This window comes from Medicago sativa, chromosome 4 (genome assembly GCF_051527215.1).
Source record: "Medicago sativa cultivar Bolivia chromosome 4, Bolivia_mono, whole genome shotgun sequence".
NCBI lineage: Eukaryota > Viridiplantae > Streptophyta > Magnoliopsida > Fabales > Fabaceae > Medicago > Medicago sativa.
In genome coordinates this window covers 46618931-46691019 of record NC_140752.1, presented here as the reverse complement: position 1 = coordinate 46691019, position 72089 = coordinate 46618931, and the positions used below count along the sequence as shown (strand labels likewise).

The window sequence follows — 72089 nt, the reverse complement described above, 5'->3', positions numbered from 1 at the left end:
TTGTTTTTGACCCTTTTTCTTTCACTAAAAAGGGCATAAAGTGGCCTAGCCTTATCGAATCGAAGCATGTAATAGTTCCTAGGACATCTAACGAGCATATCTACGACTTCCATGGTTGATTTTAGAAATTTGAAAAAAGGCTAAAATGGTGGTAAAGTGAATTTCCTTGTTAATTTACGGATTTTACTTGTTTTTGACCCTTTTTCTTTCACTAAAAATGGCATAAAGTGGCCTAGCCTTATCGAATCGAAGCATGTAATAGTTCCTAGGAAATCTAACGAGCATATCTATGACTTCCATGGTTGATTTTAGAAATTTCAAAAACGGCCAAAATGGTGGTAAAGTGAATTTCCTTGTTAATTTACGGATTTTACTTGTTTTTGACCCTTTTTCTTTCACTAAAAAGGGCATAAAGTGGCCTAGCCTTATCGAATCGAAGCATGTAATAGTTCCTAGGAAATCTAACGAGCATATCTACGACTAACCATGGTTGATTTTAGAAATTTGAAAAACGGCCAAAATGGTGGTAAAGTGAATTTCCTTGTTAATTTACGGATTTTACTTGTTTTTGACCCTTTTTCTTTCACTAAAAAGGGCATAAAGTGGCCTAGCCTTATTGAATCGAAGCATGTAATAGTTCCTAGGAAATCTAACGAGCATATCTACGACTTCCATGGTTGATTTTAGAAATTTGAAAAACGGCCAAAATGAGGGTAAAGTGAATTTCCTTGTTAATATACGGATTTTACTCGTTTTTGACCCTTTTTCTTTCACTAAAAAGGGCATAAAGCGGCCTAGCCTTATTGAACCGAAGCATGTAATAGTTTTTAGGAAATCTAACGAGCATATCTACGACTTCCATGGTTGATTTTAGAAATTTGAAAAACGGCCAAAATGGTGTTAAAGTGAATTTCCTTGTTAATTTACGGATTTTACTCGATTTTGATCCTCTTTCTTTCACTAAGAAGGGCATAAAGTGGTCTAGCCTTATCAAATCGAAGCATGTAATAATTCCTAGGAAATCTAACGAGCATATCTATGACTTTCATGGTTAATTTTAGAAATTTCAAAAACGGGCAAAATGGTGGTAAAGTGAATTTCCTTGTTAATTTACGGATTTTACTCGTTTTTGACCCTTTTTCTTTCACCAAAAAGGGCATAAAGTGGCCTAGCCTTATTGAATCGAAGCATGTAATAGTTCCTAGGAAATCTAACGAGCATATCTACGACTTCCATGGTTGATTTTAGAAATTTGAAAAACGGCCAAAATGGTGGTAAAGTGAATTTCCTTGTTAATTTACGGATTTGACTTGTTTTTGACCCTTTTTCTTTCACTAAAAAGGGCATAAAGTGGCCTAGCCTTATCGAATCGAAGCATGTAATAGTTCATAGGAAATCTAACAAGCATATCTATGACTTCCATGGTTGATTTTAGAAATTTCAAAAACGGGCAAAATGGTGGTAAAGTGAATTTCCTTGTTAATTTACGGATTTTACTTGTTTTTGACCCTTTTTCTTTCACTAAAAAGGGCATAAAGTGGCCTAGCCTTATCGAATCGAAGCATGTAATAGTTCCTAGGAAATCTAACGAGCATATCTACGACTAACCATGGTTGATTTTAGAAATTTGAAAAACGGCCAAAATGGTGGTAAAGTGAATTTCCTTGTTAATTTACGGATTTTACTTGTTTTTGACCCTTTTTCTTTCACTAAAAAGGGCATAAAGTGGCCTAGCCTTATCGAATCGAAGCATGTAATAGTTCCTAGGAAATCTAACGAGCATATCTACGACTTCCATGGTTGATTTTAGAAATTTGAAAAACGGCCAAAATGGGGGTAAAGTGAATTTCCTTGTTAATTTACGGATTTTACTCGTTTTTGACCCTTTTTCTTTCACTAAAAAGGGCATAAAGCGGCCTAGCCTTATTGAACCGAAGCATGTAATAGTTTTTAGGAAATCTAACGAGCATATCTACGACTTCCATGGTTGATTTTAGAAATTTGAAAAACGGCCAAAATGGTGTTAAAGTGAATTTCCTTGTTAATTTACGGATTTTACTCGATTTTGATCCTTTTTCTTTCACTAAGAAGGGCATAAAGTGGCCTAGCCTTATCAAATCGAAGCATGTAATAATTCCTAGGAAATCTAACGAGCATATCTATGACTTTCATGGTTAATTTTAGAAATTTCAAAAACGGGCAAAATGGTGGTAAAGTGAATTTCCTTGTTAATTTACGGATTTTACTCATTTTTGACCCTTTTTCTTTCACTAAAAAGGGCATAAAGTGGCCTAGCCTTATTGAATCGAAGCATGTAATAGTTCCTAGGAAATCTAACGAGCATATCTACGACTTCCATGGTTGATTTTAGAAATTTGAAAAACGGCCAAAATGGTGGTAAAGTGAATTTCCTTGTTAATTTACGGATTTGACTTGTTTTTGACCCTTTTTCTTTCACTAAAAAGGGCATAAAGTGGCCTAGCCTTATCGAATCGAAGCATGTAATAGTTCATAGGAAATCTAACAAGCATATCTATGACTTCCATGGTTGATTTTAGAAATTTCAAAAACGGCCAAAATGGTGGTAAAGTGAATTTCCTTGTTAATTTACGGATTTTACTTGTTTTTGACCCTTTTTCTTTCACTAAAAAGGGCATAAAGTGGCCTAGCCTTATCGAATCGAAGCATGTAATAGTTCCTAGGAAATCTAACGAGCATATCTACGACTAACCATGGTTGATTTTAGAAATTTGAAAAACGGCCAAAATGGTGGTAAAGTGAATTTCCTTGTTAATTTACGGATTTTACTTGTTTTTGACCCTTTTTCTTTCACTAAAAAGGGCATAAAGTGGCCTAGCCTTATCGAATCGAAGCATGTAATAGTTCCTAGGAAATCTAACGAGCATATCTATGACTTCCATGGTTGATTTTAGAAATTTCAAAAACGGCCAAAATGGTGGTAAAGTGAATTTCCTTGTTAATTTACGGATTTTACTTGTTTTTGACCCTTTTTCTTTCACTAAAAATGGCATAAAGTGGCCTAGCCTTATCGAATCGAAGCATGTAATAGTTCCTAGGAAATCTAACGAGCATATCTACGACTAACCATGGTTGATTTTAGAAATTTGAAAAACGGCCAAAATGGTGGTAAAGTGAATTTCCTTGTTAATTTACGGATTTGACTTGTTTTTGACCCTTTTTCTTTCACTAAAAAGGGCATAAAGTGGCCTAGCCTTATCGAATCGAAGCATGTAATAGTTCCTAGGAAATCTAACAAGCATATCTATGACTTCCATGATTGATTTTAGAAATTTCAAAAACGGCCAAAATGGTGGTAAAGTGAATTTCCTTGTTAATTTACGGATTTTACTTGTTTTTGACCCTTTTTCTTTCACTAAAAAGGGCATAAAGTGGCCTAGCCTTATCGAATCGAAGCATGTAATAGTTCCTAGGAAATCTAACGAGCATATCTACGACTTCGATGGTTGATTTTATAAATTTGAAAAACGGCCAAAATGGTGGTAAAGTGATTGAACCGAAACATGTAATAGTTTTTAGGAAATCTAACGAGCATATCTACGACTTCCATGGTTGATTTTAGAAATTTGAAAAACGGCCAAAATGGTGGTAAAGTGAATTTCCTTGTTAATTTACGGATTTTACTTGTTTTTGACCCTTTTTCTTTCACTAAAAAGGGCATAAAGTGGCCTAGCCTTATCGAATCGAAACATGTAATAGTTCCTAGGAAATCTAACGAGCATATCTACGACTTCCATGGTTGATTTTAGAAATTTGAAAAACGGCCAAAATGGTGGTAATGTGAATTTCCTTGTTAATTTACTGATTTTACTTGTTTTTGACCCTTTTTCTTTCACTAAAAAGGGCATAAAGTGGCCTAGCCTTATCGAATCGAAGCATGTAATAGTTCCTAGGACATCTAACGAGCATATCTACGACTTCCATGGTTGATTTTAGAAATTTGAAAAAAGGCTAAAATGGTGGTAAAGTGAATTTCCTTGTTAATTTACGGATTTTACTTGTTTTTGACCCTTTTTCTTTCACTAAAAATGGCATAAAGTGGCCTAGCCTTATCGAATCGAAGCATGTAATAGTTCCTAGGAAATCTAACGAGCATATCTATGACTTCCATGGTTGATTTTAGAAATTTCAAAAACGGCCAAAATGGTGGTAAAGTGAATTTCCTTGTTAATTTACGGATTTTACTTGTTTTTGACCCTTTTTCTTTCACTAAAAAGGGCATAAAGTGGCCTAGCCTTATCGAATCGAAGCATGTAATAGTTCCTAGGAAATCTAACGAGCATATCTACGACTAACCATGGTTGATTTTAGAAATTTGAAAAACGGCCAAAATGGTGGTAAAGTGAATTTCCTTGTTAATTTACGGATTTTACTTGTTTTTGACCCTTTTTCTTTCACTAAAAAGGGCATAAAGTGGCCTAGCCTTATTGAATCGAAGCATGTAATAGTTCCTAGGAAATCTAACGAGCATATCTACGACTTCCATGGTTGATTTTAGAAATTTGAAAAACGGCCAAAATGGGGGTAAAGTGAATTTCCTTGTTAATATACGGATTTTACTCGTTTTTGACCCTTTTTCTTTCACTAAAAAGGGCATAAAGCGGCCTAGCCTTATTGAACCGAAGCATGTAATAGTTTTTAGGAAATCTAACGAGCATATCTACGACTTCCATGGTTGATTTTAGAAATTTGAAAAACGGCCAAAATGGTGTTAAAGTGAATTTCCTTGTTAATTTACGGATTTTACTCGATTTTGATCCTCTTTCTTTCACTAAGAAGGGCATAAAGTGGTCTAGCCTTATCAAATCGAAGCATGTAATAATTCCTAGGAAATCTAACGAGCATATCTATGACTTTCATGGTTAATTTTAGAAATTTCAAAAACGGGCAAAATGGTGGTAAAGTGAATTTCCTTGTTAATTTACGGATTTTACTCGTTTTTGACCCTTTTTCTTTCACCAAAAAGGGCATAAAGTGGCCTAGCCTTATTGAATCGAAGCATGTAATAGTTCCTAGGAAATCTAACGAGCATATCTACGACTTCCATGGTTGATTTTAGAAATTTGAAAAACGGCCAAAATGGTGGTAAAGTGAATTTCCTTGTTAATTTACGGATTTGACTTGTTTTTGACCCTTTTTCTTTCACTAAAAAGGGCATAAAGTGGCCTAGCCTTATCGAATCGAAGCATGTAATAGTTCATAGGAAATCTAACAAGCATATCTATGACTTCCATGGTTGATTTTAGAAATTTCAAAAACGGGCAAAATGGTGGTAAAGTGAATTTCCTTGTTAATTTACGGATTTTACTTGTTTTTGACCCTTTTTCTTTCACTAAAAAGGGCATAAAGTGGCCTAGCCTTATCGAATCGAAGCATGTAATAGTTCCTAGGAAATCTAACGAGCATATCTACGACTAACCATGGTTGATTTTAGAAATTTGAAAAACGGCCAAAATGGTGGTAAAGTGAATTTCCTTGTTAATTTACGGATTTTACTTGTTTTTGACCCTTTTTCTTTCACTAAAAAGGGCATAAAGTGGCCTAGCCTTATCGAATCGAAGCATGTAATAGTTCCTAGGAAATCTAACGAGCATATCTACGACTTCCATGGTTGATTTTAGAAATTTGAAAAACGGCCAAAATGGGGGTAAAGTGAATTTCCTTGTTAATTTACGGATTTTACTCGTTTTTGACCCTTTTTCTTTCACTAAAAAGGGCATAAAGCGGCCTAGCCTTATTGAACCGAAGCATGTAATAGTTTTTAGGAAATCTAACGAGCATATCTACGACTTCCATGGTTGATTTTAGAAATTTGAAAAACGGCCAAAATGGTGTTAAAGTGAATTTCCTTGTTAATTTACGGATTTTACTCGATTTTGATCCTTTTTCTTTCACTAAGAAGGGCATAAAGTGGCCTAGCCTTATCAAATCGAAGCATGTAATAATTCCTAGGAAATCTAACGAGCATATCTATGACTTTCATGGTTAATTTTAGAAATTTCAAAAACGGGCAAAATGGTGGTAAAGTGAATTTCCTTGTTAATTTACGGATTTTACTCATTTTTGACCCTTTTTCTTTCACTAAAAAGGGCATAAAGTGGCCTAGCCTTATTGAATCGAAGCATGTAATAGTTCCTAGGAAATCTAACGAGCATATCTACGACTTCCATGGTTGATTTTAGAAATTTGAAAAACGGCCAAAATGGTGGTAAAGTGAATTTCCTTGTTAATTTACGGATTTGACTTGTTTTTGACCCTTTTTCTTTCACTAAAAAGGGCATAAAGTGGCCTAGCCTTATCGAATCGAAGCATGTAATAGTTCATAGGAAATCTAACAAGCATATCTATGACTTCCATGGTTGATTTTAGAAATTTCAAAAACGGCCAAAATGGTGGTAAAGTGAATTTCCTTGTTAATTTACGGATTTTACTTGTTTTTGACCCTTTTTCTTTCACTAAAAAGGGCATAAAGTGGCCTAGCCTTATCGAATCGAAGCATGTAATAGTTCCTAGGAAATCTAACGAGCATATCTACGACTAACCATGGTTGATTTTAGAAATTTGAAAAACGGCCAAAATGGTGGTAAAGTGAATTTCCTTGTTAATTTACGGATTTTACTTGTTTTTGACCCTTTTTCTTTCACTAAAAAGGGCATAAAGTGGCCTAGCCTTATCGAATCGAAGCATGTAATAGTTCCTAGGAAATCTAACGAGCATATCTACGACTTCCATGGTTGATTTTAGAAATTTGAAAAACGGCCAAAATGGGGGTAAAGTGAATTTCCTTGTTAATTTACGGATTTTACTCGTTTTTGACCCTTTTTCTTTCACTAAAAAGGGCATAAAGTGGCCTAGCCTTGTTGAACCGAAGCATGTAATAGTTTTTAGGAAATCTAACGAGCATATCTACGACTTCCATGGTTGATTTTAGAAATTTGAAAAACGGCCAAAATGGTGTTAAAGTGAATTTCCTTGTTAATTTACGGATTTTACTCGATTTTGATCCTTTTTCTTTCACTAAGAAGGGCATAAAGTGGCCTAGCCTTATCAAATCGAAGCATGTAATAATTCCTAGGAAATCTAACGAGCATATCTATGACTTTCATGGTTAATTTTAGAAATTTCAAAAACGGGCAAAATGGTGGTAAAGTGAATTTCCTTGTTAATTTACGGATTTTACTCGTTTTTGACCCTTTTTCTTTCACTAAAAAGGGCATAAAGTGGTCTAGCCTTATTGAATCGAAGCATGTAATAGTTCCTAGGAAATCTAACGAGCATATCTACGACTTCCATGGTTGATTTTAGAAATTTGAAAAACGGCCAAAATGGTGGTAAAGTGAATTTCCTTGTTAATTTACGGATTTGACTTGTTTTTGACCCTTTTTCTTTCACTAAAAAGGGCATAAAGTGGCCTAGCCTTATCGAATCGAAGCATGTAATAGTTCATAGGAAATCTAACAAGCATATCTATGACTTCCATGGTTGATTTTAGAAATTTCAAAAACGGCCAAAATGGTGGTAAAGTGAATTTCCTTGTTAATTTACGGATTTTACTTGTTTTTGACCCTTTTTCTTTCACTAAAAAGGGCATAAAGTGGCCTAGCCTTATCGAATCGAAGCATGTAATAGTTCCTAGGAAATCTAACGATCATATCTACGACTTCGATGGTTGATTTTATAAATTTGAAAAACGGCCAAAATGGTGGTAAAGTGAATTTCCTTGTTAATTTACGGATTTTACTCGTTTTTGACCCTTTTTCTTTCACTAAAAAGGGCATAAAGTGGCCTAGCCTTATTGAACCGAAACATGTAATAGTTTTTAGGAAATCTAACAAGCATATCTACGACTTCCATGGTTGATTTTAGAAATTTGAAAAACGGCCAAAATGGTGGTAAAGTGAATTTCCTTGTTAATTTACGGATTTTACTTGTTTTTGACCCTTTTTCTTTCACTAAAAAGGGCATAAAGTGACCTAGCCTTATCGAATCGAAGCATGTAATAGTTCCTAGGAAATCTAACGAGCATATCTACGACTTCCATGGTTGATTTTAGAAATTTGAAAAACGGCCAAAATGGGGGTAAAGTGAATTTCCTTGTTAATTTACGGATTTTACTCGTTTTTGACCCTTTTTCTTTCACTAAAAAGGGCATAAAGTGGCCTAGCCTTATTGAACCGAAGCATGTAATAGTTTTTAGGAAATCTAACGAGCATATCTACGACTTCCATGGTTGATTTTAGAAATTTGAAAAACGGCCAAAATGGTGTTAAAGTGAATTTCCTTGTTAATTTACGGATTTTACTCGATTTTGATCCTTTTTCTTTCACTAAGAAGGGCATAAAGTGGCCTAGCCTTATCAAATCGAAGCATGTAATAATTCCTAGGAAATCTAACGAGCATATCTATGACTTTCATGGTTAATTTTAGAAATTTCAAAAACGGGCAAAATGGTGGTAAAGTGAATTTCCTTGTTAATTTACGGATTTTACTCGTTTTTGACCCTTTTTCTTTCACTAAAAAGGGCATAAAGTGGTCTAGCCTTATTGAATCGAAGCATGTAATAGTTCCTAGGAAATCTAACGAGCATATCTACGACTTCCATGGTTGATTTTAGAAATTTGAAAAACGGCCAAAATGGTGGTAAAGTGAATTTCCTTGTTAATTTACGGATTTGACTTGTTTTTGACCCTTTTTCTTTCACTAAAAAGGGCATAAAGTGGCCTAGCCTTATCGAATCGAAGCATGTAATAGTTCATAGGAAATCTAACAAGCATATCTATGACTTCCATGGTTGATTTTAGAAATTTCAAAAACGGCCAAAATGGTGGTAAAGTGAATTTCCTTGTTAATTTACGGATTTTACTTGTTTTTGACCCTTTTTCTTTCACTAAAAAGGGCATAAAGTGGCCTAGCCTTATCGAATCGAAGCATGTAATAGTTCCTAGGAAATCTAACGAGCATATCTACGACTTCGATGGTTGATTTTATAAATTTGAAAAACGGCCAAAATGGTGGTAAAGTGAATTTCCTTGTTAATTTACGGATTTTACTCGTTTTTGACCCTTTTTCTTTCACTAAAAAGGGCATAAAGTGGCCTAGCCTTATTGAACCGAAACATGTAATAGTTTTTAGGAAATCTAACGAGCATATCTACGACTTCCATGGTTGATTTTAGAAATTTGAAAAACGGCCAAAATGGTGGTAAAGTGAATTTCCTTGTTAATTTACGGATTTTACTTGTTTTTGACCCTTTTTCTTTCACTAAAAAGGGCATAAAGTGGCCTAGCCTTATCGAATCGAAGCATGTAATAGTTCCTAGGAAATCTAACGAGCATATCTACGACTTCCATGGTTGATTTTAGAAATTTGAAAAACGGCCAAAATGGTGGTAATGTGAATTTCCTTGTTAATTTACTGATTTTACTTGTTTTTGACCCTTTTTCTTTCACTAAAAAGGGCATAAAGTGGCCTAGCCTTATCGAATCGAAGCATGTAATAGTTCCTAGGACATCTAACGAGCATATCTACGACTTCCATGGTTGATTTTAGAAATTTGAAAAAAGGCTAAAATGGTGGTAAAGTGAATTTCCTTGTTAATTTACGGATTTTACTTGTTTTTGACCCTTTTTCTTTCACTAAAAATGGCATAAAGTGGCCTAGCCTTATCGAATCGAAGCATGCAATAGTTCCTAGGAAATCTAACGAGCATATCTAGGACTTCCATGGTTGATTTTAGAAATTTCAAAAACGGCCAAAATGGTGGTAAAGTGAATTTCCTTGTTAATTTACGGATTTTACTTGTTTTTGACCCTTTTTCTTTCACTAAAAAGGGCATAAAGTGGCCTAGCCTTATCGAATCGAAGCATGTAATAGTTCCTAGGAAATCTAACGAGCATATCTACGACTAACCATGGTTGATTTTAGAAATTTGAAAAACGGCCAAAATGGTGGTAAAGTGAATTTCCTTGTTAATTTACGGATTTGACTTGTTTTTGACCCTTTTTCTTTCACTAAAAAGGGCATAAAGTGGCCTAGCCTTATCGAATCGAAGCATGTAATAGTTCCTAGGAAATCTACAAGCATATCTATGACTTCCATGATTGATTTATGAAATTTCAAAAACGGCCAAAATGGTGGTAAAGTGAATTTCCTTGTTAATTTACGGATTTTACTTGTTTTTGACCCTTTTTCTTTCACTAAAAAGGGCATAAAGTGGCCTAGCCTTATCGAATCGAAGCATGTAATAGTTCCTAGGAAATCTAACGAGCATATCTACGACTTCCATGGTTGATTTTAGAAATTTGAAAAACGGCCAAAATGGTGGTAATGTGAATTTCCTTGTTAATTTACTGATTTTACTTGTTTTTGACCCTTTTTCTTTCACTAAAAAGGGCATAAAGTGGCCTAGCCTTATCGAATCGAAGCATGTAATAGTTCCTAGGACATCTAACGAGCATATCTACGACTTCCATGGTTGATTTTAGAAATTTGAAAAAAGGCTAAAATGGTGGTAAAGTGAATTTCCTTGTTAATTTACGGATTTTACTTGTTTTTGACCCTTTTTCTTTCACTAAAAATGGCATAAAGTGGCCTAGCCTTATCGAATCGAAGCATGTAATAGTTCCTAGGAAATCTAACGAGCATATCTAGGACTTCCATGGTTGATTTTAGAAATTTCAAAAACGGCCAAAATGGTGGTAAAGTGAATTTCCTTGTTAATTTACGGATTTTACTTGTTTTTGACCCTTTTTCTTTCACTAAAAAGGGCATAAAGTGGCCTAGCCTTATCGAATCGAAGCATGTAATAGTTCCTAGGAAATCTAACGAGCATATCTACGACTAACCATGGTTGATTTTAGAAATTTGAAAAACGGCCAAAATGGTGGTAAAGTGAATTTCCTTGTTAATTTACGGATTTGACTTGTTTTTGACCCTTTTTCTTTCACTAAAAAGGGCATAAAGTGGCCTAGCCTTATCGAATCGAAGCATGTAATAGTTCCTAGGAAATCTACAAGCATATCTATGACTTCCATGATTGATTTATGAAATTTCAAAAACGGCCAAAATGGTGGTAAAGTGAATTTCCTTGTTAATTTACGGATTTTACTTGTTTTTGACCCTTTTTCTTTCACTAAAAAGGGCATAAAGTGGCCTAGCCTTATCGAATCGAAGCATGTAATAGTTCCTAGGAAATCTAACGAGCATATCTACGACTTCGATGGTTGATTTTATAAATTTGAAAAACGGCCAAAATGGTGGTAAAGTGAATTTCCTTGTTAATTTACGGATTTTACTCGTTTTTGACCCTTTTTCTTTCACTAAAAAGGGCATAAAGTGGCCTAGCCTTATTGAACCGAAACATGTAATAGTTTTTAGGAAATCTAACGAGCATATCTACGACTTCCATGGTTGATTTTAGAAATTTGAAAAACGGCCAAAATGGTGGTAAAGTGAATTTCCTTGTTAATTTACGGATTTTACTTGTTTTTGACCCTTTTTCTTTCACTAAAAAGGGCATAAAGTGGCCTAGCCTTATCGAATCGAAGCATGTAATAGTTCCTAGGAAATCTAACGAGCATATCTACGACTTCCATGGTTGATTTTAGAAATTTGAAAAACGGCCAAAATGGTGGTAATGTGAATTTCCTTGTTAATTTACTGATTTTACTTGTTTTTGACCCTTTTTCTTTCACTAAAAAGGGCATAAAGTGGCCTAGCCTTATCGAATCGAAGCATGTAATAGTTCCTAGGACATCTAACGAGCATATCTACGACTTCCATGGTTGATTTTAGAAATTTGAAAAAAGGCTAAAATGGTGGTAAAGTGAATTTCCTTGTTAATTTACGGATTTTACTTGTTTTTGACCCTTTTTCTTTCACTAAAAATGGCATAAAGTGGCCTAGCCTTATCGAATCGAAGCATGTAATAGTTCCTAGGAAATCTAACGAGCATATCTAGGACTTCCATGGTTGATTTTAGAAATTTCAAAAACGGCCAAAATGGTGGTAAAGTGAATTTCCTTGTTAATTTACGGATTTTACTTGTTTTTGACCCTTTTTCTTTCACTAAAAAGGGCATAAAGTGGCCTAGCCTTATCGAATCGAAGCATGTAATAGTTCCTAGGAAATCTAACGAGCATATCTACGACTAACCATGGTTGATTTTAGAAATTTGAAAAACGGCCAAAATGGTGGTAAAGTGAATTTCCTTGTTAATTTACGGATTTTACTTGTTTTTGACCCTTTTTCTTTCACTAAAAAGGGCATAAAGTGGCCTAGCCTTATCGAATCGAAGCATGTAATAGTTCCTAGGAAATCTAACGAGCATATCTACGACTTCCATGGTTGATTTTAGAAATTTGAAAAACGGCCAAAATGGGGGTAAAGTGAATTTCCTTGTTAATTTACGGATTTTACTCGTTTTTGACCCTTTTTCTTTCACTAAAAAGGGCATAAAGTGGCCTAGCCTTATTGAACCGAAGCATGTAATAGTTTTTAGGAAATCTAACGAGCATATCTACGACTTCCATGGTTGATTTTAGAAATTTGAAAAACGGCCAAAATGGTTGTAAAGTGAATTTCCTTGTTAATTTACGGATTTTACTTGTTTTTGACCCTTTTTCTTTCACTAAAAAGGGCATAAAGTAGCCTAGCCTTATCGAATCGAATCATGTAATAGTTCCTAGGAAATCTAACGAGCATATCTACGACTTCCATGGTTGATTTTAGAAATTTGAAAAACGGCCAAAATGGTTGTAAAGTGAATTTCCTTGTTAATTTACGGATTTTACTTGTTTTTGACCCTTTTTCTTTCACTAAAAAGGGCATAAAGTGGCCTAGCCTTATTGAACCGAAGCATGTAATAGTTTTTAGGAAATCTAACGAGCATATCTACGACTTCCATGGTTGATTTTAGAAATTTGAAAAACGGCCAAAATGGTTGTAAAGTGAATTTCCTTGTTAATTTACGGATTTTACTTGTTTTTGACCCTTTTTCTTTCACTAAAAAGAGCATAAAGTGGCCTAGCCTTATCGAATCGAAGCATGTAATAGTTCCTAGGAAATCTAACGAGCATATCTACGATTTCCATGGTTGATTTTAGAAATTTGAAAAACGGCTAAAATGGTGGTAAAGTGAATTTCCTTGTTAATTTACGGATTTTACTCGATTTTGATCCTTTTTCTTTGACTAAGAAGGGCATCAAGTGGCCTAGCCTTCTCGAATCGAACCATGTAATAGTTCCTAGTAGATCTAACAAGCATATCTACGACTTCCATGATTTATATTAGAATTTTCAAAAATGGCCAAAATGGGGGTTAAGTTAATTTCCTTGTTAATTTACGGATTTTACTCGTTTTTGACCCTTTTTCTTTCACTAAAAAAGACATAAAGTGGCCTAGCCTTATCGAATCGAAGCATGTAATAGCTCCTAGGAAATCTAACGAGCATATCTAAGACCTCCATGGTTGATTTTAGAATTTTCACAAACGGTCAAAATGGGGAGTTTTTGGTCAAAAGCAAGTGGGAGTAGGCTTGCTAACTTACTCCTTCATGTTATTAGTGAGAGTAAGTTAGCAGCCCGCATATATATATATATATATTGAAAGCATCATTATTTGACAATTATTTTTTTAACAGAATAATCTAAATATTTTTTTGAGAGGATCAAAATCTAAATATAATAAAATTATAAATCTTTTTTTTTTGGAGAGGATCTAAAGCTAAATATAATTAAACTATAAATCTTCTTCTTTTTTTTTTTTGGAGAGGATCTAAAGCTGAACATATAAAAAGTATAAATCTTTTTGATTTGAGAGGATCTAAATTTAAATATTAAAAAAGAGCAATGCCAATGCAGATTTATCTCCGAAGATATGTTGTATTTTTTATAGCTAATAATCTCCGTATATATTCCTTCAAAAAAAATAAATCTGCGTATATATGTTGGAGAATTGCAAACCAACCAACCACTATGTCTAACAAAACCGTTTGAGTAAGAGAGTGGAGTGTTGCAGTTTATTCTCTTTCTCGTTGGTTGCTCTATTTCCATTTGAAGCCACAACCCACGAACAATCTTGTTCTCAACTGTCACGTTCGTTTTATATATTTCTTCTTCATTCACCTTTCACTCACTCTTCTCCTTTTGCATTGTTACTCTCATATTAACATGTTTGGCATCTTCTTTGGGTGGACAAAATCTTCAAAGTGGTAAAAGTGCTATGCAAACTTAGTTGAGATTGTTTAACTTATTATGTTATATATTTTTGTTTTAAATTCAATATATTATATGAATTGCAGCAAGAAAGCAATAAAAACAGCAAGATGCAGGCTCATACATTTGAAGAACAAGAGGAAAACTATAGCATTGCATTTGCGTAATGATTTGGCTGAGTTAATCCTCAATGGCTATGAAGAAGTTGCTATCAATAGGGTATGTATATATATTTTATATTCTTCACCTTCTTTTATTTATCATTATCCTTTACATTCATACAATTGGTGTTTAAATAGCTTGGTTGCATGTTTTTTTTATTTTTTAAAATATACGCAATATATACATTTTGATTTTTTTTTTTAAATAAATAAAGTTGTCACAAATTTAGTAACATGTTTCTTATGTCTCTAAATTAACTAAATATTATAAAATTTATTTAAAATTTAACTTAATTTAAAAAGTTTATTTAAATACTAGTATTTTGGTCACATTATTTAGCATCCATGTTTAAATCTTCAGAAATTTGCTCATCCAAAAAAAAAAAAAAATTCTTGAGAAATTTCAAGTTGGAACTCTTTGAAAATTTCAGGTTGAGCTGCTAATTCAAGATGAAAGTCTAGTTGCTGCATATGAAATGTTAGATCACTTCTTTGAATTTATCCTTCACCAACTCTCATATATCAGAAAGCACAAGTATGTATTATTTCTTATCTACCTTCATAAATTAAAATGTAATCGTCACACCAACCTTTTATCATAACAAAAAATTAATAATTTTATGCCAGGGACTGCCCAACTGATATAAACGAAGCAGTATCTAGTATTATATTTGCTTCTGCAAGATTTGGGGATTTTCCTGAGCTCTATCCCATTAGAAAGCTCTTTGCTCAACGTTATGGTCAAGATTTTGCAACTGCAGCTTTGGACCTATTACCTGGGAACCTAGTTAACACAAAGGTAATTTATTTTTTCTTTTTAAACAAGAACTTCAACTATGTTAAAAACTTATAACGTCTAACATTGAACCAATACATCAAAGTGTATAATCTATGTAAGCACAGAAAAGTTGAGTACAATGGATTCTAATTTTTTGAACTAATAAATATATATAAAAGAGTGTTACAGTTTTATAAAATTATCTTTATTAACTATTAAACTTTAGATTATTGTAAATGTAAAATAAACTTGCAAGTGATATTCAAAGTTTAAATTTTAGGTTTAAATGCAGTTTTCTTCCCTTATATTTCAAAACGTTACGATTTTAGACCCCTAATAAAAAAAAATAATTTTGCCCTCTATCTTCATGGAAATATGCTATTTTGACCCTCTAACTTAAGGGAAATATGCTCTTTTAGCCCTCTATCTTTAGGGAAATAAGATCTTTTGTCCCTTTATCTTTAAAAAAAGTTGCGATTTAGGCCCCCTGTTTTGAAACACGTGGCGTTTTCTCAGCAGCTTTGCAACATTTTGTAAAATTAAGGGGTAAAATTGTTATTTTTTTTTTGTTAGGGGGCCATAATCGCAACTTTTTAAAAGTTAAGGGGTCACAAATGCATTTAAGCCTAAATTTTAACTAAGTTGATGCAATTCCACTTGTTTGTAACGCATGTATGTTTATTCATTAAGTTTTGAAATCATGACAGTTAAAGGAGATGCTCTCAGTGAAGTCTGTGCCGGATGACTTGAAGTACAGAGTAGTTGATGAAATAGCAATGGAATCTTCCCTTCGAACTAAGGTCTGTTTTAATATCAATGTGATAATATACATACATACTGTTTTTAATCTTGTTAGTTAATACTTACTACCAAATTATTGTGTTAAATATTTTTGTGCAGGTGAAAGAATATAAAGGGAATCAATTAATTGTACGTGATTCCCAAATAATTCATACAAAAGGATCTAAAATACACTCTCCATCAAAATTTGATCAAGAGATAGAAACAGATGTTACACCTTTATCCTTCACCACACCAAGTGATGCATTTTCTCCACCAGAATCCAGTTTATGTAATTCCTCAACATCCGTGTCGCCTATCCAACAAGAGAGAGTGGAGGAACTAGAAGATATTGATGAATGTGAGTATTTTTCATCAAAAGATGGTTGCAGTGAGGACCAAAGGCTAGTATTATTCAATTCAAGTGAAAGTGATATGGATCGGGATGAATCAAGTAGTGACTCGAGCATAAGGACCTACACATCACGAAAACGTGCATCGAAGAAAAGATTAAGAAGAAGATCACCCTTGCTTGAAAGACAAGGCATTGTTGAGATTGGATACACTTTACATTATCAAACACCAAGTCCACAATCAAGTTATCCAAAGAAAAGACTAAAGCAACATTCCTACTCAGATTCATGTGAAAGAAATAGTTTGGACTTTAACATGAGTGATTGCAGCTGCAATTTGGATAGCCCATGTTACTGTTCTGTATACAATGAAATAGAAATGTTTGAGTACCTAGGAAGCTCTTCTTCCACCAATGCTTTCAATCCAAACACTTGTGATTGCTTAACAACAACTCCTTATTCAAGAGCCTTGACAACACCACCTTCAAAGTTGATGGGAAATTACAACGACAATTTGTTAAGGATATTGTCATGTCCTTCTCCACGGCCAAAGCATGTTCATCCTAAATTACCAGACTTTGATGACTTTGTTGCTAATCTCATGGCTCTTCAGAGAGAGTTCACTCTTAGAGCAGATTAAGTGTACTTACACATTCTTGTTAAATTAGCTTTCTAGTTTCTACCATTGATATTACCGAATTAATTTTTGACATTTACTCCTTCATATTAGATTTGTAGTTTCCATCATTGATGATACCTTCAAGTTATTCTTTGAAAATGACCACTTCATATTTGATTTGTAATGATTGATCATTTTTGTTGCCTTATCCAATTTTTATTAGCTTTGAGTTTCTTAGCTGTTTTGGACCGGTTAGAAAACCAATCGCACGATGACACGTTGCACAACTTACACCGCCTTAAGGCCCCACGCCTGAAGGAGCACACCGGATTTCGAGGAGGCCAACAAGAAGCCGATGAAAATTCTTTAGCATTCCACTCTTCCACTTCTTTCATCATGGACGCGTGTCGCTATTTCAAACGTTAAAAAATAGGAAGTTTCCATCGTACTCCTTCATTCTCCATTATAAAACGTTAAACTTTTTCCAACCATGGACTGTGCTTCAAAATATTGCGATCTCCTGAGTGACAAAACATATTCTCAATGGAAAACTGAGGATCCTATTACCGCATTAAGGATTATCACAATGACCCAAACCCCCACTTCTCTTCCTTCTTTGGGCTACCCTAAGGCATTTAACCCTAACTATTTTCATAGCGCTCAGGATAATCTCCTCAAACAACTTAAAGATAAGATTTTGGATGTTGATCTATTTCAAGTGTTGCAGGAAGACACACAACATTCCTCATCTTTAATTATCCTGGTCAAAACCCTACTCAACTCTCTAGAATCTGCTGCCAATGCTTCACTTCTTGCTTTTCTAGTTGAATTTGCTCCTCTTCTGTAACAAATTTCTCAACAACTCTTTGATAGGCAACACCTTGCTAAGGAACTCAAAGAGAGAAGGGGGCTCCGCCAGCATCACTTTGACGAGTATATTACCACCAAACTTGAAGCTCTGTCTTTCAACCTACAACCTCATGAAAAAGGTGGTATGATCCGGTCGAAGGCTTCTGAAGCTATTGAGCACCATGAGAGGATTGTCACACTTGCGAAGCTTATAGAATCTTTAGTCCTGGAAGAAGAGTTTGTGGATTTAAAACTGGAGATTTGCGAATCCCTTTATGAGAAGCTGAAAGCTAACCTTCGTATCTGAGTCGACTGTTAGGTCATTTAGCTTTTCTAGGTTTCCGTTTGCAACCTTTGATTTCAATTGGTGTTGTTGTGCATTGTATTGAGACATAACAAAGTCCAATTTCTTTGTAATAGTTCGGCAATGTTCTTAGTATTTTTTTCTGTTTAATCTCAAAGCTGAGTGTTTTCCCTATGTCGAAAGTTTATGTTTTATGCTCTTATTTCACATAATTAGGCTCATATTCTTAATACATGCCTTTCTTTCGACATATTTATCAAAGAAGTCAATTCCTTTGACATTTTTTTTTGGTTACAATTCCTTTGACAATTTATAAAATGGTAAATATTCTAAATCTTTAAAGACAAGAACTATTTTCAACCAGAATAAGCATTTGTAAATAAACCAAAGTTCGTATGTAAAAACCTCAATCAACATAATTATTTGCCCCCGAGTTTTTCTATTGACAAACTATCAACATGGTTGATTCTAAACAAGAATTATGTCCAATTTGGTTTTCACCCACTGCTTATGGTTTTCTTACTTAAAACCTTGAATCTTTAAAGAAATTAATGCCAACTTTCACTATTTGATTTTCGACTAAGGAATCACATCAATTCCTTATCAAATATACGATCAAATTTATGGCCAATTGACCAAAATTTTCTTAACCCTGAGCTTAAGTGTTTCGATAGTGTCTTCATTAATGGTCTCTTAACCATCTCTTACTACACACCAGCCACTAAGGCCTTCTTGATCTCACACTCCGGTTAAACAACTATGATCTAGTTCGAAGCATATTGCTTAGATGTGATGATAATTTTTGTCATTCCTTAAGGCTAGGGAATCCACATTTTCCAAACTGGGCTCTGTGTCAAGAGTTTGGTTTTCAAGGTTTGTCGCAATGCCTTTCTTAGACCTCTGGTACCTTCTCCATCGAGTTCTTGTCATGGGATTCATTCCCTTGTAGTTGTTGCTATAAGTAAACTTCTTCGACTCAAATGCAGTACCATTTTTGTTGTTATTCACAACACTGGTGTTTCTTTTCACCACATTATTCTTCCCATGTTCAACATTCTTATAGGTCGACTGAACCCATTTTTAGTTGGGTGCAAAAGGGCTAAAGCTTTTCCTTGACCACTTTGATTGACATAATTGGTGGTCAAAGAGTTATTGATGAAAGGAATATAACTCTTTGTAAAGGAAAACTTAGGTCTACGATCACCAGACCACTTCCCTCTTTTCTTAGGTTTTGGGATAGAACCTTTGAGGCCTTTAGTTGCTTCTTTGTCAAACACATCACTACATCTGGGGCAGAGCATTACCTCAGAATTCTTCAGCTTGCATCGATTGAGGAAATCAATCAATTCTTCTTCAGTTATAGGATATGTCGTTTTTAACTTCTGATCGAACTAAGGTTCCGGAGAAATCTCTTCGATGTGTTCTGCATCTTTAGTGATGTCCACCATTTGACATTCTACAACATCAGCTTCCGCTTCTACTTCTGCTTCGACAGCATCAATAATTGCTTTAACCATATTGAAACCTACAATGTCAGTGCACATCATGCTCGCCTCCTTCAAAGGATCAGAGTCTACTTGCATTTGAGGCTTTAGCTTGTTTCCAAACTTCAATCTGCCTTCACTTAGACCCTTCTGAACCAAATCTCTGAAAAGGAAACATCGAGAGGTGTTATGTCCCAAGAAGTTATGATATTTACAAAAACCTCTTTTCTGACGTTGTTCTAGTGGTGGGATTTTTACATCCTTAGGTGCTACCACTTGACCATCAGCAACTAAAAGATCATAAATATCTTCGCATTTGGTTACGTCGAACGTATATGTCTTGTGAACATATCTTTCATTGCTCGTTTCTACATGATTATTCCCATCGGAGGGCCTTAACGATTTACACGTATAAGGGGGCCCTAGTTTTGACTCAGCAATATCGACCTCCTCTATTTCGACATCGCCAAAAGCTATGTCGAATTCTTGGTTGCTTTAGTCTAATGCAATATAAGCAACCTTTTCTTTCCTGAAATGTTTCTGAGTTCTGGCTTTTTCAGCCTTTAGTCTTTCGACATGTCAAACTCTATTGGCTAATTGGGCCATATCTCTCAAGTGTTGAGTGTCTAATTTCTTCCGAATGGAATAATCTAGGCCACCAGCGGCCATTTCGACTAAATCGTGTTCAGACACTTGAGTGAAACATCTTGCCTTTAACAATCTAAACCTATTGAGATATTCATCAATGGATTCAGTGGAACTCCTCTTGACACTCGCCAATTCTTTTAGTGGGCCATGTAGAATTGCTCATGGAATAACCGTTCCAATTCAGTCCAACGTTGGATCGAATGCGCTGCAAGAGTAGTAAGCCATGTGAAGGCATTATTTGTTAGAGAATTGGGGAAGAATTTCAACCTCAAATTCTCAACATTTGCTAGGTCTCCTGCCTCCGTCAAATATCTTGCGATATGTTCGATAGTGGACTCACTGGTATGCCCTGCAAATTTAGTTAACTTAGGAATTTTATAACCCCTAGGATGTTTTGATTGTAACACCAATTTTGACAGAGGAGAAACAAAGTTTGGCCTATGCATGCCAATATTTAAACCATTTTGAACCATTATATTCTCGACCAAATTGACTATATTGTTATGAACTCATATGTTTTGTTGTTAGACATTCCTAACAAGTTCATCGGCATTATCATTTCTATCTACGAAGATCACTTCAGGTTGACCTTGTATTACTGGTTCAACTGGTTGGGGCTGAGGCACAGGTTGTTGCCTCTGAACCATTGGTTCAACTAACCGCAACGGTTATTAATTTTGTATTTGTATAACCGGTTGGTAAACCGGTTGTGTGGTGCAAATAAATCTGCTATTCTCCCCATTTGTGTAGTTAAATCTTGGTAACTTCGGTTTGTCTCCCTTATCAAAGGATTAAAAATTGTACCAATTTGTAGTGTTAACAAATTAACCATTTCGTGGTTACTCTCGTCCATTTGTTGTCTCAACACATTCATCAAATCTGTTGTCAATGGTGGTAGAGTATTCCGACCAAAAATACTAGAACTTGAGGGACTATGTACGTTGTACATAGTGAACGGATTTGCTTGATCTTAAAAAATGGAAGCACTATTGTGTACATTTGCCACCATTGAAGTTGGCATACCATACAGTTGTTCCCTCAAAATGTTATGTACATTTACATTTCGATCATCAAGTTGTTTGCCTGTGATTTTGGCAAACGGGGGCTAGTTCTGATTATTACAAGCGAGACCGAACTAGAAATCTCAAGACCGTTGTGCAAAGGTTTTTGTATCGAAAAAGAGTTTGTAAAAAAGGCCACGAAGTGCACTCAGGTTGCTTAGAGAGAAGGTCGAGTTTGATATCAAAAGGCACTGTCTCTCGACAAGTTTGAGAATGTGATAAAAAGCTTAAAATAAAGCAAGATAAATGATAAAAGTAAGTTTACGCACATAAACTCAAGGAAAAAAGTTAAAATGCAATGCATTAAAATAAAAGGGGTGGTCTACAAATCAGTTTACATACATTCTGTATAACTCGTTTCCCTAGACGCCGGTAGTTTGAGTGTTGTAGAATTCTGTATATGATTTGCGACCCACTTTTCGGTTTGGAAACTAATATTTATACTAAAAACCTAGGTGGTGAACCACTAAGCCCATGGTCAGCACTTCCTCCATCTTGAACAATCACTTGTCCCACGTTCTCCACTAAAAGGAAACCGCTTCCTTGCTTGAAATCGTGCTTCCCACCCTTTTGCTTGTCTTCGAAGCGAAATTGCCTTTTCAACCTTGCTTTGTCGAGATCCTGTTTATGCGCCTTAGGCTTAAAGCTTCGTTGAGATCCTTCAATTGAAATGAGCAAGCTCTTCGATTCCTGCAAAGTAAAAGGTCAAACAAATGTCGACCATATTAAATGAGCCTGTGAAATTTGAAGGCTAACAAATGCCCCCAAAAATGCCATTTTTGACGATAAAAATCTCATCAATGAGGAGAACGTTGGCATTTTTGAAAGTACTTTTCCTTTTACTGATCGTGCTTTCCTTCTTTGCGATCGACGCCCTCCTATCACCTTGGTGGACCGTCTTTGGCAGTTGAAAAGTTAGTGGGGTACCTTGGTAAAACACGTACCAGGTGTCAACTATCGACCATGTCCACCAAACCACCTACGTGGAAACTTTTAACTGAGTCGATTGAGATCAATGGCATATTTAATTTCCACTTTCTTTCTTTCTCTCGTAATCATGGAATTTCTTCCATTGAGATTCCTATTTCCAGATCTCTAGAAGCCACTGTGCTTGTCTTTACATCCTTCAAATAGTCCACTGAGGTCTCATTTCATCTTCGCCTGTGACCTTTGTTTGAGGGATCAAATGGACAATTTACCAGACCATCTTCTGCTTCTTATTGCCATTAGGGTCGGTAAGACCGGTATTAGAAACCTTTTCAGATTCAGGTCCATCTCTCTTCACTATTGGAGGTTTCTCGTGCATCCCGAGGTCCTTAGAACTTTACCCAGGAATTATTTGTTCTATCTCTTTGACCCTAAACCCTGCCCTGAAAAAATTGCTTTCATGCAGCGCCTTTCAGCCAGCGGGCACTCAACATTCTGTGTTGATTTTGCTACTCAACTCTTCCAAACGCCAGATCCAAATGTGGAAGAAGTCAAATGGATTTTGGGTGAAGCAGCCCACCATGGCTCGATTGGGGCTAAGTACTTTCTGATAATACTAGATGTACTAGCCGAAGGTGGATTCTCCATTGGTAGTGTTTTCCGGTATTCATCGACCTCTTCGTCGATTGGCAACTGGCTCGCTGTAGGAGATCCCTCATGAACCTTGGAGTCCATCCTAATTCAGCTTTCTTCCCTCGAGGGTTAGTATATCGACGTACCTGTGAATCTGGTGGAAGTTGTGAAGACAGCAAAACTAAGTCGAGGCTTGTTTGGCTGCTTCCCGGACCTGATGAAGAATACAGAATGTCTGACATCTGTCTTTTCTGTCGCCTTGATCTTGAGATCACTTGGTTCCTCGTTCATTTTCGTTTTATTGAGAATTCAAGGTTCCATTAGGATTGCGACACTTCGTTTTGGTGTGCCTCGACATTCCATGCTTTGGTCTGTTGAGCAATTTCAAAAAGAACATGTTATGCCATTTTACTTTTGCTTTGGTGTTGTTATGCATAACAATATCCAATTCTGTAGTAGTTCGGCTAACTTTTGTATTGCTCTACCCACTGCTTATGGTTTCTTATCCAAACTTTGAATCTCTAAGTCAACTAATGCCAAATTTCACCATTTAATTTTAGCCAAAGGAATCATACAATTTCCTTATTCAAAGATACAATCGAATTCATGGTCAATTGACCAAAATTCCTTAAGCATGAACTTAAGTGTTTCAATGATATCTTCATCAATGGTCTCTTAACCATCTTTTAATAGGTACTAGCCGTTCAAGGCCTGTTTGGTTTAGGACTTCGGCTACACAACCGTGATTTAGTTCTAAGCATCCTGCTTGGACTTGATGCTCATCTTCATCATTTCCCTATGTTAGGGAATCCATATCCTCCATGTTAGATCATGTGTCGAACGTCTACCTTTTCCACATGAAGCCATGAGTTGGATGGAGTCTCACAGAACTTGCATATGCTTGATTGGCATCATCAATTTTTGCGGATTAACATGGAGCAATATTTGCAATGTTCTTGTCAAAGATCTTCCTTGTGATTTGATTTACATTAGCAAGAAAATAGCTTTGGCCAGCCTCAATGTTTTCGACCATACCATCATCTCTCCAGATCGAGATTCTTTGGTGAAGTTAACTTTCAATGGGACCACAATGAATAAAGTTCGTCTAACCACAGTTCCCATTGTTAGACTTACTTGGAGAGCACCAAGAGAATCTCCATCCTTTCCTTCATAATTCGACAGAATCACATTATGAGGCTTCAAATCTTTGTCGGTCTTGCCAATCCTTTTGAGTAAGGATTGAGACATTAGATTGACAGCAACACCACTGTCGACCAACACTTTGTTAATACTAACCTCATCCACTTTGGCTTGTATGAACAAAGGTTTGAGATGATTCTTTATCGAATCATCAGGCTATTCAAATATGGCTTTCTGATTATTTCCAGAGCCATCATTCACAAAATAACACATGGGTTTGTATTCCCCCTGAAGCCTCTAACTATAGTTTAAGATGATATTTGTTTTATTCATATCTTTTATTTTCCTTAAGATTAGATCATGTTTAACTTTTTCATTTTTGATTAAACTATGTTAAAGAACCCTAGTGAATATCATGTGTCTGTTTCATTTGTGCCTTGTGTCTGCATGAATCGACTCAGTTTATGGTTGAATCGACTCATAAAAGTTTCTGAACTTAAGTGAATCGATTCATTGTAAATATGAATCGATTCAAGTTTGAATCATATCATTCCTTCATGAGTCGTATCATCAAACTCTCTGACTCTCTCTGAATCGATTCATATTTACCTTGAATTGATTCAATCATTCATCTGGGCAACTTCAATCGTTTCAACATGGTTTGACTTGCATCAATCTTCATAAATTCTGCTTCATCTGGATGTAATCTTTTTATGTCTGAATCGATTCAAACGTTAAGTGAATCGATTCAATCTAATGTTTTTGTGCGAAAATTTAGTCTTGTCTTCTCTTCTTATAAATAGTCTCCTCCTCATAACACCAAAAGTATTGAATCATTTGCATCTATTCTCTATATGTCTCAAAAACTCATTGCTCATACATTCTTCAAGATTAAACACTTTTTCTTAGAATCACTTTGTCTTTGAGTGTGTAGATTCTCTAGGGTGTTAGTAGGGATTGTAAGTTGGTTCTCTCAAGAAGACTGATTGGGCTTAATCAAGGCTTCAAAGGAAGTGAATAATCTCATTCCACCTCCAAAGGACTTGAGTGTCTTTCTAACCGATCTTGATATCGAAGGGGGTTCTTTTATCGGACGTAGCATTGAAGACTCGAGTGAAGAGATTGAAGGACTGCGCGGGTAATTCAAGGATCCTAAGATTCAAGGAGCACCAAATTCAAGGGGTACTTGAAGCTTGGGGGAGCTTTGTTTTACATAGGAGTTGAAGAATTAGGGCTTTAATTTGAAGGAACTCTTGTAAACATTGTAATCAACTTTTCATACATAGTGGATGACCTTGGTGAAGGTGTACTTCATCAAGTAGAGTAAACATAGCCCTTAGCGAGGACGAACAAGGGTGAATTACTATAAACCTCGGTGTTCTCTCTCTCTCTCTCTCTCTCTCTCTCTCTCTCTCTCTTTACTTTCATTATAACACTTGATTATTTGAATAATTGATTAGCGAATTACTAGCTTCGTTCAAAGTAGTGTTTTCTCAAAAGATTAATCTAAATCCATTTGATTTAGGTTAAAACAATTTCACTTGGATCAATTAATTGCAATACCAGTTCAATTACTCAAATTCATGTGTTTTGTGTTTTCAATTGGTAATTAGGTTTATTGTCATATAGGTTTGGTTTGAAATTGTATATTGGTTTGTATCTTGTTTAAGGATTATTAATAATTGATTATGTCAAAAGATTTGTATCGTGAATCTCTCAATTCTAAGATAAAATCTTATTCCACATATATTTGATATTTGTTAATTCATTGTTTGTGATTGTTCAAGAAACTTTCAAATAGTCAATTTCATTAAAACTGGTTTTTATCAAATCTCCATAAAAGTTTTTCAAAAGCGCTATTCACCCCCTCTAGCTTGGTAACCATCTAGCCATATAGACCAACAAGTGGTATCATAGAGCTTGATCTCTTCTTACAACTAACTGCTGGAAGAGTTGATCCATATGGCTAGTAAGGAGCCCAAGGGGGCGTATAATAGACCACCTATTTTCGATGGAGAAAATTACGACTATTGGAAAGAATGCATGAGTGTTCACATCCAATCAGTGGATATGGATGTGTGGGATGCCGTTGTCAATGGTCGGTTTCAACCACAAATTGCAGCCGATGGTGACAATGGTGTAGTCCTAGATAAGCCTAAAGCCGATTGGACTGATGATGACAAAAAGAAAGTCCAATACGATTTGAAGGCACAAAATATCCTCATCTCCTCTCTTGGAGTAAACGAGTATCATTCTGTATCTCAGTGTAAGACTTCCAAAGATATGTGGGATGCATTGGAAACCCTTCATGAAGGAACCGATGAAGTTAAACAATAAAAAATTAATACCCTTGTGCAACAATATGAGCTTTTTTGCATGAATGACTGTGAATTTATCTCATCCATGCAAATGAGATTCACTCATATTGGAAACAAGTTGCAAAACCTTGGTAAAACAATTTCAAACCAAGATTGCAATAATAAGATATTGAGATGTATGACAAGGGAGTGGCAACCAAAGGTGACCTATATCAAGGAATCACAAAATCTCAATGCTCGTAGTATGATCACACTATTTGGCAAACTAAAGGAACATGAGCATGAGATCAATCGTTTCAAGTCAAGTGAAGAAGACTCTAAGAAGAAGGAAAGGAAGTCCATTTCCTTGAACACTATCTCGTCCGTCTCTACCTCTTCGACTCAAAATAATGAAGAATCCGATGATGAAGGCTTAAATGAAGAGGAAATGAGCATGTTTGTAAGGCGGTACAATCGTTATAAAAGAAATGGGTTAAAGCACAATGACAAGAATCTAGTGAACTTTAGAAAGGCCTCAATGAAAGGAAGTGAATCAGATAGTGATGAGAAAGTGGTTAGTTACTATAGTTGCAGCAAAGTGGGACACTACAAGAATGAATGTCCGGAACTTGCTAAAGAAAGGGGAAGATCCGGAGCTAATCGAAACTCAAGAGGAAGAAGGGCCTACATTGCTTGGGTCACCTAAAACAAAGTCACCCAAGTATCATAATTGGATGGACTTTGCTAGTTGTGAGATTTGTCCTAGTCTTCATGAAGAAATAAATTTTCTAAACAATAAGCTAGAACGTGTCTCTAAGGGAACCATGACTTTTGTTATGAATTCTAAAGATGAAAGAACTCCTTTTAAAAGAGCTTACACTATATACTCTTATGTGAGGAAAAACAAGTTTCATAGCAAAGATCATGTTCCTACAATTAGGTGCCATTATTGTGGTATAAGTGGCCACACCACACCTCATTGCCATATTAGGAGGGTAGAAGTTCCTAAAGGGATAATGATGTGGGTTCCTAAAGTAACTTGTTGTGAAATCCATCCCAAGGCTCCAACTTGTGTTGGAAGCCAAAGGAATCCAAATTAATTTTTGTAATTGTGTCTTGCAACTTTGAAGGATCTTTGTCCCTCTAGGTTGTCCAAGACACTAAAATTAAGATGTGTTCTCTTTTCCACTTTCACACTCTTAAATGCATCTTATAACTAACAATTCAACATTGGTATTCCTTGTTTTTCCACTTACTCCCAAAAGTTTGGGAAAAGGTTTGTTTTGTTCTAGTATGTCTAGGTTTGATGATGATTGAAGCATGTCAAGGATGATGCTCCACAATAAGCTCCTTAATTCTCAAGGACATCATGAGCAAAAGTGTGATGAAGACGTATTGGAGGACTTTAAATACTTAACCTCTCCATTTGTCTTATCATGTTGGTTGATCACGAGTGACCTCTCTTTCATCACTCTCATTGAAGCACTCTAGCAAGGGAGTAAGTTTACTTTGATAATAGGTAAAATTTTCTAGGAAGTTTGAAATGTGGCTTGATCTTTCCTTGAAAATATCTCTTTTACCTCTCTCTTTTTGTTTTAATATTCCTTTTAAATTGTTTGCATAGCCTTTATGATTTAAGTGTTATGTTCATCGTTTCATCCTTGTGTGCTATATTCTATCTTGTATATTTGTCTTGCATGCTTGCCTGTATGTCAATTGTGATTGTCTACTTGCTCTTGTTTGGATACTCTTTGATGACATTTCTATCACATCTCTATCAATTTGATTACATATTTGCATTCATGAAATTTTTCATATTGAATTGATTCATTCATTATTTTCATAAAATTGAATCGATTCACACTGAATCGATTTATTAAAACCAGTGAATCGATTCAAGTTCATATAAAACGTTGTTACTACAGCATCTGGTTCATTTCACACTCTTTAACTTTCACCTTCTTCTTACTCCTGCCATTCTACTCCCCACTCTCCTAAACTCACAAAAATCTCTAACCTTAACCTCTTCCCCTCTCACAAACAATCACCAATCCTCCTCAAATTCAACATAGCTACCATTAACTCTTCTCCATGGGTCCAAGAAAAGATATAACAACAAGAGGGGTTACTAATTCAAAAAGAGGAAAAGGTAGTGCTCCTCCTCCTTCAACTCAACAAGTTGGGGTTTTGGTTCAAGATTTGCTACTTGATGAAGATTATGACAGGTATATTGAAAAATTTCAGTCTAAGAAAGATGTTTCTCCTCAATTTTATTGCTCATTATGGGATATAGAATGTATGGGTTTTGATTTTCATGAGTTACTTAGATTTCAAAATTTGGGTTCATTTGTTGAATTAAAGAAAGGATATGATGAATCCCAAATTAAGACATTTTATTGCAATGCACAAAGACAAGATGGTGTTAGTTTTGAATTTGCTTTCAAAAATGTTCGGGTATCACTCAATCTGGAGAAATGGGATTCTCTTGTTCAACTAGATTGTAATGGTGTTGACATTGAAGTTAAGGACATTTTCGCTAACTACAACAAAATAGACTTTGTGAAAAGTGTGTCGAAAACCGGGTTTGGAGAATTGAGCTTTTCAAAATTTAGCCCTCACCAATTTAAATGTGCTAATAGGTTGTTACATTGGGTTGTTGTCAAGATCATCATGAGCAAACAACATAACTATGGAAGAATTGATGACTACGATCCCAACATTATGTGGTTGTTGAAAAACAAGATCAAAGTGAACTGGCCTCTTTTCCTCTCTAACCGCAGGATCTCATAAGAGAATGATGATATGAAGAAACTCCCTTACCCTTCATTCATTAGTTGTCTTCTTAGATCCAACCGTATTACTAGTGTTGATACCTTACTCACTATACCTAGTGAGGTTAAATGCAAAAGCAGTTCAAAAATGCACTATGTTAAGGATTCTAAAGGAAGTTGGTTCTATGATGATAATGGTGTTTGGTACTATGATTTTACCGCTGTGGCTGAAGGAACGGATCCGGAGCTAGTTGAGCAAATGAAGCATAACATGGAAAAAGAGGATTACAACATTGAGAATGATGTTGAAATGGAAGAGGGCGAACAAACTAGTGATGATGATGAGGATTTAGACTATGATCCCGAGAATGATAACTCTCCTGTTGGCAATCAAAATCACTCAAGTGAAACTCTTAGTGAAGTCTTGTTGGAAATAAAGGACTTTAAGAAGTACATGTCTCAAAAGTTTGATGCTCAGGAGTTAGAATTCAAGGAAATCAACAAAAGGTTTGATGCTCAGAATGTGAAGTTCAGTGATCTCAACAAAATACTAGAATCTCAAGATGCTTCCATTCAAGAAATGCGGGAGTCAATTCAAAAGTGGAATGATCTTGGTGTGTCATCCGATGTCTTCTTTGCGTCTCTTTGCCCCGACCAAGATGAGATTGATGGAACAACCAACCCTATCGAACCAGAGGCTTAGTAATTTTCTTTGCATACTCCCTTTTTGACGTTGTTAAAGGGGGAGAATTATTGTTGATTCTTGATGATTGTTATTGTTGATACTTATTTGTTGATGCTTGATGTTAGTACTTACATTTTTGCTGATGCTTGATGCTAGTACTTACATGCTCTTATTCATACTTGCTCTTGTTTTAGTTTTTTTTGGAAACACACACACACACACAGATATATATATATATATATATATATATATATATATATATATATATATATATATATATATATATATATGCATGTATGTCGTGTATGCTAAGTTTTAGGGGGAGCAGCTAATCATCAACATATGGTGTTTTGACATCATCAAAAAGGGGGAGATTGAAGCCTCTAACTATAGTTTTTGATGATGTTTGTTTTATTCATATCTTTTATTTGCCTTAAGATTAGATCATGTTTAGCTTTTTCATTTTTGATTAGACTATGTTAAAGCACCCTAGTGAACATCCCGTGTCTATTTCATTTGTGCCTTGTGTCTGCATGAATCGACTCAGTTTATGGTTGAATCGACTCATAAAAGTTTCTGACCTTGAATGAATCGATTCATTGTAAATATGAATCGATTCAAGTTTGAATCGTATCATTCCTTCATGAGTCGTATCATCAAACTCTCTGACTCTCTCTGAATCGATTCATATTTACCTTGAATAGATTCAATCTTTCATCTGGGCAACTTGAATCGTTTCAACATGGTTTGACTTGCATCAATCTTCATAAATTCTCCTTCATCTGGATGTAATCTTTTTATGTCTGAATCGATTCAAACATTAAATGAATCGATTCAATCTGTTGTTTTTGTGCGAAAATTTAGTCTTGTCTCCTCTTCTTATAAATAGTCTCCTCCTCATAACACCAAAAGTATTGAATCATTTGCATCTATTCTCTCTATGTCTCAAAAACTCATTACTCATACATTCTTCAAGATTAAACACTTTTCCTTAGAATCACTTTGTCTTTGAGTGTGTAGATTCTCTAGGGTGCTAGTAGGGATTGTAAGTTGGTTCTCTCAAGAAGATTGATTGGGCTTAATCAAGGATTTAAAGGAAGTGAATAATCTCATTCCACCTCCAAAGGCCTCGGGGGTGCTAGTAGCATTGAAGACTCGAGTGAAGAGATTGAAGGAGTGCACGGGTAATTCAAGGATCCGAAGATTCAAGAAGCACCAAATTCAAGGGGTACTTGAAGTTTGGGGAGCTTTGTTTTACATAGGAGTTGAAGAATTAGGGCTTTAATTTGAAGGAACTCTTGTAAACATTGTAATCAACTTTTCATACATAGTGGATGACATTGGTGAAGGCGTACTTCATCAAGTAGAGTAGACGTAGCCCTTAGCGAGGACGAACAAGGGTGAACTACTATAAACCTCGGTGCTCTCTCACTCTCTCTCTCTCTCTCTCTCTCTCTCTCTCTCTCCCTCTCTCTCTTTACTTTCATTATAGCACTTGATTATTTGAATAATTGATTAGTGAATTGCTAGCTCTGATCAAAGTAGTGTTTTCTCAAAAGATTAATCTAAATCCATTTGATTTAAGTTAAAACAATTTCACTTGGATCAATTAATTGCAATACCAATTCAATTACTCAAATTCATGTGTTTTGTGTTTTCAATTGGTAATTAGGTTTATTGTCATATAGGTTTGGTTTGAAATTGTATATTGGTTTGTATCTTGTTTAAGGATTGTTAATAATTGATTGTGTCAAAAGATTTGTATCGTGAATCTCTCAATTCTAAGATAAAATCTTATTCCACATATATTTGATATTTGTTAATTCATTGTTTGTGATTGTTCAAGCAACTTTCAAATCGTCAATTTCATTAAAACTGGTTTTTATCAAATCTTCATAAAAGTTTTTCAAAAGCGCTAGTCACCCCCCCCCCCCCCCCCCCCTCTAGCTTGGTAACCATCGAGCCATATAGACCAACACCCCCATGTCTTTAGAGTCGAACTACTCCTCCGAATCATCAACTTCGGATATCATATCATACTCAGCTGGTAAAATGAAAACCAAATTGCATATGACATTAAAGTCTGGTTCTGGGATTTGGTTCAAAGAGCTCTGAATGAAGGCAGACTGAAATTTGGAGACAAATCAAAGCCTCAGCTGCTGGTGGATGTTGATCCTCTAAAAGTTGTTGATGCAATGTACACTGAAGTTGCAGATTGCAATGTGGTAGAAGCCATCATTGATGTTGTCGAAAAGCTGTCTGTCGAAGCAAATGCTGATGTTGTTGAATGTCAGATGGTGGAAGCTACTGAAGGTGCCAAAGTCACTGATGAAGTCATTTTAGAATCTCAATTTGTTGAGAAGATGAAAGTGGCTTATCCTATGACTGAAGCGAAATTGATTGACTTCCTTAACTGTTGTAGACTAAAAAATTCGAAGGTTATGCTGTGCCCCAGATGTAGTTATGTGTTCGACAAAGAGGATACTAAGGTCCTTGAGGGTTTCATTCCTAAATCAAAGAAAACGGGAAAATGGTATGCTGACCACATACCAAAAATTTCTTTCACCATAAGTTATATCCCTTTTATCAACAATATTCTTCAACCACTAAATATGTTAATTAGGATGGTCGAGGTAAAACTTTCGTGCCTCATGCTAAGGCACCTGTTCAGAAATGGGTTCATTTTACCCAGAAAATTTTTTAGTATGGGAAGAATAATGTGCGGGAGGGAAAAACCAGTGCCACTGTCACCAAAAATGTTGTCGTTGTTGATGCCAAGACTCTTGATAAGTCGAAGAAATATGCCTGCAGCAATAATGACGAAGGCAAAAATCCTATGACAAGGACTCAGTGGAGAAGTTATTAAAGATACAAGAAAGTTGTTGCTAATGATAACATTATTGACCCAAAGGGAAAACATAAGGTGAAATGGATGCAAATTTCATGGACTCAGAACCTGACTTCAACGTCATTTGCAAAGGATGACTTCGATCCAGAAGACATGGAGAAATGCAGACCCATGTGTTACTATGTAACAAATTTTTGTTGTGTTGATAAACAAAAGGCCATGTTTGAAAAACTTGATAGTGCTATGAAGAGTCACCTCAAACCATTGTTCATTCAAGACAAGGTTGATGATATTGGAGTCAGAAAGTGCTGGTAGATGGTGGTGCTTCTTTCAATTTAATACCCCAATCTTTACTGAAGAAGATTGGAAAATTCGACACAGATTTTAAGCCTCGCAACAAAGTTCTGTCGAACTATGAAGGAAAAGCTGGACATTCTCTTGGTGCTATCCAAGTGAAGTTAAGAGAGAGAGAGAGAGAGAGAGAGAGAGAGAGAGAGAGAGAGAGAGAGAGAGAGAGAGAGGTGACGACTAGGGTTTGGAAATAAGAAGAAAATGTTTTCATATACAGTCTTGTAAAATTATTTTAAATAGTTGTAATATTATGCTATATATGTTTTATTTCAAATTGATAAATAATTACTCAAGAGAGCATTAAAATTCCATGCTTGACAATGATGTATGTTTGGATTGATGGAAAGGCATGTATTAACAACCCAAAATTCTAAACAATATAACTTGATAATTTCCCTAAATTAGGTAATTATGTCATTTCCCCAATATACTTCGCAAGCCAATTCGTTAGGTAATTTCCCTAAACAAATTATTTACATTAGAGTTGGATAACATATATATTTTTAGGTTGTGTGAAATATATTTGACCGATTACTTTATGAAAATATGATAAAATTATCGGAAAGCGATGAATTATTTTAAATTAGAGGAGTGCTATTAACACAAGGTTTTTAAACACAAGTGTTGCAGTGCTTTGTTTGTACATGTTTCTTGATGTTTATTATGCATATCATACTTTTGCGAGAAAAGGTTTAATATTTGGATATTTTAGATGAGCTTCAGAATATATTAACTATAAGAAAAAACATCTTCCATAAACTTGGGTCTTGCGAAACATGCTAGTTAATTTGAAATTAAGTCTTTCTGCTTAATTTTCCTGTTTGAGGGCACCTACTCAGATTGTGACACATACTTCTAAAATCAAGTTCAAAAGCTCGCATCGCATTAAAACACAAGTAGCTTGCAATGGGATTTGGATTCTCTCCATTGAAAATTTTCTCAAGTGGTTGAGAGTTCAATGGAGAAAACTTGAGAAAATTTTCAATGGAGAGAATCCAAATCCCTTTGCAATGCATTCATTTTAAAATATTTGTCAATATTTAAGGCCCTAATCATAATTTTGACATATTCTATTTCGAACCAATACACACATTTAGAGAAAACCCTAGCCTCCTAGACCTCAATACCTAAATCATCATAGATCTTCACATTTTCTTTCATTCTTTACCAATTTTATAATCACTGAGCTTCAGGAAGCAATCTCAATAGTAGGAATATCTCTGTGAAATATCCAACAATTGGCAAGTCTCATTCATCTAATGTTTGTCATTAATTCTTGAGGATATTGTTCCTATCTTAGTTTTTTTGTACTCATTGATTCTTAAGATTCAACTATTTGAAAATATAAAAATAAAATCTAGAATACTATCTAAATAACTTTATTTTCTCCCTTGTTTCGTTTCATTACCATCTTCTTAGAGTACATAATCCACAACTACGAGATTTATGAAAATAAAAAAAATAAAAACTTAAATTATTGGGGGCAACACAATAACAAAATGAGATATCCTAGACTTTTCTAGAAAAATCTTATGGTCACATCACTTGATCACATTCACATATGCCAACAAAGGCATTGAAAAAAAATCCTAACATAGTACACTTCGGTTTAAGATGAGACAAGCATCCAATTGACTGACAATCAGAATCTTGGGTACAATTAATAACATCCGCTATAATGAAAAAAGAGAACAAAAATATGTTACTAAAATGAGATAAAATATTATGTAGAAAGTAACTGAAAATTTAAAAAGGATTAAAAAATTGATTACCGTCAACGTTCATTGCAACAAGAACTAAGGAAAGAAAGATGATCATAACATTAACAAACTTGAAAACTTTAGCCATAATTTCTCTCTTATGCATATAAGGAATATTATATAGTTTGATCACTTTATAAACTAGTTCTCTTCTGACATTCTTTATATATATTTTAGACCTTAAGGTGTTGTAAAAAATCCTTCATAAAATTAGAATCATTGATAAATGTCACTTAAGTACATTAAAGTGTCATGTTTGTCCCTTTAGCACACCGAGTAAAGAGATAATTGTAAAAAACTTACCAATCAAACCAATTCATTCTTATTTTACAAATATTCCATTATTTTGTAACCTGTCATGGAAGAAAAGGGATAATAAAAAAAGAGTACTAATATTATTGAATTTCATGTGAGCCCTTTGTTATAGCAGATATACAAATACAATACATGTTAGATTTCAAATTCATCAAAACTACCTCAAGAGAGCATGAAAAGTTATGATTGACAACAATGTATGGTTGGATTGATTGAAAAGCATATAGTTTTATCTCTTTTAGTAATTAATTGATCAAATCATGAAATTCAATAATTTTAGATGTTAAATATTGTTAATAGTCCCACATTGGAAGGGATATGGCATGACTAAGTATTTTATAAGTGGTGGAATTCATCACCTCACAAGCCGGTTTGTCTGGTTGCGATAATGGAATAACATATGATGTTTTTATCTATGTTTTTAGCATAATTTTTTGCATTTGAAGGAATATTATAAGTCAATTATAGGATTTGTCATTGGTTTGAAGAACCTTTTGTATTGTTTTCATTCGAGCCGTTGTAATTCACTTTATCTTAAATCATGCAACTCCACAGGTGTTTTGGGTGTTTTGTAGTTAGAAATCATGTAAATCAACAAATCAAGATATCACTTGAAGGATCAAGGATATAAATATTTGTTAGCCTGTATTTCCGATAGGCTATAATAAATGTGGTCAATGATGTTTGACCTAGATTTTAAAGAGAATGAAATGAGTTTGATTCTCAAGTTCGACTGTCGAAGTGAAGTCCAGAAGATGTGTTGATCGATAAGATGGTTCGACAGAGTGAAGAAGATGTCGAAAGAAGGTTGGCATCGAAAGGAGGAGCTGAGTAGCGGTTTCTCGTCGAAGAGGCATTATTTGAAATTCTAATATGTCTGTCGCAGTTATTGGCAGTTACGTTTCGAACGTGTCTGTAGGTAGTTACTTAGTATAAATAGCATTTTGCTCTATGGAAAACGGGTCACAATTCAATCATACTGAAAACTTACGCTCAAACAATCCGCCTGCATAAGGAGAAACGAGCAACAAGTCCTAATGTATGAATCTGTGCACCACTTTACTTTCATTTTAATGCAATTCTAGTTTACCTTTTAGACTCTTTTTTCATTTTAATCTTTGCTTTCAAGCTTTCTCATCGATCCCTTGAAGATAATTTTGACAGGTCTTACCCTGTGTCTGGATTTCGACGGTTATATTCATAGTTCGCTACTTAGTAACAAGAACAATCCCAATTTTCTGGAAAACAATCAAGCACGATATGTCCTGAGATTTGCTGGTTGATCTCGCTCGCCCTTGTTTTAAATAAGTTCAGTAGTTTACCAAAATCCAGGGTAAACAAATTGGCACGCCATGTGGGATAGTTTGTGTTTTTGTTTAAATTTTCTTTAAAATTTGTTCTGTTTTTTTTTCAAATTTGTGATTTTTGCTGTATGTTCTTGAGGAATAGAAAGAAACTTCCAGAAATGGTACGTTCTACTTGTAGTAATGATCCACCAGCAAGCCCAACAAGGGCATCGATGGAAAATACATCATTAAATGTAATTCCACAACAAAGTCCACAAACTACGCCATCTTATGGCACAAATGTTGATGAAACGGTGGGGGCAAAAATTCCTGCTCAAATATCATCAACCATTCCCGTTACAACTTCGACGGTTGTAGCGGTTACACAATCTAATGCGAATTTTGGTAATCCGTTAGTTCAAAATCCATGGTCCTTTGATCCATCAAATCTTAGGAACCAGCCATATGGAATGCCCGCATCTTTCATGGTAGGCCTCCATAATAATCCATCTAATGTTTCAAAGAATTTGAATACGGTTCACCCTCAGTTTTATTATCCTGGGCCAAGTGTTCCTATTTCAAATCCTCAACAATCACTGACCAATGCTTCCTTGGCTGCTTTAAGGCAGCAAATGGAGGATTGTAACCATGAAATGGTCAATATGTTGACCCAACAAATTGGAACAGTGTTTAACCCTTTAATTAGGAATACCCATAATAGTTATTTAGCACTATTAGACCATGTGGGGCAAATTTGTGATTTCTTTGGCGCTCCTCGTAGGCAAAATGTGCAAATACCTCAAGTTCAAAATCCTAGGCCTGTTGAAGTACTTGTAAATAGGCCTAATGATGGAAATGTTGCCAATCCAGTACCTCAACCTGTGGTCGAACCACAAGTGCCAAGGGTGCAGGAAAGAGTTCCAATCTTGACAGAGGCAGGTGACATAGCAAATAATGAATCCCTAAATTCACCAAATTTGGTGGAGAGACTAATGAATCCATTGTTGAACATATTGCTCGTTACTTGACAGAGGCAGGTGACATAGCAAATAATTAGAACTTGAGAATGAAGTATTTTACAAGTTCATTGACAAAGAATGCCTTTACTGGGTATACAACTTAGCCTTCAGGGTCTATTTTTACTTGGAGTCAATTAGAAAAGGCTTTTCATGAACAATTCTACATGGGACAATCTAAGATCAGTCTCAAAGAATTGGCAACTGTTCGACATAAAACGACTGAATCTATTGATGATTATTTGAATAGGTTCATACTTCTCAAAGCTAGACGTTTTACCCAAGTTCCTAAACATGAATTAGTCGAAATGGCTGCTGGTGGTCTAGACTATTCTATTCGAAAGAAATTGGATACACATTGTCTAAGAGATATGGCACAATTAGCAGATAGAGTTTGACAAGTCGAAAGAATTAAAGCTGAAAAAGCAAGGGCTAGAAAGTATGGTAAAAAGAGAAGGTCACATATGTCGATACTAATGACAGCAATCAAGATTTCGACATTGATTGGAGTCCTGTCGAAGAAAGCGAAGTTAATATCGCTGAACTGTAACCAGGACCTCCATTTGTATCTAAATTGTTGAAACCTTCTAATGGAAAGAATCCTGAAGAACCTAAAAATGATAGATTTGTATCCAAAACCTACACATTTGATATTACCAAATGTGATGAGAGTTTTGATCTTTTGGTCAATGAAGGCATAATGATAGTGCCTAAGAGCCCCTTTTGGTGCGCACGATATGATAGAGTCAGGCTATGATAAGAAGTAGCATAAGGATATGATATAATAGTGACAGGATATACATTTATCATATCACATGTTTGGTGCACATATGATATAAAAGATGATAGCATTGTTTTATCATATCACATGTTTGGTGTCCACTTATTATTGACATGATAAGATACAAAATCATGATTTTTTTTCAATAAACAAATTTAAAAAGGAACATTACTAAAAAAATAAAATAAAAAGGAATAGAACAAATCTGGTAGAAGAACAAATCTTGAGTATTTCAATTAACATGAACTTTTTTTTTCCAATCGTAATATGGATTAGGATAAATGGAAAGCAACAAAAATAGAGGAAGCACAAAATTGTTTCTATAGAACAACAAAGCAAAGGAACTGAACAGTATTTGTATCGATTGAAGCTATAATGAAGGACAAACAAAAACTGTGAATAAGTGATTGAAAAAAATTGGATTTGTTGATTAAAAAAGGTTAAGATGATTAACGATTGAAAAAAATTGTACGATTATATCAATCGAAACAGTAGTGACTAGTGAATAAGCAAAAGAGAAAGGAAAGCTCAAAAATGTATATCTATAGAATAAGAAGGTTACACGAGAGATGGAGGAATAGGCTGGATTGGGAATCGAAGGAGGGTAAATAAAATAGCATGCGCGTTGATGATAAGTCTATGCTATCAGGTTTCTAACCCAACAAAAAGGAAGGATTAGAATTACAAAGGGTGAATAGGATAGGATTAGTAATAGGTTTAATTTATCATAACCTATCGGTGCACCAAACAACGGATTTGAATAGGATAGCATACTTATATCATATCCTGTCTCTCTATCATGCGCACCAAATGGACCCTAAAGGTTTGAAATTACCTCCTCTTGAGCAAAGGCAGAAAAGAGGATATTGTAAATTTCATGGTAATTTTGGCCATAACACATCTCGTTGTGTGGTTTTCAGGGATTCAGTGCAAAAAAACATTAGATGAAGGCATGTTGATGTTTGGAGACAAACCAAACCAGCCAATGCAAGTTGATACTGATCCTTTGAAGAAAGTAGATTACATGTACATGGAAATAGCAGGCATGAACATGGTGGAAATATCTGAGATCGATCCTATAGTGGCTAATGGCCCAAAGGTTGACGTAGAAATGGTTACTGAAGGCCATAAATGTGTTGAAACAATGATTACTGAAGATCAGTACGAAGAAAAAATACAAGTGGTATTTCCCAAAGCTGAAGAAGATCTTATTGATTTTCTTAACATATGCAAAATTTCTGGTTTCCCCAGTTATGTTGTGTCCCAGATGTAGTGCTGCTTTTGATAAGAAAGCTACGAAGAATGTTGAAGGTTTTCGTCCTCAATCGAAGCGGAAAGGAAAATCGGCTGACAAAAGGCCTAAATTCAGTTTCGAAAAAGCAAACATTCCTCTCAAGGACACATCCCCAACTGCAAACCAGAAGAAGGGACCAATGAAAACCTTCTCTCCTCCCTCCAAATCCCCAAATAATCAATGGGTATTTTCTGGTGGTAAAAATCCCAATCACAAGTTTCCACCTATGAAGTGGGTTAAGAAAGTCACTGGAAAATTTCTAATTGAGCAGTGGGTACTTTCTTGTGGAAAGAGAACTACTGGAAATAGCGATCGAAATGAGACGCCTGATCAGAAGGGAGAAGAAACATATGGTTCGAAGCGGTTCGTTCATAACGTCAACTACAAAGGGAAAAATCCCATGACAAAAACTCATTGGCGTGGATTCCAGCGTCAGAAAAAGGCTGATGCCTTAAAAGATGTTACAAATGTTAACAATAATGCTGACAAAGGAAAGAACCAAGAACCAGCTATCTTCGATACGTTTCTGAGAGGATCAAGAACCAAGAAAGCCTGCCACTGAGAGGATCTTTCCTCCCCTTCCGTTTGTGAAAAAAGGTCTTTCTGTCGAAGATGAAGAATTAACTTCGAACTTCACTGATTATGAAGCTAACCTCAATATAATTCTTGTTGTATCAGTGATTCCGATTGAATATGATGTTATATCAGAGGTTACATAAGATGAGGAAGACTTCACTGAATAAATGACTGTTCACCAGCCAAAGTGTTATTATGTGATGAATAATGGTTGTGTTGAAGGCCAACAGGCTATGTTTGAAAGACCTGATCATCACATGCAACATCATCTCAAACCTTTGTTCATCCAAGCTAAAATTAATGATGTTGGAATAAACAAGGTTCTGGTAGATGGAGGTGCAGAAGTGAATCTATTGCGACACTTTCTCTTAAAAAATTTTGGCTTATCAGAATCTGATTCGAAGTCACATAATGTAGTTCTTTGTAACTATGAAGGGAAATCTGGAAGTTCCTTTGTTGCTATTGAAGTTGACCTGGTGGTAGGAACTGTGAAAAGGACGACTTTATTCTTGGTAGTTGAATCAAAGGTTAACTACAATCTACTACTTGGCAGAAAATGGATACATGGTGTTGGAGCTGTTCCTTCAACAATGCATCAAAGACTCTCTCTCTGGAAGGAAAATGGTGTGCTAGAAAATATTGAAGCAGATCAAAGTTACTTTGTGGCTGAAGTTGCAAATATCACAAAGAAAACCTTCGATAAACAATTGGCAAGAATTAGGCCATGCCCTATTTCTGCAATTGGTTTTGAGAACCATGGCAATTTCGTTTGGTCAATGAAATTGCATCCAAAAGATGGTTTCATCTGGAAGAAGGAATTTGTTGAAGATAATGTAATGAGAACTAGAGCCTCTATGTATCCAAGGACCCCAGCCTAGGGGCATCCTGAAATTGGAGTCTCACCATCTGGGTGGGACGATGTCAGCGTTGGTGATGAATGGACCCAATGTTTGGGAAAAGATTACGGCCTATGTAGCCGAAAATAGTGAAAAAGCGGTTTTATAAGCCGGAATTGAACAATAAAAATCAATCAAAGATGCTAACGATGATTTCCAATTCAGTTCGATTGAAAGCCAAAGGTTGGATTGTATTTATGATGATGAACCTTTGGGTTTCGAAAAATATCCAATGGGATCAGCTAAGAAAATGAAGGCTTAGGATCCTTTGGAAGAAGTTGATTTGGGTGATGGTTTTATAAAAAGACCAACTTACATTAGCACCAAGATTGACAAAGACTTCAAAGTTCGAATTATTGAAATATTGAAGAAATACAAAAACTGTTTTGCTTGGGACTACAATGAGATGCCAGGTTTGAGTCAAGACATGGTGGAACTGAAATTACCAATTCGACCTGACAAAAAGCCAGTGAAACTTACTCCAATAAGGTTTGCACCACAAATCCAGTCGAAGATCAAAGAAGAAATCGAGAGATTACTGAAATGCGGCTTCATCAGAACTGCAAGGTATGTAGATTGGTTAGCTAATATTATGCCTGTTGTTAAGGAAAATGGGACTCTTAGAGTCTGTAAAGATTTTAGGGATTTGAATTTAGCTACTCCAAAAGATGAATACCATATGCCAGTGGCAGAGATGCTTGTTGATTCCGCAGCGGGTTATGAATATTTAAGCATGCTAGATGGTTATTCTGGGTATAATCAAATATACATTGCTGAAGAAGACGTATCTAAAACTGCTTTTAGATGTCCAGGGGCTTTAGGTTGCTATGAATGGATAGTAATGCCTTTTGGTCTAAAAAAATGCTGGTGCTTGTTATCAAAGAGCAATGAATTCTATGTTTCATGATTTTATAGGGAAATTTATGCAAATTTACATAGATGACATTGTTGTTAAATCATCTGCTGAGAGGATCATTTAGATCACCTTCAAACATCATTCGAAAGAATGAGAAAATATGGATTGAAAATGAATCCATCGAAATGTGTAGGTGATTTCTTAGGTTTTGTTGTGCACAAAAAAGGCATTGAAATTAATCAAAACAAAACAAAGGCAAAACCGCCTTCGACATCGAAAGAGCTTCAATCTTTGTTGGGTAAAATCAACTTTCTCAGAAGATTTATTTCGAATCTAAGTGGTTGAACTGAAGTTTTCTCACCACTGCATTGACTGAAGAAAGAAGATGTTTTCAAATGGGAACCAGAACATCAAAAAACTTTCGATGACATCAAGGCTTACTTGATGAACCCTCCTATTTTGTTACCTCCTCTTAGGGATAAAGTAATGAAATTGTATATAGCTGCTTCAGATAATACTATCGGAAGTATGCTAGAACAAGAAGATGAAAATGGTGTATAAGTGGCTATTTATTATCTTAGTAGGGTTTTAAATGATGTTGAAACAAGGTATCATCCAAGTGAAAAATTGTGCCTTTGTTTGTATTTTTCATGTATTAAACTTAAGCAATATATAAAGCTTGTCGATGTTTATCTTTATTCCCAGTTTGACATAATTAAGCATATGTTGTCGAAGCCAATATTACACAGCAGAGTTGGTGAATGGGCTTTGGCACTTACAGAATATTCATTGACCTATCAATCTTTAAAATCTGTGAAAGGTCAAATCATTGCTGATTTCATTGTTGATCATTCCTAGTTGAGGAATCATTAAATTTTGTGGATGTTCAACCTTGGAAGCTCTATTTCGATGTTTCCAACTATAAAAAGTGGCATTGGAGTTGGAATTCTAGTCATTTTGCCTGAAAATATTCCAGCCAAACTTAAGTTTCGATTTGATAAGCTTTGCTCTAATAATGAGGCTGAATACGAAGCCTTAATAGCAGAACTTGAGATTTTCCACGAACTGGGGGCAAAATATGTCGAAATTAGAGGTGATTCTGAATTAGTCATAAAACAATTAACGAAAGAATATAAATGTGTTAAAGAAAATTTGATTATTTACTTTGCCACTGCTACTGCTTTATTGAAACGTTTTGATCGGGCAAACATTCAACATGTGCCTGGGATTGAAAATCAAGAAGCAAATGACTTAGCATAAATTGCTTCAGGATACAGAATCACTGAGATAAAGTTTGAAGAACTTATCAAAATAAGGGAAAAAGTTGCCTCAAAGGAATCTGATTCAGATAAATTATCACTGCCAAAACTTCGGGGGGAAAGAGAATCAAATGGCTCAAATGGTGAAATTTTTGAAAATTTTGCTGAAATTTTTGCCATTGACAACTTATCAAACAATGATTGGCGAACACCAATTGTCGAATACCTGCAAAATCCTGCAGGAAACACTAGTAGAAAGACTAAATATAGAGCATTAAGCTACGTGATTATTGAGAATGAGTTGTTTAAAAAATCTCTAGAAGGGGTTTTACTAAAATGCCTCAGTGAAACTAAAGCATATTTACCAATTTCTAATACTCATATTGGTGCATGTGGATCTCATCAAGCAGGTCACAAGATGAAATGGCTTCTATTTCGACAAGGTATGTACTGGCTAACTATGTTAAAAGATTTCATAGTGTTTGCAAAAAGTTGTCAAAAATGACAACTACATGCAGGAATCCAACATGTGCCTGCAAGTGAATTACATTCGATTGTAAAGCCTTGGCCATTTAGAGGACGGGCTCTGGACGTAATTGGTGAAATTAAGCCAGGTTTGTCAGCAAGGCACAAATAAATATTGGTTGGAATAGACTATTTCACCAAATGGGTAGAAGCCATCCCATTAAGAAAAGTTACTCAAAATATGGTCATTAGTTTAATTCAAAATCATATTTTGCATAGATTTGGAATTCCATAAACAATCACCACTGATCAAAGGATCAGTTTTTACAGGCCAAAAAATGGTACGATTTGCTAACCAAACAGGTTTCAAATTGTTAACTTCGACACCATATTATGCTTAAGCAAATGGTCAAGTCGAAGCAGCCAACAAAAACCTTATATCTTTGATTAAAAAGAATACAAACGAAAGTCCAAAAGGTTGGCACAATATCCTTGATCAAGCTCTATGGGCTTATAGAACTTCCCCCGAAGAGTCAACTAAAACTACTCCTTTTAGGCTTACATTTGGAAATGATGTTGTGTTACCTGCAGAAATTTGTGTTCAATCGACCAGAGTTCAAAGACAACATGAAATTCCTGTTGACCATAATTGGAATATGGTTTTAGACGAACTGGTTGATTTAGATGAAGAAAGGTTAAAAGCATTAGACATCCTTATGAGGCAAAAAGAGAGAATAACCAAGTTTTATAACAAAAAGGTCAAATCAAAAACTTTTGATATAAATGACTTGGTTTGGAAATTTATTTTGCCTATGGATAAAAGAAACAAAGCCCTAGGTAAATGGGCACCTGGTTGGGAAGGACCATGGAAAATCCTAAGAGTCTTTCGAATAATGCATATGAAATCGAAGAGTTGAATGACGACAATCGAATCATACGCATAAATGGGAAATATTTGAAGAAATATAAACCATTACTACAAGAAGTTAAAATAACTTTGGACTAATTCGAAAGAAAATAAAAAGATGGCATTAAGTGATTAAAGCCACTAAGGGGCAGGTTACAAAATAGTTGAATGCTACAGCTTAAATGCAAAAAACATTATGTAACATTCGACGAATACTAGAAAAGAAAAACCCCTAATTTAACTAAGGCCATAAAAAAGTGAGCCAAAACAGAAAGTGCTTCGGAAATCATGGAGCTCACTGTCGAAACGACAGAGGATGCAGATGTCAGTTTGAGAATAGTCATAATCTTGTCCAGGAGAAGGCCAATAATAGCCAGGCAATCTTCCGTCTCCAACACATGTGTCTTTTGACTGACACAGAGTTCTCAGAGTTAAACCATTAGGCATCGGTCTATTCCACCCAATAGGGCAGAAACGAGCCCAATAGGAGTCCCCCAGCCGAACATGCGAAGGCGAAGTTCGCTAAGTTTCTAGGCTCGAAAGAACTTAGTGAAGGTAGAAATCTCTTTGTCAATACCTTCGTTTCCCTCTGTGGAGGCATCTAGCAACATCAGGAAATATTCCACTACTTTAGCCTTAGAATCAGAGGCGATGTTTAAGATATGCCGGACAATTTCCACATCGGAGTCAATTTCATGAAGCAAGTTAAGTCCACGGAGAACGCAATAGTCTGGATTACCGTTCTTAATCATGGCGTTAAGGAAGGAAATTTGACGAGAAGTAAGATCATCATAACCCAACCAATTGTTTACCCTAGATTTTGGTAAACTACTGAACTGATTTAAAACAAGGGCGAGCGACATCAACCAGCAAATCTCAAGCTTTTTTATGCTTAATTGTTTTCTTAAAAATGGTGAATGTTCTAGAGAACTATGAATATAACCGTCGAAATCCAGACACAGGGTAAGACCTGTCGAGATTATCTTCAAGGGAACGATGCTAAGGCTTAAAAGTAAAGATTAAAAAGAAAAAAGGAGTCTAAAAGACTAAAAGACGAACTAGAATTGCATTAAAATGAAAGTAAAGTGGTGCACAGATTCATACATTTGTAACTTGTTTACTCGTTTCTCCTGAAGCGCAGATAGTTTGAGTGTGTAAGTTTTGTATATATGTGAATTGTGACCTGTTTTCCATAGAGGAAAATGCTACTTATACTAAGTAACTGCCTACAAACACGTTCGAGACGTAACTTCTAAAAAATGCTATAGACGTATTTGAATTTCAAATAACGCCCCTTCGACAAAAAACCACAACTCAGCTCCTCCTTCCGACGCCAATCTTCCTTGGACATCTTCTTTCCTCCATCGAACCATCCTCTCGATCAACACATCTTCTGAACTTCACTTCGACAATCGAACTTGAGAATCGAGCTCAATTCATTATCTTCGAAATTTGGGTCAAACTTCATTGACCACATTTATTATAGCCTTTTGAAAATACAGGCTAACAAATTGCCCCCTAAAAAAATATCTTTTTCGTTGATATCTTCAGATAGAAGAAGAAAGAGTACATTTTTTGAACTTCACTGAGTGTATTTCTTTGGTCGAAAGGTAGTTAAAACCATCATTTTAGTGATGTCATCACTCTTCACTTAGCGAACCACGTTCCACATCTTGGAATTGTAATTTTTCCTTTATTTTACTAACTGCCAACGTCGTTGACACCTGTTAAAGATCAAGGCCTATAAAAAAGGAATCCATTTCTTTTTACTTGCTCTTCATTATCCCAGTCATACTCGCAATTTAGCCTTCTTTCTCCTTTACTGTGAAGGAACATATTGCATTTCAAACCCAAATCACTTCTTATCTCAACAAGCGACACCTCCTGATAACCTTTTGACATCATGGCGAACACTACTGAAGATTTATCGCCTCGAACAACGTCAGAACGAGGATTGCTCAATTTCCCGGTGCCAGCGTAATTTGGAAATGCATGGTTTTTAGAAGAACCAGCCCAAACTAAAGAAAACATTCAAATATGGAAATCCCAGGTATTGATAACTCACTCTGACTCAAAACACGCATACCTAGGCCCAATTAAGAAAACCGAGAGCGAGGAAGTTCAGCAAATCTTTCCTTGATTTTCATTCAAAATCGAGACGCTCCCTATGACCTTAAGTTTTTAGGTACTAAGGTTTTTAAGGCGGCTCCCAGATTTGAGAACAATGAGCCATATCTTGCCTGGCTTAACAAGCTTGAGAAAAAGAAAGGGAATTTATGAAAAGAACTTGGAATTTTCAATCTTATCCAGCTGTCGACACCGGGTCCCAGGTGCTACCAAGATATGTTTTTAGCTGCTTTGCACTTTTGGGACATCTCGACCAATAGTCTTCACTTAAAATGTGGGATGTTCACTCCTACATTATTAGATGTCGTAGCTATAACTGGTCTTAAGCCAACCGGTGACATCTTCGATCCAGATATTTGCAAGTCAAACATAACCTTCGACTTCAAAAGGGCTGCCTTTGATAACTATATCACAGACCATCACAACACCAAAGTCGAGGATGTTTCTGATGAAGAACATATAGCCTTTCTAACTTAATGGTTGTCTATGTATGTCTTCTGCATAAGATATATTCAAGTAGCGAAACATTATAGTACCAACTACATGAGGGGAAGTAAATCTGCCTAAGCAAGCTTCTCCTAGGCTGTTTGTATGAAAGTCACAACCAAGGAGTAACTGACATACGAGAGCAAGTTGATAGACTGATGATCCCTGGTCCAATTTGGCTATTTCGAATGTGCCTTTTTGCCACCTTTGGACCTGAACTAGGCGCTTTCCTTCCAAAAGATTCTGAGGAAACATGTAAAGACATACATTTTGAAGGAGTCGGGCTTGCTATACTTTGATACAAAGAGAATAAGCCTAGCCAAGATTTGTTTTTCGAGGCCTTCAACGTCTTTCTGAAATGCGATGTGTTCATGCCTTCCTTTGCTCCTTTCATGACAAGAACATGTGGGCCACCTTAGTACATCAGAGAATTCCCTGCAAAAGATGCTTGATTCGAAGACGAGACAAACGCCATCTGGAAAGCTTACTTGACTCCTAGGTTGCTTTATAGCAGAACTACTCCCAATGCTTCGACAGATTCCTTCGAGGTGTATGGTTATCAGCCTAATCTTGTAGCTAGGCAGTTTGGTTTGGTTCAGGTTCATCCCTGTCCATTCTATCATTCTGAACAAGATATGAGGAAACTAAGAACCGGAGCTCAATGGTGAACCACTCTGTCAAAGTTCAACAAAAATTTCCCAAACTTTGAACCTTTCCACTTTGAACTTTCGTGCAAATGTACTCAGTCATTTTTTGTGTGGTGGCAAAATCATTTTTCTAATGGTAGTAAAGAAGTGAATCTAGACAACCTGCTCTCTGAATTGGATTCCGCTTTTACTTCTTTGCAAGAAAAATGTAGGAAAAACAAAGGTTGTTGAATTATGATGACGAACTCAGAAAGGAAACAAACCTTTCCATCGAGAAAGCTAATGAACTCCAAAAAAAGAATGCCGAAATTGCTAGATTAACTATGGAATCCGGCTGTTTCGGCAGCAAATTCTCTTGCTCGAAAGCATATCTCAACATCTTAAAGGATGAATTTGAGATCTAATACTTCTGTAATTCCCAAGTGTAACGCCTCTGCTTGGTGGGCATGTAAAGCCCGAGGTTGAAGAGGGCGGGGAGTGGTCCGGCTCCTGGCAGCTTCTAGGCAGAACAGAATCACATCGGAATGAGAGGGATCCTGATGCCGTGCATGTATGGGACTGCATGGTTGAAGGAAGGCTTATAAGAATTGTTTGGTACTACCTATATCAACAAGATGAATCTTCTTTTCGGTAGCTCAATCCATAAGAACTCCACAGTTAAGCATGCTTGACTTGGAGCAATTTTGGGATGGGTGACCTACCAGGAAGTTTCCCGGTAAGCGTGTGAGTGAGGACAAAACACGCTGAAAAGACTCGTGTTGGTTTGTGGGGTCAGTCGGCAATCCTAAAAAGTAGTCTGGGATGTCACACCAAGTATTCTTACTCTGTCCCTGAACTTCTAAATTGTTTATTTTATTCCCTTTCCAATTTGATGTGAATCAAAATCCCTGAGAATTTCTTAGGAAAATAAAATGTTATTAATTAGTTCCAATCCACCACGAATACTTCGGAACTGAACAATCTTTTTCTTCTTCACAATAAAAGACTTAAACCTTTCAACCTTCTCCAAGGAGTTGGATTAAAATTAGTGGCCACATGGCCTTCATTGATTTGCATGATTTGGACGGTTATTTACCACTATTCTCATTTTCTAGGGTTATATAAACCAGTTCCACTTCTTCACCAAACTATTTTTGAACTTCTTAACTTTTTACCCATAAATCACCTTCTTCTAAAACCCATTTTTTGTGTTTCCTAAATCATGGATCACCTTACTGAAGACACCATCATCCTTATTGCAAAGAAAGCCGCGGAACATGGCACTTAACCTCTCTTCAATTTCATGCGGACTTCAAAAACCCACTTAAGAATTTGTAGGTTCCCTGCCGTTCTCAGGTCTTTGCCTTCAGAACATGTAAATGTAATTCACGATGATGAAATACCTATCTCCCAATTCAATTTTCTCTATATGATGATTGAAAGTGGGCACGAGGATTTCTGCATCGTTCGGGCACTTAACGAGGATTTCTGCATCGTTCGGGCACTTAACCTGATGTAGCAGAAGCCAAACGCGTTTTGAAACTTGCATCTGCTGTTGGGTCTAAGACTGCGGCCTATTTCCTGATGATATTGGATGCCTCTTCTGAAGGAGGCGAAGAAATCGAACTAGCGGTTTCCACCTTTACCAAATTTTTTGAAACCCAGACACTCGAAGTGCTTCAAGATCGCATAACTGGCTGGGGAACCCTTTACTGGGCTGTTGCTTGTGCCCGTCATTATTGGGAAACGTTACCAATGCCCGATGGCTTGGTTGTTATATCTCTTTGCCAATCGAAAAACACATGCAAAGGAGATGGGAGGATGCTTGGCTACTATTGGCCTGACCTCGGGAAGGATCATGAATATTCTCAATCTGAAGTCTGCATCCTGTGTCGTTTCGACGTTGAACTCCATTCCTTTCGTAGAATGTTCAACTTCAGGCCAGTCTTTTATGATTAATTTTAGGGCTTGCTTTACTTTTTCTAGCACACTTAACGAATGAATGTTTGAAGACTTCACACTAAAAAATGTAAACATTCGACACTCTTGTAAATTGCCCATTAGCTGGCTTTAATTTCTTAATGCCATATTTTTATTTTCTTTTCGAATTAATTCGAAATTATTCTCGTTTCTTGGGATAATGGTCTATATTTCTTTGAATATTTCCAATTTAAATTGTCAATGGCAAAAATTTCAAAAATTTCACCATTTGATTTTGATTCCCTTGCCCCCCCAAGTTTTGGCGGTGATAATTTATCTGAATCAGATTCCTTTGAGGCAAGTTTTTACCTTATTTTGATAAGTTCTTCGAACTTTATCTCAGTGATTCTGTATCTTGAAGCAATTTGTGGTAAGTCATTTGCTTCTTGATTTTCAATCCTAGGCACATGTTGAATGTTTTCCCGATCGAAACGTTTCAATAAAGCAGTAGCAGTGGCAAAGTAAATAATCAAATTTTCTTTAACACACTTGTATTCTGTTGTTAATTTCTTTATGATTAATTTAGAATCACCTCTAATTTTGACATCTTTTCCCCCTAGTCCTTCTATCAAGGCTTCGTATTCAGCCTCATTATTAGAGCAAAGCTTATCAAGTCGAAACTTAAGCCCGGTTGGAATATTCTCAGGTGAGATGATTAGAATTCCAACTCTAGTGCCATTTTTATGGCTGGAACCATCGAAATAGAGCCTCCAAGGTTGAACATCCATAAAATTTAATGATTCTTCAACTACGGAATGATCAACAATGAAATCAGCAATAATTTGACCTTTCACAGACTTTAAAGACTGATAGGTCAATGAATATTCTGTAAGTGCCAAAGCCCATTTACCAACTCTGCTATGTAGTATTGGCTTCGACAGCATATGCTTGATTATATCAAAGTGGGAATACACGTAGACATCAATAGGCTGTATATATTGCATAAGTTTAATATATGTAAAGTACAAACAAAGGCACAATTTTTCACTTGGATGATACCTTGTTTCAGTATCATTCAGAACCCTACTAAGATAATAAATAGCTCTTTCTACGCCATTTTCATCCTCCTGTGCTAGCATACTTTCTATAGTATTATCTGAAGAAGCTATATACAATTTCATTACTTTATCCCTAAGAGGAGGTAACAAAATAGGAGGGTTCATCAAGTAAGCCTTGATGTCATCGAATGCTTTTTGGTGTGTTGGTTCCCATCTGAAAACATCTTCTTTCTTCAGTCTAAGTAATGGCGAGAAAACTTAAATTCTGCCACTTAGATTTGAAATAAATCTTCTAAGAAAGTTGATTTTTCCCAACAAAGATTGAAGCTCTTTCTTTGTCGAAGGCGATTTTGTCTCCAAAATTGCCTTTATTTTGGTTTGATTATTTTCAATGCCTTTTTTGTGCACAACAAAACCTAAGAAGTCACCTGCACGTACACCAAAGGCACATTTCAGTGGATTCATTTTCAATCCATATTTTCTCATCCTTTTGAATGATATTTGAAGGTGATCTAAACGATCTTTCTCAGCAGAAGATTTGACAACAATGTCATCTATGAAATTTGCATATATTTTCCTATAAAATCATGAAACATAGAATTCATTGCTCTTTGAGAACAAGCACCAACATTTTTTAGACCAAAAGGCATTACTATCCATTCATAACAACCTAAATCCCCTGGACATCTAAAAGCAATCCTAGATACGTCTTCTTCATCAATGTATATTTGATTATACCTAGAATAACCATCTAGCATGCTTAAATATTCATAACCTGTCGTTGAATCAACAAGCATTTCTACCACTTGCATAGGGTATTCATCTTTTGGAGTAGCTAAATTTAAATCCCTAAAATCTATGCAGACTCTAAGAGTCCCATTTTTATTAACAATAGGAAAAATATTAGCTAACCAATCGACATACCTTGCAGTTCTGATGAAGCCGCATTTCAGAAATCTCTCGATTTCTTCTTTGATATTCGACTGGATTTGTGGCACAAATCTTCTTGGACTCTGTTTCACTGGCTTTTTGTCAGGTCGAATTGGTAACTTAAGTTCTACCACATTTTGACTCAAACCTGGCATCTCATTGTAGTCTCAAGCAAAATAGTCTTTGTATTTCTTTGTATTTCTTCAACAGTTCAATGATTTGAACTTTGAAGTCTTTGGCAATCTTGGTGCTAATGTAAGTTGGTCTTTCTCAATGATTTTCAATCGAACTAAATTGAAAATCATCATTAGCATCTTTGATTGATTTTTCTTGTTCGATTTCGGATTCTAAGGCCGCTTTTTCACTATTTTCGGCTACATAGGCCGTAATCTTGTCCCAAACATTGGTTTCAGTCATCATCAACGCTGACATCTTCCCACCCAGATGGTGAGACTCCAATTTCAGGATGCCCCATGCTGGGGTCCTTGGATACATAGAGGCTCTAGTCGTCATTACGTTATCTTCAACGCATTTCTTCTTCCAGATGAAACCATCTTTTGGATGCAATGTCATTGACCAAAGGAAATTGCCATGGTTCTCATAACCAATTGCAGAAATAGGGCATGGCCTAATTCTTTCCAATTGTTTGTCGAAGGTTTTCTTTGTGATATTTGCATCTTCAGCCACAAAGTAACTTTGGTCTGCTTCAATATTTTCTAGCACACCATTTTCCTTCCAGAGAGAGAGAGTCTTTGATGCATTGTTTAAGGAACAGCTCCAACGCCATGTATCCATTCTCTGCCAATTAATAGATTATAGTTAGCCTTTGACTCAACTACTAAGAACAAAGTTACCCTTTTCACAGTTCCTACCAAAGGTCAACTTCAATAGCACCAAAGGAACTTCCGGATTTCCCTTCATAGTTACAAAGAACTACATTATATGGCTTCAAATCAGATTCTGATAAGCTAATCTTTTCCAAAAGAAAATGTGGCAATAAATTTACTGCTGCACCTCCATCTACAAGCACCATGTTTATTCCAACATTATTAATCTTCGCCTGGATGAACAATGGTTTGAGATGATGTTTCATATGATGATCAGGTCTTTTGAACATAGCCTGCTGGCCTTCGACACAACCGTTATCCATCACATAATAGCACTTTGGTTGGTAAGCGGCCATTTCTTTAATGAAATCTTCCTCATCTTATGTAACCTCTGATATAACGTCATATTTGATCGAAAGCATTGATACGACAAGAACTATATTGAGGCTAGCTTCAGAATCAGTGAAGTTAGAAGTTAATTCTTCATCTTCGACAGAAAGACCTTTCTTCACAACCGAACGGGGAGGAAAGATCCTCTCAGTGGTAGGCTTTCTAAATGTATCGAAGATAGCTTGTTCTTGGTTCTTTCCTTTGTCAGCATTCTTGTTAGCATTTGTAACATCTTTGGCATCAACCTTTTTCTGACGTTGGAATCTACGCTATTGAGTTTTTGTCATGGGCTTTCTCCCTTTGTAGTTGACGTTATGGATGAACCTCTTCAAACCATATGTTTCTTCTCTTTTCTGATCAGGCATTTCATTTCGATTGCCATTTCCAGTAGTTCTCCTTCCACCAAAAAATACCCACTGCTCAAATGGAGATTTTCCAGTGCCTTTCTTGACCCACTTTGTAGGTGGAGACTTGTCATTAGGCTTTTTACCACCGGAAAATACCCATTGGTTATTTGGGGATTTGAAGGGAGGAGAAAAGGTTTTCATTGGTCCCTTCTTCTGGTTTACAGTTGGGGATGTGCTCTTGATAGGAATGTTTGCTTTTTCAAAACTGAATTTATTTCTTTTGTCAGCCCATTTTCATTTCCGCTTCGATTGAGGTCGAAAGCCTTCAACATTCTTTGCAGCTTTCTTATCAAAAACCGTACTACATCTGGGACACAGCATAACTGGGGAACCATAAATTTTGCATATGTTGAGAAAATCAATAAGATCTTCTTCAGCTTTAGGAAATACCACTTGTATTTTTTCTTTGTACTGATCTTCATTAATCACGGTATCATTATATTTATGGCCTTCAGTACCCATTTCGACGACAACCTTTGGGCCATCAGTAGCCACTATAAGATCGATCTCAGATATTTCCTCCAGGTACATGGAATCTGCTTTCTTCAAAGGATCAACATCAACCTGCATTGGCTGCTTTGGTTTGTCTCCAAACTTCAGCTTGCCTTCATCTAGTGCTTTTTGCACTGAATCCCTAAAAACCACACAACGAGATGTGTTATGTCCAAAATTACCATGGAATTTACAATAGCCTCTTTTCTTCCTTTGCTCAAGAGGAGGTAATTTCAAACCATTAGGCACTATCATTATGCCTTCATTGACCAAAAGATCAAAAATCTCATCACATTTGGTAACATCAAATGTGTAAGTTTTGGACACAAATCGGTCATTTTTAGGTTCTTCAAGATTCTTTCCATTCAAAGATCTCAACATTTTACATATGAATGGAGGTCATGGTTGCAGTTCAGCGATATTAACTTTTCTTTCTTCGACAGGACTCCAATCAATGTCGAAATCTTTTTTATCACCATACTTGCTAGCCCTTGCTTTTTCAACTTTAAGTCTTTCGACTTGTCGGACTCTATCTGCTAGTTGTGCCATTTCTCCTAGATATTGCGTATCTAATTTCTTTCGAATAGAATAGTCTAGACCACCAGCGGCCATCTCGACTAATTCATGTTCAGGCACTTGGGTAAAACTCATGGCCTTGAGAAGTTTGAACCTATTCAAGTAATCATTGATAGATTATGTTGTTTTACGTCGAATACTTGCCAATTCTTTTAGACTAATCTTAGATTGTCCCACGTAGAATTGTTCATGGAAAGCCTTTTCCAATTGACTCCAAGTAACGATAGACCCTGGAGGCAACGTTGTATACCGTAAAGGCATTCTTTTGTCAATGAACTTGGAAAATATTTCATCCTCAAGTTCTCATTATTTGTTATGTCACCTGCCTTTGTCAAGTAACGAGCAATATGTTCAACAATGGATTCATTAGTCTCTCCACCAAATTTGGTGAATTTAGGAATTTTCCATCCCCTGGCTAATTCCTCCATTGCCACATATTCAGACAAAGGTGACACAAAATTAGGTCTATGCAAACCCAAATTGAAACCGTTTAGAGTCAAAAGGGTTTCGACTACGTTGGCAATATTATTTTGACCCTCTAAATTAATTTGTTGGGCTTGCCTAACTATTTGATCAGGATCTTGGTTCCTTTGAACCAAGATTGGAAGTCTTTCCTGCACCCCTGGCACTGGTGGTTCTACCACAGGTTGGGGTACTGGACTGACAAGATTTCCATCATTAGGCCTATTTACAGGTACTTCAACAGGCCTAAGATTTTGAACTTGAGGTATTTGCACATTTTGGCCTTGGAGGAGAGCCAAAGAAGTCAGCAATTCGCCTCATTTGGTCTGAAAGTGCCAAATAACTATTATGGGTGTCCCTAATTAAAGGGTTAAACCATGTCCCAATTTGTTGGGTCAACATATTGACCATTTCATGGTTACAATCCTCCATTTGGTGTCTTAAAGCAGTCAAGGAAGCATTGGTCAGTGTTTGTTGAGGATTTGAACTAGGAACATTTGGCCCAGGATAATAGAACTGAGGGTGAACCGTATTCAAATTCTCTTAAACTTTAGATGGATTATTATGGAGGCCCATCATAAAGGATGGATGCATTCCATATGGTTGGTTCCTAAGATTTGACGTATCAAAGGACCATAGATTTTGAACTAACAGATTACCAAAATTCGCGTTAGATTGTATAACCGCTGCAACTGTCAAAGTTGTAACAGGGACGGTTGATGATATATGAGCGGGAATTGTTGCCCCCACCGTTTCATCAACGTTTGCACCATGAGACGGCGTCGTTTGTGGACTTTGTTGTGAACTTACATTTAATGATGTATTCTCCATAGATGCCCATGTTGGGCTTGATGGTGGATCATTACTGCGTGTAGAACGTACCATTTCTGGAAGTTTCTTTCTACTCCTCAAGAACAGACACAACAAAAATCACTGAAATTTGAACAAAAGCACAAACCATCCCACCGGGCGTGCAAATTTGTTTACCTTGGATTTTGGTAAACTAATGAACTGATTTAAAACAAGGGTGAGCGAGATCAACCAGCAAATCTCAAGACCTTTTATCTTTATTGTTTTCTTAAAAATGGTGACTGTTCTAGCGAACAATGAATATAACCGTCAAAATCCGGACACAGGGTAAGACCTGTCGAGATTATCTTCAAGGGAATGATGCTAAGGCTTAAAAGTAAAGATTAAAAAAAAAAAAGGAGTCTAAAAGACTAAAAGACGAACTAGAATTGCATTAAAATGAAAGTAAAGTGGTGCACAGATTCATACATTTGAAACTTATTTACTCGTTTCTCCTGAAGCGCAGATAGTTTGAGTGTGTAAGTTTTGTGTGTATGCGAATTGTGACCCGTTTTCCATAGAGGAAAATGCTACTTATACTAAGTAACTGCCTTTTACATATTCGAGACGTAACTGCTAAAAACTGCGATAGACATATTTGAATATCAAATAACGCCCCTTCGACGAGAAACCACTATTCAGCTCCTCCTTTCAACGCCAATGTTCCTTCGACATATTCGCTCTGTCGAACAATCCTTTCGATCAGCACATCTTCTGGAATTCACTTCAACAATCAAACTTGAGAATCGAGCTCAATTCATTCTCTTCAAAATCTGGGTCAAACTTCATTGACCACATTTATTATAGCCTTTTGAAAATACAGGTTAACACCAATCCATATGTTCTGGGGGCAAAGCCCTAAGCACATCTGGGAGCGTACAAATTCTCGCATGGACTTTTGAAGTTTGCAGGAAACTTGAAAGATGATGACTACCATACTCTGCCACTTTTTGCACAATGACGACGAGTTCGTCATTACCCAGTCTTTCCATTTTTTTAGAAACACGAAAGAAAATTGAGGACAACCGAGAGGAAGAAGGAAAGGCGTGCACCTTTTTAACTAAAAATTTTCAACAGATATCATGACGGTTATTAGAAGTGGAGCAAAGGGTTGGTTCCCGCAAATTGGAACGTGGCCTACTAAGTGGGGTGTGATGACATCGCTAAAAGGTCGTTTTTGACTACCTTTAAAAAAATTAGTACTAATGATTTGGTTGGTTTCGACCAAAGAGATACACTTAGTGAAGTTCAAAAAAATGTACTCTTTCTTCTTCTATTTGAAGATACCAACGAAAAAAGACATTTTTTGGGGGGCAATTTGTTAGCTTGTATTTTCGACAGGCTATAATAAATGTGGTCAATGAAGTTTGAACTAGATTTTAAAGAGAATGAAATGAGTTTGATTCTCAAGTTCGACTGTCGAATTGAAGTCCATAAGATGTGCTGATTGAGAAGATGGTTCGACAAAGTGAAGAAGATGTCGAAGGAAGGTTGGCATCGAAAGGAGGAGCTGAGTAGCGGTTTCTCGTCGAAGAGGCATTATTTGAAATTCAAATATGTTTGTAGTAGTTATTGGCAGTTACATTTCGAATGTGTCTGTAGGTAGTTACTTAGTATAAATAGCATTTTCTTCCATGGAAAACGGGTCACAATTCAATCATACTGAAAAATTACGCTCAAACAATCCGCCCGCATAAGGAGAAACGAGCAACAAGTCCTAATGTATGAATATGTGCACCACATTACTTTAATTTTAATGCAATTCTAGTTTACCTTTTAGACTCTTTTTTCATTTTAATCTTTTCTTTTAAGCTTTCGCATCGATCCCTTGAAGATAATCTCGACAGGTATTACCCTGTGTCTGGATTTCGACGGTTATATTCATAGTTCGCTTCTTAGTAACAAGAACAATCCCAGTTTTCTGGAAAACAATCAAGCACAATATGTCTTGAGATTTGCTAGTTAATCTCGCTCGCCCTTGTTTTAAATCAGTTCAGTAGTTTACCAAAATCCAGGGTAAACAATATTCAAGACAATGGTTCTTATAAGGTTTTTGAAAACAATACAAAGTGAAGAAAATTCATTTCAAGTTTCAAGACATTGCAAGACGGAAGAACGGGTGAAAAAGGGTCAAAAATAGCTGAAATTGCATGTGAGGGGTTGCCTTATGCATCCTTGTGCATGGGAGAAGCTTTAGCTTCTGTTTCATGCGCCCCTACGCACCGTACCATACGCCCCACACATGGAAACGACCAGGGTGTGCTGTTTGCTTAATTTTCAAGTTGTTTTTGGTGGAAACCTTTATTTTCACTCCCTTAACCCATGAGTAATATTGCACTAAATAGAGACCCTTGCACATTATTTTATTCATTCAGAAAGCTAACGGTACAAGGCAAGGCTCTATTGGAACAAAATTTGATTTGACAATACCCCTAAAGTTTTGATGATAACATAGTATAGTTTTGATCCTGGAAGAATATATACAAGAGCACTTGGAAACTAGTGAAGCTAAAGATCAGTATAAGACTCTAAAGACTGAAATTCTGGCACACTAGCTTTCAGATGTTCTATGTGATGTTCCAACACTAGACACAAAATACAAATGTTAAATGTAATGTTTAGAACATCGTGCTAAGAGAAATAAATAAAACAACGTAAAGGTAAAAGATAAGAAAGTAAAATGCACAGGAAGATTGTTAACCCAATTCGGTGAAAAACACACCTACTCTGGGGGCTACCAAGCCAGGAAGGAAATCCACTAGTGTAGTCCTTATTCTAAGTTCTCAGCAAACTCCAAGTTTACAACTCTAGATCTAGGACCTACCCGTCTTGTCTTCAACCTAGAAACTCCTAGATCTGAGATCCCATCTCACTTCCCTCAATCAATCATAGCCCTTGTGATTATCAGATTACAACTTAATATGGTGAAGTTACCTTCAAAGACAAACTACCTTCGTGCCTTAAAGCTTAGGAGTAGCAACAACTTACAACTCAATAAAACAGTCCTATGCTTGCATCAAGGTGATACAAGAAAGGCTCACAATTAACAAACACTAAAAATCAGTCCTTATCATGTATCAAAGTGATACAAGAAAAGGCTCACAAATAACAAAAACTATATTCTTGATATGATGGCTTGAATGAATTATTAGGTCTTGAAGTTTTGAATATATACTGAAGCAATACATGCTAAATTCTTGTTGGGCTTCAAATACAAAACACAGAAGATCCTTGAACTGATCCGCTTTACAAGTAACAAAAATAACAACTCCTAAAAAGTAGGAACATCTTTAGAAACTACCAAAAACTCCACCATAGATTCCTAAAATATTGTCTATACTTTAGGAACAAATCTCCCAGCTGATTCTGGACAAAAATGCGTTACTTGGCCAACAAGAAATAAGGAGTGGATTCCTTAATAAGATAAAGCTTGCGTAAACCAAGCCACGTAAACAGGGCACACTGAACCGTGCCAAGATGTTGGAACATCGTATCCAAAATCATACTGAAGTAGATAAAATAGTCACAAGGAAGGGGGGTTTGAATTGTGACCCTTTAAAAATTATCCTGAAACTTAAAAGTTATTCTCAAGTTGTTTACTTGGAATAGTTAAGTTAGTATTCTGACTTCAGAACGTTTTGAAGTTCATATACAAAAGCTGCTTGATAAAATAGATGTGTAAGTGTGTGTTGTATATACTGTAATTAAAGAGTATAGAGAAGAGAGAAAAATACACAGAGATTTATAGTGGTTCACCCAATGTGGGCTAGTCCACTCCTCACAATCTTATGAGAGTTTCCCCTATGATGTTTGAGATAACTTCTCAAATCATGCACCTTACAATCTTTTTTCACCTGAACAATTACAACTCTGTATTCTCTAAGCCTCAGCAGGCTTGCACCTTATTGCCAAGTTACCTACTTAGACTTTTACAACTCTTGCTCAAACTAACACTTTAGTACCCCTAAAGCTAGACGAGACTTTGATTAAAATTTGTATGGAGGTTGGATGTTTGAAAACAAACAAAGAGGGATGGAAGAAGTTATCTTTAAAAGAGATAACAGAAAGAATTGATTTACACTACAAAGAAGATAGAAAAAGTCTTCAGTGATGATCAATTCAAATTGCAAGAGCTTCAAACACGTTTCAAATGTTTTCTTGTATGCTTTGCAATAATGCAAGTATTGTTGAGCCTTTGATCTATATTTATAGAGTTTTTGGGATTATATAGCCGTTGTAGGATGTCCAATGGTGTTATCCCATGTGTCCTGGGTCCCACAAGCTTTTACTTGAAATTCTGGGTAAACATTCTGATCAAAGATGAACTTCAGAATGTTGTTATGTTCTTGATGATCTTCATATGGGTTCATCATGTATAAAAGAACACATGATTTTCTGGGCTCATCATAAGCGTTCATATGAATTTTTGGGCAATATCCAAAAGTAGTGGCTTTTCCACATACATCAGAAAGTTGCTTTCCCAGATTTGCCTAGGGACTGGTGCAGGAGAGATAAAGTGGATTCTGCATCTTCATGCCCATGCTTTGAGGAATTGTGTGGTCCATGTACTATACCAACTCCCATGTGTGTCTGTCTGTGATTGAACAGGACAGATTTGCTTTGCTTTGCTTTTGCTTTTTGCTTTTCCACCTACTGTTCATAAAGTAATCATGTGCAGTGCTGAATATTCTGATCATCAGAATGTTCCTTTTGTTTCACTTAAGATGATTTGTAAAACTACCATTTGATGTAATCAAATCCTAATAGTGAAACAACTATAAGAGCAGTGATTTTAACATTTAGGATGATATTTCCTTTTCGAATATTCCTAGTACTTCAATATTCATAGTCTTAAATGAACATTGAGTATCCTTTTGGTCATAATACTTGAATATGCCTTTATTTCTTGATTGATCCATGCAAATGTACTTTCCTTTGACACTTATTTATGTCACGTGTGCCTTGCATGACCCTAATCAATGTTCTTGAGAATCTGGGCTTGTGTACGAACAACCTTCTGATATCTGCTTGAACATTCTAATATCTGAGCAACATTGTGATCTAACTTTCTGACCTCAGTGTTAGATTATGAATTCAAATGTCCTTTGATTTCTTGATTCTTGGTATGATTTAAACCTTGTTCATGTCTTAGTAAAACACTCAAGAGCACAAGTTAAATACCAAGGAATAAATCAAAGTCCAATAATTCTTTAATCATAATGGTTTATTATCTTTAAAATTAATTAGGTATTTTGCCTCAACAATCTCCCCCCTTTTGAAGATGATAAACCTATGATTTAGGATTATGGATTTTGATTATATATATGAAGAATATCAGAGCTTGAAAATTTATTTTAATGCTCCCCCTCATTTTCATAATCCAATATGCTGAGTTTTTAAGAACTTTAAAAAGCTCCCCCTCAATTTCATAATTCATTGCATAAAAATAAAAATATGCATAATTTGAACCAAAATCAATATTCATTCATTGATGTAAACATGAAGTACATTACATGATTAATATGGTTCAAAACAAAAAAGAAATTCAAAGTGCATGTGATCAAGCAAAAGCTGAAGTTTATAAACTCCAATAACTATTGATCACTAGACCTACTTAGGGCCTAAAACTAAGAAAAACTTAAAGACTTAAATCCTAAATGAAATTCTAGCGCACTTGTTTTATTATGTTCTGTTAGATGTTTTAACGTTTGCAATGTTCCGTTCCATGTTCCAACATCACAAAATAAACAGAAGTAAAAACAAGAAAATAAATGACAGGAAAGTAAAGAACACAATGAGTTTGTTGACCTAGTTCGGTGACAAACACACCTACGTTTGGGGGCTACCAAGCCAGGAAGGAAATCCACTAGTGTAGTCCATATTCAAAAGCTCTCAGCAAACTCCTCGTTTACATTTTATGACCTAGGACCTACCCGTATAGACTTCAACCTAGGAACTCCTAGATCTGAGATCCCATCTCACTATGCTAATGGTCAGTCACAGCCCCTGTGACCTATCAGACCTAAACCAAACACAAAGATGAAGTTACCTTCAAACACAAACAACTAACACCTTGTTTCACAATTTCGGTGTAGTACACAAGAGTATCAAACTCACACAAACATTCCTAAACAAGTATCAGAGACGATACAAGAAAGGCACACAATAAAGATTCTAAACTTGCATCAACATGATACAAGAGCAGAATACATGTAGACTCAAAAACCTAAAAATCTAAACTTTTTAGTATGACGACTTGAATGAGCAATTAGGTCTTGAAGTCTTGTTTATATACTGAAGCAGCTTGGGCTAAATACTTAGTTGGGCTTCAGCACAAAGCAGATCGGTTCAGCTAATCTGCAAAATAGAAATCAGAAACAAATATGGAAAGTTCTAAAATGTCGGAACATTTATAGGATCGTTCCAACCAATAACAAATATTTCCTAAAATATAAAATCTACTTAAGAAATATTCCACAGCTGATTCTGTATAGATATGCGTGTTGCTTGGACAATAAGATAAGGAAATATTGTTTCCTTAAACAATAAAGGGCGCACGTACAAATAGGCATGAACCCAGGCACACTGAACCGTGCCAGGATGTTGGAATATCGTATCCAACATCTTACAGAGATGCCTAACCACATGTTTGAACATTGGTTCCAACTTACATATACAAGGATATTTGTTTTAGCAATAATGCAGCCAACACAAATACCCAACACTAAAGCTTCTCCCCCTTTAGTCATCTGCAAAGAGGGGAGTAGAATCCCCAGAATTAGAAGATGGTTCTGAATCAAAGATGGAGGGGTCAGCAAAGACTGGAGGTGGAACAACTAATCCAGGAGCATGAACCTTGATAGTCCAATCAGCCAGCACACAACCAATTTTGTGGGTCTTTGTAGAGACTCTGAGTTCCCTTGAGGCTAGCTTCTCAGTTCTTGAAGGCTTAGCAGGCGGAGCAGCACCAGAGGCTTCATCCTTCTCTTTGTTAGCAGTGACAAAGGTGTTGGGGGAATCAAAGACAGCAGACATGTCTGGCAGCTTGTTTGTGGTTCTGATTGGTGGTGGTGGTTGAGTGGATAAAGGAATAATGTTTGGAGTGGGAAGTTGAGAGACCAAGTAGTTGTTTGTACCAGCAACTGATCCCACAGTGGAAGATGACAGATTAACATTCTGAGCAGTTTGAGCAATAAGCTGAACCTCCATAGAGGGCAAAGATCCTAAAGCCATAGGAACTAGATCTGTTGACAGATGGCTACCTTGAGCAAGAAGAGGTTCATTAGATGCATTTTGATCAATATTCAGATCAGCCATAACTTGAACATTTTGATTGGTCATGACTGGAGCATCTTCAACATGTTGAGCATCAGACTTTTCAACATTCTAAGCTTCAGTCATTTCAACATTCTGAGCTTCAGCTGTTTCTTGAACATGCTGAACTATTTCCTGACCATCCTGAAATACTTCATTGTTGAAGTCAGTGTTAATATCTTCAATGTTAAAATCAAATCCAGTTGAGAACTACATATTCTCATCTGGAACAGCTTCTTCTCTATTCATGTTTGAAGCCAAAAGCTCAGCAACTTCATGAGTGTCTTCATCAACATTCTGAGTATCCTTCTCAGTATTTTCTTCAACTCTTTGATCTTGATCAACAGAGTTTTCACCAGCATTTTGAGGTATACCTTCATGAACCTCAACAGCTTTAACATTCTCAGCTTCTTCTTGAAGAGATGCCTCCTTAGCTTTCTTAAGAGCTCTTTGAGCTAACATTGCTTCAAATTGCTGACTGCTATCTTCAATGAGTTCTCTTGCATGTTCAGCAACTTGTGCAAAGAATTCAGTAGATGGAGGAGAGTTGGCTTTGTAAGATCCTTCTCCAGCATCCTTCACGAGATTCTCAACTTTCTCAACTTTTCTCTTCTTCCTAGTTTTCTGAACATTCTGATCAGAAGGTGTTTTTACAGACCCATAGGTTCCAAAAGTTGTGGAAGATGGCATGTTTGAAGTGGTGATGTGTAATTGACCTAGAGTCTTGGATGTGAACTTCATGAAATCAAGCTTGCGTTTTTCACCCTCAAGAGGCACATTTGCCTTTTGAAACAAGGGAGTCAAGTGAATTCCATATGGTAAACCACCAATTGTTTATTTTATGGCTAAGCATGAGTCAATCATATGTTGGACGATTATAAAACAGAGGTTTAGTTTGGTTTTGGTCATGAGATGGTTAATGATGCATAGGTCTATGTCAGAGACTACATCAAAAGAACCACAGTTATGTACTAGAGTGTGCCTAATCATGTTGTGAAGGATTTTTGGAACATCTTCTAAGTTGGTAGAATTGAAGACTTGGTTTTCTTTGGTGTATTTGATAATGAGTTTGTTACGGTTAACCCTAGCATTATCAAACCAAAAACTAGAGTATAATCTTTTACCTTCATTAGGAATGTTCAAGGCTTGAGAAAGAAAATCTTGAGTTACCTTGATCTCCACACCTTTGATTGAAGAGATTAGAAACTTCTCATTTTCATTCTTCATGTCCCTAACAGTCAGGTTTGAATAGAACTCTTTGACCAGAACTTCATAGGTATGCTCTTGCAGAGACACAAAGCTTGACCATCCTTGTGGGTCAGTGAACTCCTTCATGTTCCAACCCTTTCAAAATCAAAGTATTTTGTTCTGCTTATTGGTCTAAGAGCAATCTTCTCTGCTTTCTGAGCCTTTAAAGTAGCAACAAGTTGAGAGAAGCCTTTTCCTTTCCCATGCTTCTTAGAAGAAGTTTCCTTTTATTCTTCATGAACTTTTTCTTCAGACTCTTCCTCTTCACTTTCTTCTCTTTCATCTTCATTTTGATATGATGAGTCTTCTTTGGTTGGAGAGGGTGCAACAATCTTCTTACCCATCTTTGAAGATGCTCTCATCTGACTTTATCATTTTAGAGAGAGTTTGCTCAGAGTCTTCTTCCACTTTCTCTTCTTCATGGTCTTCTCCTATTTCATCATCACTGGAATCTCCCTTCTCTTCATCATCAGAAACTAGATCTACATGAGAAGTAGTAGGTTTCTTTGAAGATCCAGTCTTCATCCTTTGTGATCTCCTAGTGGGATTAGGTTTAGCTTTAATGACTGGTTTCTTAGAAGATTTGGGTTTAGAAGTTTTGGGGGTATCAGAAGTAGGGATAATCACATCTGGAAGAACAGTGTGCAAGGGGGTTTCATGTAAAGTTTGTTGATCAGAGGTTTGATCAGCAGCAGCGTTTGGTGGTGGAGAATGAGAATGTTCCTCTTGCAAAGTGTGATCTTCAAGATTAGAGGAAGCAGTTTTGGTTCTTGCCATTTTCTTCACAAAAATGAAGAACAGAGTGTTTTTGAATTTTTTTGAGAGAAATAAGAAGTTTGGAGATGAGATAGATATGAATGATAGTTTCTGAACAGTTGTTGGACTTTATAAAACCAAACATGCTTAAGGAAAGAGAGATAAGAGGGGAAATGATGGCAGTTTTATTGGGAAAGAGGAAAGTGAAAAAAGTAAAACGGACAGGAGAGAGAGAGAGAGAGAGAGAGAGAGAGAGAGAGAGAGAGAGAGAGAGAGAGAGAGAGAGAGAGAAAGTAGTTGTTTGTGAATGTGAAAGGTGGTTGGGTGAGTTGACAGTTTTAGCCATTATTTGGAGATTAATGCTTAAACTCAATTGCTCCATATCAAGCATTTAATGCTTGGGATTATGGAACGATTTCTGGAAAAAGTCAACACAAAATCTCCATATGAGATTATTGACCCAGAATCCAAGTTCTGAACAGCCTGAGTTTCCTGAACATCCTGGACAGATGAACATACTTGTGAACATTCTGATCATATGAACACTCAGATGAACATTCTGATGAACATTTTGATCATTTGAACATCCTGATGAACATTCTGATCATATGAACATTCTGATTGGGATTGATCTATCTGAATTGAATCAGATAACATCAAGGGGGTTAGTTTAAGGCCCACGGTGATCACTAATCAATCTTTATTGGGAATTTTCAAGATTAACAATTTTCCTTTAAGAAAATTGAATCTATCCTAAACAAGGGGTTTTGTGAAAATGTCAGCTAGTTGATTTTCAGTATCAACAAAGATTAATGCAATATTCTTTTTTTGAACGTGGTCTCTTATGAAATGATGCTTTCAATATGCTTAGACCTAGAATGTTGAATAGGATTGTTTGACAGATTTATTGCACTTGTATTATCACATAAAATAGGGACACTTGTGTACCTTAGAGAGTAGACTTCCAACTGATTTCTTACCCACAAAATTTGAGAGCAACAACTAGCTGCAGATACATACTCAACTTCAGTTGTGGAGAGTGCAATGGTGTTTTACTTTCTGCAAGACCATCCAATCAATGCTTGTCCCAAGAATTAACAGGAGCCACTTGTACTCTTCCTCTCAAATTTGTCTCCAGCATAATCGACATAACAATAGGCTGCAAGATCAAAACGAGAACCTTTTCTATACCAAAGGCCAAGATCAGTAGTACTGCTAGATATCTAAAGATTCTTTTAACTGCAGTTAAATAAGATTCTTTTGCACATGTTTGAAATTTAGCACACAAACCTACTGCAAACACTATGTCAGGTCTGCTAGCAGTCAAATATAATAATGAACCTATCATGCCTCTATATTCTTTTTCAGAAATAGATTTTCCACTCTCATTCTTATCTAAACTTGAAGATGGATGCATAGGAGTGACCATGATTTTTGCCTCATTCATTTTATATTTCTTAAAAATGTCTTTGACATACATTTCTTGACTTATGAAAATTCCATTTGGATGTTGTTTGATTTGCAAACCAAGGAAGAAACCAAGTTCACCCATCATGCTCATCTCAAATTCACTTTGCATAAGGTTGGAAAATTCTTCACACATTTTTTCTTTAGTAGCACCAAAAATGATGTCATCCACATAAACTTGAACAATAAGTAAATCAGAATTATGTGTTTTTCTAAAAAGTGTGGTATCAATTTTTCCTCTTGAAAATCCATTTTCAATTAAAAATGTGCTAAGTCTATCATACCAAGCTCTAGGAGCTTGTTTCAGACCATTGAGTGCTTTAGTGAGTTTGAAAACATGATTTGGTTTTTCGTCATTTATGAAGCCATGAGGTTGGCTTATATAAACTTCCTCATTTAGAAAACCATTTAAAAATGCACTTTTGAGATCCATTTGAAAAAGTTTAATGCTTTTATGTGCAGTATATGCAAGAAAAATTCTGATGGCTTCTAACCTTGCCACTGGTGCAAAGGTTTCATCATAGTCAATTCCTTCTTGTTGGTAGTAACCTTGAGCAACTAACCTTGCTTTGTTTCTGACAACCTTACCTTCTTCGTCAAGTTTGTTTCTGAAAACCCATCTTGTTCCAATGATGGTTTTGCCTTGATCATTTGGAACTAAGTTCCAAACTTTGTTCCTTTCAGATTGAGAAAGTTCTTCCTTCATGGCCTCAATCCAGGAGTCATCAATAAATTGCTTCATTGATTGACTTGGGTTCCAATTGAGAAATCATTGCCATGTTGTTATCTTGAAAGGACAATCTGGTTCTTACACCATCAGTTGTGCTTCCAATGATTTGATCTGCACGATGATCTGCTACCATTATCCAACTTCTAGGTTGACTTTGAAGAGTTTGATCCTGAACATTTTGATCATATTCTTTCTCCACTAGATTTTCAGTCTTTTGAATGGGAACATTCTAAAGTGTTGGCACTTTTGTGTCGTCACTTTCTTTTGGTTGAGAATGTTCATCGTACTCATCAAATATGGCATGCATACTAATTTCAATTGTCTGGGTTTTTAGATTGTACACTCTATAACCTTTAGAAGTTGTAGAGTATCCTAAAAAGACAGCTTTATCTAATTTAGGATCAAAATTACCCAAATTTTCTTTATTGTTCAGAATTTAGCAATAACAGCCAAATATGTGAAAATAAGGTATGCTAGGTTTAATGTTTTTCAAGAGTTCATATAGGATTTTGTTAAGAACCTTTCTTATTGAAACTCTATTCAAAATGTACCAAGATGTGTTAATGGCTTCTGCCCAAAAATAATCTTCATCATTTGATTCATTTAACATTGTTCCAGCCATTTCTTGCAAAGTTCTATTTTTTCTTTCAACAACTCCATTTTGATGTGGAGTTCTTGCACAAGAAAACTTATGTTTAATACCATTTTCATCAAAGAATGTTTTGAATGATGCATTTTCAAATTCTCCTCCATGATCACTCCTTACTGTGATGATATTAGAACCTTTTTCATTTTGAACTCTTTTACAAAAGTTTTGAAATGCTTCAGAAGATTCATCTTTGTGTTTTAAAAATGGAACCCATGTAAATATGGAAAAGTCATTAACAATAACAAAACCATATCTTTTTCCATTTAGACTTGCAGTTTGAACTAGACCAAAGAGATCAATGTGAAGAAGCTCTAAAGGTTTCTGAGCTGAAATGAACTTTATAGTTTTAAAACTACTTTTTACTTGTTTACCTTTAACACAAGCTTCACATATCTTGTCCTTCTCAAAGCTAATCTTACGAAAACCTCTAACTAGATCAAGTTGAGAAAGTTTAGCAATGGTTTTCATACTTATATGATCAGCCCTTTTGTGCCAAATCCATTTGTCTTTTTCAAGAGACATAAAATAAGATTCAGCAGGCATATCATTTAGTTCTAAAACATACAAATTCTTTCTTCTTGATCTAGAGAAATACAGTTTGTTAGAGGAGGTTTTTCTTATTTCACATATGTTAGGCTTAAAGATCACTTCAAATCCAATATCACACAATTGATTTATGCTAAGTAGATTGTGTTTTAAACCTTCTACATACTGAACATTTTCTATTTTAGTAGAGTTAGGTTTACCTATGTACCTTTACCTATGATTTTACCCTTGTCATTGTTTCCAAATGTCATCGGTCCTCCATCCTTCTTTTCAAAGGTTAGAAAACAATTCCTGTCACCTGTCATGTGCCTAGAACAGCAACTATCCAAGTACCATGACTTTGTTCTTGCACCCTGAGGCAGGACCTACATTTGACAAGATAAAAACCTTAGGTATCCATGTAATGTTGGGTCCTTGAGGGTTAGTTCTTCTAAGAGATCTTTTCTTAAAGTAACATTCTGTCTTGTATGATCAGATTTGTTACAGTAGAAACATGTCTTCTTAGCCTTCTCAACCTTTTGTGAACTTTCTGATCTATTGAGATGAGAACGTTCTGAACTAAGATTAATCTTATTTTTCTAATAAGTTTTTTCTTAACATAACATGCTGATTCATTATGTCCTAACCTATCACAATAAGAACATTTAATTTTCATCTCAACCTTCTTAGGTACACAACTTTCAATGATTTTGCTTGGATCTTTAAAATCTAAGCCAGATTTTTTAGCACTTTCACTTTGAGATCCCAAAATGTTTTAAAATGCTTCTGTCGACTTTATAAAACATGTAAGATCATTTTTCAATTCTTCAACTTCCTTTTTCAAAAGTATGTTTTCCTTTCGTATTTCAGAAGGGTTAGAAAGAATGTCTTTTTGTTTTATGTTTAACTCTCTTTGTTTTTTCAGACATTTCAAAACGAGAGTCTTGCAAAATTTGTATGATCTTTCTAGATTCATCATACTTGTTTTGAAGTTTCTCTATTTCTTCTTTTATTTCAGAAAGTTCCTTAATTAATGAATGATATCTATTAGTTAAGAAGTTTGAATCATGCAAGAGATTATCTATTTTACTTTCAAGATCTTTATATAAAGAGTCAGTTTTATAAATAATTACCTCTTCCTAATCATTTGACTGAGCCATCAGTCCCATGTCTGCATCTGCATCTTCTTGAGGTTCTGATTCTTCCATATCATCTTAAGTGATCATTGCCTTTTTCTTGAAAGGAGGTTTTCTTTGTACCTTCTTGATGTCAGGACATTCACTCTTGTAGTGTCCAATTTTGTTGCATCCAAAACAAGTGACTTGACTTTTGTCAGCTTCAGTTCTGGTGTTGTTGATGGTGTTTGGAAACTTCTTTTGATTTCTTCTCATCATCATTCTTTGTATTCTTTTGGAGATTAGTGCAAGTTCATCTTCAGCTTCTTCTTCATGAACTTCTTCAAATTATTGTGGTTCTTGCACATCATCATCAGCTACTGATGAGGTTTCCTGAGAGACTTTCAAGGCAAGTGATTTTACCTTCTTCACTGGTTTGTCTCCTTGAAGTACAACTTCATGAGCTCTCATGGAACCAATGAGATCTTCCAGGTTCATAGATTTTAAATCTTTGGCCTGAGTAATTGCAGTGACCATAGGTCTCCACATACTTGGAAGGCATCTCAATATTTTTCTGATTCTCTCATGAGTGGAATATGCCTTTCCAAGAGATCTCATTTCATTTACTATTGTAGTAAATTTAGCATACATCTCATCAATGGTTTCATTTTCACTCATTTCAATGACTTCAAACTTTCTGACTCCAATGTCAATTCTATTTTCTTTGACATGAGATGTACCTTCATGATGTACTCTTAAGGTATCCCATACCTCTTTAGCATTTTTACATTCATCAACTCTTTCACTTTCTTCCATGGTTAGTGCACATGATAGAAAAAGCCTAGTTTTAGAGTTTAATAATACCTGAGCTTTTTCATCTGTTGAGCATGCACTCTTTTCTTTGACAGCTCCTTCTTTGGTTGTTGGAACAAAGTCTCCATCTGTGATAACTGTCCACATATCATTGTCTTAAGATTTAAGCAAGAGTTCCATCTTGCCTTTCCAGAGTTTGATCGATGAAAAAGTGGTGGTGTGTTTGATGATCCTCCTTCAGCTATGTACTTGACTTTAGACATACTTCCTGAATCTTTTCTCTAACACTTGTTTAAGTGTCAAACCCTTAGAACCGGGATCTGATGCCAATTGAAGTAGATAAAATAGTCACAAGGACGGGGGTTTGAATTGTGACCCTTTAAAAATTATCCTGAAACTTAAAAGTTATTCTCAAGTTGTTTACATGGAATAGTTAAGTTAGTATTCTGACTTCAGAACGTTCTGAAGTTCATACACAAAAGCTGCTTAATAAAATAGATGTGTAAGTGTGTGTTGTGTATACTGTAATTAAAGAGTATAGAGAAGAGAGAAAGAACACAGAGATTAATAGTGGTTCATCCAATGTGGGCTAGTTCAGTCCTCACAATCTTGTGAGAGTTCCCACTGTGATGCTAGAGATAACTTCTCAAATCCTGCACCTTACAATCTTTGTTCACCTGAACAATTACAACTCTATATTCTCTAAGCCTTAGCAGGCTTGCACCTTGTTGCTAAGTTACCAACTTAGACTTTTACAACTCTTGCTCAAACTAACACTTTAGTACCCCCTAAAGCTAGATGAGACTTTGATTACAATTTGTATGGAGGTTGGATGTTTGAAAACAAACAAATAGGAATGGAAGAAGTTATCTTTAAAAGAGATAACATAAAGAATTGATTTACACTACAGAGAAGATAGAAAGAGTCTTCAGTGATGATCAATTCAAATTGCAAGAGCTTCAAACATGTTTCAAATGTTTTCTTGTATGCTTTGCAATGGTGCAAGTAATACTGAGCCTTTGATCTCTATTTATATAGTTTTTGGGCTCATATAGCCGTTGAAGGATGTACAATGGTGTTATGCCATGTGTCCTGGGTCCCACAAGCTTTTACTTGAAATTCTGGGTAAACATTCTGATCAAGGATGAACTTCAGAATGTTGTTGTGTTCTTGATGATCTTCATCTGGGTTCATCATGTATGAATGAATACATGAATTTTTGGGTTCATCATATGCGTTTCATATGAATTTTTGGGCAATATCCAAGAGTAGTGGCTTTTCCACATACATCAGAAAGTTGCTTTCCAAGATTTGCCTAGGGACTGGTGCAGGAGAGATAAAGTGGATTATGCATCTTCATGCCCATGCTTTGAGGGATTGTGTGGTCTATGTACTGTACCAACTCCCACGCATGTCTGTCTCTGATTGAGCAGGACAGATTTGCTTTGCTTTTGCTTTTTCCTTTTTAACCTATTGTACTGTTCATAAAGTAAGCATGTGCAGAGCTGAACATTCTGATCATCATAATGTTCCTGTTTCATATGAATTTCTGGGCAATATCCAAGAGTAGTGGCTTTTCCACATACATCAGAAAGTTGCTTTCCAAGATTTGCCTAGGGACTGGTGCAGGAGAGATAAAGTGGATTATGCATCTTCATGCCCATGCTTTGAGGGATTGTGTGGTCTATGTACTGTACCAACTCCCACGCATGTCTGTCTCTGATTGAGCAGGACAGATTTGCTTTGCTTTTGCTTTTTGCTTTTTAACCTATTGTACTGTTCATAAAGTAAGCATGTGCAGAGCTGAACATTCTGATCATCATAATGTTCCTTTTGTTTCACTTAGGATGATATTCCCTTTTCGAATATTCTTAGTACTTCAATGTTCATAGTCTTAAATGAACATTGAGTATCCTTTTTGACATAATCCTTGTATATGCCTTTATTGCTTGATTGATCCATGCAAATGT

At 35.9% G+C, this 72089-nt stretch overlaps 4 protein-coding genes and 1 long non-coding RNA gene across 5 annotated transcripts; 2 read left to right on the top strand and 3 right to left on the bottom strand.

Annotated features, from left to right (window-relative positions):
• Positions 1-14327: 14327 nt before the first annotated feature.
• Positions 14328-17151, top strand: LOC146929406 (uncharacterized). The gene is made up of 5 exons (XM_085708230.1): positions 14328-14471; positions 14845-14948; positions 15041-15212; positions 15899-15991; positions 16092-17151. The coding sequence occupies exons 1-5, from the start codon at positions 14328-14330 to the stop codon at positions 16962-16964; spliced, it is 1386 nt and encodes a 461-aa protein (XP_085564356.1). The 3' UTR covers positions 16965-17151.
• A 17243-nt stretch (positions 17152-34394) lies between these two features.
• Positions 34395-34853, bottom strand: LOC146929405 (uncharacterized). Its single transcript, XR_015006033.1, has 2 exons — positions 34714-34853; positions 34395-34614 (listed from the first exon to the last, which is right to left on the bottom strand). It is a non-coding gene; the product is annotated as an uncharacterized LOC146929405 (long non-coding RNA).
• A 7777-nt stretch (positions 34854-42630) lies between these two features.
• Positions 42631-44362, top strand: LOC146929404 (uncharacterized). Its single transcript, XM_085707311.1, has 4 exons — positions 42631-42814; positions 42992-43423; positions 43499-43594; positions 43848-44362. The coding sequence occupies exons 1-4, from the start codon at positions 42631-42633 to the stop codon at positions 44360-44362; spliced, it is 1227 nt and encodes a 408-aa protein (XP_085563437.1).
• A 5514-nt stretch (positions 44363-49876) lies between these two features.
• LOC146929403 (uncharacterized) lies at positions 49877-51654 on the bottom strand. The gene is made up of 2 exons (XM_085707310.1): positions 51308-51654; positions 49877-50807 (listed from the first exon to the last, which is right to left on the bottom strand). Exons 1-2 carry the CDS (start codon positions 51652-51654, stop codon positions 49877-49879), a joined length of 1278 nt encoding a protein of 425 aa, XP_085563436.1.
• Positions 51655-69654: 18000 nt separating this feature from the next.
• On the bottom strand, positions 69655-70382 carry LOC146929402 (uncharacterized). Its single transcript, XM_085707309.1, has 2 exons — positions 70325-70382; positions 69655-70277 (listed from the first exon to the last, which is right to left on the bottom strand). Exons 1-2 carry the CDS (start codon positions 70380-70382, stop codon positions 69655-69657), a joined length of 681 nt encoding a protein of 226 aa, XP_085563435.1.
• Positions 70383-72089: the final 1707 nt, after the last annotated feature.

What these genes read in the sequence shown, in the direction of transcription:
- LOC146929402 (XM_085707309.1), bottom strand. Translation starts at nt 70,382, where the DNA reads ATGTCTAAAGTCAAGTACATAGCTGAAGGAGGATCATCAAACACACCA. An exon ending in AAACACACCACCACTTTTTC is followed by an intron (nt 70,278 to 70,324) that starts ATCGATCAAACT and finishes TGCTTAAATCTT; the next exon opens with AAGACAATGATATGTGGACA.
- LOC146929404 (XM_085707311.1), top strand. Translation starts at nt 42,631, where the DNA reads ATGTTTCCAACTATAAAAAGTGGCATTGGAGTTGGAATTCTAGTCATT. An exon ending in ATGGCTTCTATTTCGACAAG is followed by an intron (nt 43,424 to 43,498) that starts GTATGTACTGGC and finishes AACTACATGCAG; the next exon opens with GAATCCAACATGTGCCTGCA. An exon ending in AATTGGTGAAATTAAGCCAG is followed by an intron (nt 43,595 to 43,847) that starts GTTTGTCAGCAA and finishes ATTATGCTTAAG; the next exon opens with CAAATGGTCAAGTCGAAGCA.
- LOC146929406 (XM_085708230.1), top strand. Translation starts at nt 14,328, where the DNA reads ATGAATTGCAGCAAGAAAGCAATAAAAACAGCAAGATGCAGGCTCATA. An exon ending in AAGAAGTTGCTATCAATAGG is followed by an intron (nt 14,472 to 14,844) that starts GTATGTATATAT and finishes TGAAAATTTCAG; the next exon opens with GTTGAGCTGCTAATTCAAGA. An exon ending in GGAACCTAGTTAACACAAAG is followed by an intron (nt 15,213 to 15,898) that starts GTAATTTATTTT and finishes AAATCATGACAG; the next exon opens with TTAAAGGAGATGCTCTCAGT.
- LOC146929403 (XM_085707310.1), bottom strand. Translation starts at nt 51,654, where the DNA reads ATGCCAGGTTTGAGTCAAAATGTGGTAGAACTTAAGTTACCAATTCGA. An exon ending in ATGCTAGATGGTTATTCTAG is followed by an intron (nt 50,808 to 51,307) that starts GTATAATCAAAT and finishes GCCATTACTTAG; the next exon opens with ACTGAAGAAAGAAGATGTTT.